This window comes from Spermophilus citellus (genome assembly GCF_964194105.1).
Source record: "Spermophilus citellus genome assembly, chromosome: 11".
Taxonomy (NCBI): domain Eukaryota; kingdom Metazoa; phylum Chordata; class Mammalia; order Rodentia; family Sciuridae; genus Spermophilus; species Spermophilus citellus.
In genome coordinates, this window is record NC_138192.1 from 44,492,162 (window position 1) to 44,557,798 (window position 65,637).

The following is a 65,637-nucleotide window of genomic DNA, read 5'->3' on the forward strand; positions in this document are numbered from 1 at the left end:
AATCCACTGCACAGTTGATGGAAAAACTGAGAAGAGTCTAGGGATTAGCAACCACAGGAAGCTATTTCAGTTTCAAACAGGTGGAAGGGAGGAGGTGGTATTTCCAGAGCCCATGCTTATTCCATGGTAGGCCTGTCCAAAAAGATCGAGCTTGGTAGGAGACACGGAGAATGACGCCAAAGGCAAAAACAGAAGGGGAGAATATTCTGGTTTCTCCCATCCTCCAGTCACTTGCTTGACCTGTTGACCTGACCAGCAGGAAGCCAGCTGCCAGAGGGCTCTGTGCAATAGCCTGCAGGAGCCAGTTGAGATAAAGAACAGAGAAGAAGACAAAGAAGACTCTGAAGGCAAACAGGCCCAGAGTCATCTCATGTTTTTGGATGTTATGGCAATGTTAAGAACACCGAGAGTTGGTTTAAGGCATTAAGTAAATATTCAGCACTTTAACTAAGTTCTCCTTCAAGGCAAGATGTCTTAAGTGGACCAAACAAATAAGTAAAATAAACATCAAACTCAGAAGAGGGAGGGAATGCGACAAATGAAACACAGTAACATTTTACATAAATATCCAGATCTTTTTGGGTTAAATGGTTACAACAGAGCAATTTAAAAATGAAAAAAGCTCAAATTGGTGTTCAGAAAGGAAGTTGGGATTTTGTCATGCCTGTTGTGCATAAGATAGGTGCCACAGTCGAAATACAAGCAAATACTTGCTGAGCTCCTGACAACATGATCATAAAAACATTTATCACCGGGCTGAGGCTGTAGCTTATTTGTAGAGCTCCCGCCTCGAACATGTGAGGCACTGGGATCCTCATAAAAATAAATAAAGACATTGTGTTCAACTACAACTAAAAGAAAATTTTAAAAAATTATTAAAAAACCCCACATTTGTCACCTTTCGTCTCAAAATTGCAGACAACGGCAGAACACAAATTTTTTAAAGGTTAGCCTAAATCCTGGAAAGCAAAAGCCAAACTGTTAATGGCTATTTCAACTAAGTAATGGTTAATATTTAAAAGAGATATAATCTGGAATAACTGCAGGGGACATTTTAGCTTTCTTAAATATGTTCTGGATCTGCATGTAGAATGATTAGAAAGCCTGCAGAGAAGTGCACCAGTAATGCTGTACGAAAGGGAGGCATTAAAGACCTCCCAAGAGAAAGAGGCACTAAAACACAAGGAAAGTGGGCAGAAACTGAAGTAGGGAAATTTAAAAGTGTGGTTTCTGATCTCTCTCCTGCTTGTCAGTCCTAGCAAACAGAGCAAAACTGAAGCATTCAATATGCAGAAATGGACCTGGCTCTTAGAGTTGGGGAAAAGGGACTGACAGCTTAAAGTAGCAACAGACCTAGAAGAGTACAATGGGAAGAGAACATCTTCATCTCTACAGAGTCAAGCAAATAAATGCCACAGTCCAAAGCAATAGTCACCTGGGGACAGGGTGATGGAAGGAGAGCTCAGAAAGAGACTCCAAGGGTTGGTGATGCTCTGCAATCCGGGCAGGACACTTGATCTGAATATGGGGAGTGTTGGGTGCATACCACTTGCAAATGTGAGCAACTGAGGCAGGGGATGGAGGAGAGAAGCCTGTGGGTTATTAAAAAAAATGGGCAAGACAGAGATTTAGGTGATAATGGGGCTTGAAACTGAGTCATAGAGACCTAAGAGAAACAGGAGATGATCCAATCAGAGATCCAATCAGGAGTTTTAGAGAACTGTACAAGTGCTTACTCCCTTCCCCGCCTCCCAGAGCAATTTTTTTTCTTTATGCTTTTAAGCTTCAGTATCTCACTATAGGTACAGTGTGCAAGGACCATAACAGCTTCCACATTTCCTTGTTTGAGAGCTGGAGAAAATGTCTTGGCTCTAAAACACAAAGAAAACTGCAAAATAAATAAGTATTTCAAGAGGAAAATTATATAAATTCCCTCTTTCATAACAAAACATTAAAATTTACACAAAGGATAGGGCTATACTTTCCAGTGTTGGATAGGATGTGGGATAAGGTCTCTAAGAGAATATCTAGGGCTTATGTAACACTTGAATTGGTGCTTCTTCTAGTTGGTGTAGTTCAGGGAAGAAAGGTTGAGTGTGCCAAAAGCCTGGGCAGACATGGAATAGAAGGCAAAAGCTCATATCACCATGGCCAAAAATGTGGATGAGAGGCGGGAGACTTGGGGGAAGTGTCTGGGTCAGTTGCAAAGGTTGGCTTGACTGAGGGCTGGGAGGTACAGGCATAGTAACTCTAGAGATGGTGCAGTCTGCTAATTTTGGAAACGGTAGTATTAGGGTTTCCAATCTGGCAACCTGGTCTTTGACTAGCAAAAATCCATCTAGAGGCAGATGACTACTTACCTGTTGTATACGGGTATGAATGCAGAATTGAGAAAAGGGAGACAGCAGGGATTGATTTCTAGAGTAGGGAGGCAGCAGAAGGGAAATGAGGAATTAGCAGTACTTTGTAGGAGAGTAGATCAGTGGAAAATCAGCCAATCAAGGCACAGAGCTTCTAAGGCTCCGAAATTCACTTAGTGTCCAGCTGCAAGGTAATTTCAGGAACACAGCAGAAACTCAACCACAGGGACTATGCTTCTAGATTGCTGGTCTGAGCACAGGGTCTAATTCTATATGCTTCTTCTTTGAGAGGCCCAGGCCTAAGTCTGAGAGAATCAGGAGGTGATCCAATTAGAGATGCAATCAAGGCAGAGAAATAGGATAGGGAGCTCCCGTTTCTTGAGTTCAGAGGCAAATGGGGTAAAGTGGTCCCAGTGTGAGAAGAAAAAGGATAAAGATAGAGAACTACCCAGTGGACGGGTCAAGGGCAGAAGTTTAAATAAACTTCAAACCAGGTATTGTCCTGATAGGGAGAAGGGTGTGTCTCTCAGGGAGGGGACCACAGACCCTGACCTGGAGACATTGTGATGACTGAGCAGAGATAAAAGAGGAGGAGGAGACTGAACAGCTACACTTTTAGAGCCATTCAGGGCTGCTGCAGAGGCTGGTGACCTCTGGCTGGAGAACAGAGTGGAGAGTTCCAGGCTTCCCCTGCAGTTATCTCCAGGGTACAGAGTCAACTGTAACTTCTCAGGTTACCTGAAAGCAGAGAAGGAACAGGGCCAGGGCACCAGAAGAGAGAAAGATTAGCTAAAGAGAGGTCATCAGGGAGTGGATTATGGCAGCAGCAACCACCTCGATCCTGGCACAGTAAGACTTCCAGCAACTGTAAGTAACCTAGGATGAGAGTGCTCAAGGGATGCCCAGAAGAATGCTTAGGGTCCTTGGGAAATCCTGAAGAAATCATTTTTATTCTTTTTCAGATATTACCTTGTGAATAGAGAAGCCACAAGTAGGATGACCAAAGACTTTTCCAAGATGATATATTCCCAATTTTAGATGTCGCCATTTTTAATTCATTAGGCACTTAATGATTCAGAAGCTAGGGTTTACTAGCATTTGAAGAATCCCCAAAATATTTTAAGCCTGATTAAAATTAATATTTGAATGGCTATAAACTGTAGCAGTATGCCAACTAATCAACTGCAATTCACCTTTTACTCTTCACGTGTTAACAGAATAAAAACAAATCTCTGCTACTGACCTGACAGATTATTCAAAAACCCAAATGTTAAATGAATGAGTGTTCGTTTAATTTGAAATGAGGGTTCTCTCTGAAACATTTGACAGTATGTGGCTGAGGAGATAAAAGAGAGGGTGTTAATGAAGAACTTAAAAAACTAAAAGATGGTCCTATTTTCAGAATTCTGGGTTGGCCCTCTTCTCAGTTCTCAAAGAATTCTTTGTTAATAACTTCTGAGTGGAAAGTACATCAAACTTAGGAACTTTTTTTTTTCTGCTGTAGGAATCACCACACAAGGATTGTGAATATGTACAATATATGTGCTTGTGTATATATACAATATATATGCTTGAGTTCTAAAGCTGGTTATATCCTTAAAAATTAATATAATGTAATAAAAGTGTCACATACTAGGAATTTACAAGGAAGGGCAAAAGCCTGAGATGGAGAAAGAAACAGATACGAGAAAAGAAAACAAAATTTCATATATGACAAATTACAAATTATTAAACATAGATTTTGGTATTTCTAGGTAAAAGGCCTAATATTTATAAAGGCAAAAAAAATAATAAATGAGTTATCCTTTTCTTTACCATTATTTCCAAAAGCCAAAGTCATTTTAAAGATATGATCATAAGTATTAGCTTATAGAACTAAGGGCTGAGTTTGGTTCCCTTGATGAAAATATAAGACAAAGGGGATAATGGTTAGAAAAATATGTGGAGACCAGCTGACTAGCATAGGAATGTGGTAGACCATATTTGGGAAAAGGTATAGGCAATAATGTCTGGGGGCACAAGTATGAAGAGTGTATCACTTAAGATTCCTAAGGGTCATGTATTTGCTAATAAGTTAACTTAAATGACAGTACAAAACAGAAGGTGGCATTGCAGGGAGTGTTGACTCCATTGTTCATACCCAGCACCCAGCCTTAGAATGTGACCATCTAAGGCTTTTAATTTACAAAAGAGAAAAAGGATGCTTTAGTCACTAAAATACCAAAATGGGAAGATAGATTGGCTTTTCAGTTTGGGTAAAGGAGTTCCAAAGTCTAGAGCTCATGTATACTTAGCAAGTTCAGTGAATGTGCTAAGTAGGAATTCCAGATAAGCCACATACTCTGAGGAATATTAATGATTTTCTACAGAAAACTGACCTCAACTGAGTACAGTGGTACACTCCTGTAATCCCAGCAAGGAGGCTGGGGCAGGAGGATCACAAGTTCAAAAGTGGCCTCAGCAACAGAGACCCTCAGCAACTTAGAGAGAACTTGTCTCAAAAACAAACAAAAAAAGGAGTGGGCTGGGGTTATAGCTCAGTGGTAAAGCACTCTTGGGTTCAATTCCCAGGACCAAAAATATATAAAGTTCTTTGTGGATTGGTAATATAACTTGAATAAAATGAAGATTTAATACAAGTTTATTGGTCATAAAGCCATCTGCCTGCTTTCTTTTTCCTCTCTCCCTCCATTCCTTCCTGGCACTGGGGACTGAATCCAGGGGCACTCTGCCACTGAACTACACCACAATCCTTTTAATTTTAATTTTTTGGAACTGGGCATTGAACTCAGGAGCACTTTAGCACTGAGCTACATCCTCAACCCTTTTTATTTTTTTGAGACAGGGTCTCATTAATTTGCTGAGGTTATTCCAACTTACGATCCCCCTGGCTCAGAGTCCTGATGACTGGGAATACAGGCCATGCAGCTCTTTTTACTTTTTGATGCAGGGTCTCACTAAACTGCTCAAGTTGGCCTAGAAACTTGCCATTCTACCGCCTCAGCCACTTGAGTTGCTGGGGTTACCAGCTAAAGTCATTTTTTACTTTGCTAAACAATCACAGTTTTATTATTTACTAGCCATGTTCATTCTTGATATAACTACTTACTGTCACTTTATTAGTGGATAAAGTCACTGAATATTGTGAGGAAGATATGCTATCTTAACTAACACTAGGGCAAGGTGATAGCTTAGGGAAGTGACTACGGAAACACCCTAAGTGACAATTTAACATCCTTGTGGCTGAAGTTTACTGAATCAATCCCCAGGCTGACCTGTTAACTGTAAAGAATCAGCAAGTATCATTCATATTTTAACTCCCAATTGTAACTCTATCCGAAGGACTTATAATTTGATTCCTTGAAATATTACATTTATTAGTTGCTTAATATTTAATTAGTGGAAAAGGGGTTGACATATTATTCAGGGTTTAAATAGTTTTAAAAATTACATATAACTTCCACTGCCTCTGTCACATATTTAAAATAATAAGACTCACAATGAGTATAGCAAACAGTATTTGTTGGGGTTTAGAGATGGTGAAATGTTTGCACTAATATTTCCTCTTACATTCCCCAATGCTTTTAGTTTTGTTGTTGCTGCTGTTTTTGTGGTGCTGGGGATGGAACCAAGGCCTTGCACAAGCTAGGCAAGCACTTTCTGAGGAAGCGCTGTACCACAGTTATATCCCCAGATTTCACTTCCACTTATGTTTTAACTTTTAGAGTTCCTTGGTCTGCATTAACATTCAATCTACTCAACCCAAGGCAACCTTGAACTCTGGTTAAGTCGACCTTATTGCTTTTTGAAAAAGTCTGGTGATGCTTCTATCCCAAGCATGTTGCATCCTAACTACATGAATAATGCTGCCAAGTATTAAAGTGAGGGGTATCTGCCTGTTGTTAAACTCCAGTAATCTTTGAGTGAATTGTCCTTTCTAATCCTCGTTTTTTTTTTTCTTTTCTGTAAGATGGGAGGAATTTCTACCATGAAGTCATATAGAAATTGAGAGGATTAAAGAGAATATACATATATATGCTTTGTACAGTGCTTGTCATATAGTACTTAATTTTTTGTTCCTCTTCTCTTTTTAGGGAAGCTAGGTACGTAATTCGTTGATTGATGCATAAAGTAAAAAGAGGTGAAATCTTTGAGTGAACTCCATGTCAGCACTGGCAAAACAGGAACTTGTGGTCCCTAAAACCTCTTTAGTGAGGTTGACTCCTGTCAGCTAAAAAAGTGTTTCGCCCCATGGGCGGGCTGAATAAAAAAGTTCTATTGTCACCCTTTTCTGTAAACTCTAAACTACTGAAGATACTAGGCGGTCCCTACTTCTCTTCAGGCATCTGCTGAAGTACCAACATCCAGTCCTGGGTTGCTCCAGGTCTTCAGCACGTCCCAACCATCTCCGCAGGCCCTCTCTTCTGGCCCGAGACTTGCAACACATCTCCTCCAGCCGAAAACTGTAGAATTGTTTTGAATTGTCTACCCAGTGTTCTCGATTTTCCGTGGCTGTCTCTGTACAGCTGTCTTGTGTTAAGGTGGTTCCCAGAGTTCTAGGATCGCAACAGGAGCTCTCAAAAGTTGTACCTAGGCTTTCTAGAGACTGCTACAACCCCGTGGGAATCGTGCACAGGTTCCCTTCAGCGGATTAGACAAGTTAGGAGGCCAATATGAGTGGGCTTTTGAGCAAGGAGGAGAAAGTAGAGTGCCGGCAAAGCGAGGCCCGCCCTCTCTGGTCTATGGCTGCCTGGGCCGGCTCCGGGCTCAGTGCCGGGTAGAGGCGGCGGCTTCCAAGACCAGGCGGCGGATCCGGGCCGCCCGGAAGTGCCGGGCGCAGGAAGGAGGCAGGAAGAGCCTCGCGAGCCGCCGCCGCGCACGCGCCTTCCCGGGCTGGGCTGGGACTGGAGTCGTAACTCGGAAGCCGGAGCCCGGACGGGCCCGGGGCGGGGTGGGGGGGCGCGCGGGGGCGGGAGCGGCGGAGGCGGCCGCCCCTGGCGGCGGGTTTGTTTATCCCGGAGAAGAAGTTTAGGAGCGGCAGATAGGGAAGGAGGGTGGACTGGGGCGGAGGGATGCGGCTCGGCAGAGGCGGCCGCCACAGGGACTCGCCGCCATCGCCCCCGCCGCCGCCGCCGTCACAACCTCGGCTCCCGGGGCCCTCTCGGCCGCCGCCTCAGCCGGAGAGCAGCCGCCGCGAGGATTGCTCGCCGTCGCCCCGCAAGTCAGGGTAGGTGCCCCTCCCCCGTCGGGGTCCCAGCGCGGCCCGGGTCGCTCGCTCCTCCCCCTCCCTTCTCCAGGCCGGGCGGCCTTCTCCGGGCCCTTCGCTGCGCCCGCATCCCTCTTGGAACGGGAGCCCGGCTCCTGCGGCGCGCCTTCGGCCTTCACGGGGGTTGCCTCCAGCCCCATCCTCCGCCCCCCGGACCGCCCTCCATCCGGTGTTTCTTACTTCCTCTGGGGATGTCCTCGTCCCTGCTTGGTTTCCCAGCCTCCGCCTACCAATAGCCCCCTTAATTTTCTCCACGACCTCGCCCCTTTTACTCTTGCTGATCTCCCTTCTGTCATACGTGTATCTCCCCCTTTATACCTTCTTTTCTTGCCCGTCCTGCCCTGAGGGAGAAACTGGCCCCGCCGCCCCACAGCGTCCACCTCCATACCTCCTCATCCCAGGCACGGACCCTTGAAAGTATCGTCCTTTTAGCTCCTTTTAGAGTGCGTTCTCAGCTTTCCAGACCACTCAATGCCTCTACCCAGTGGTCTTGTCCTCAATCTCCAAACACATTTGCCATCTCATAAATTCTCACTTTTATAAGGGTACATTAAGCTAACAGTGTGGTTCAGGGGTCCAAGTCTTGAAGAACCAAATTTGACTCTGCTTTGCTCTCTTGCTGCTACCCTTTTCCCTAATTCTTCCTCTCGGATCTGTTTTTGTGCACTGACTAACATAAAGGAAAGGGGTAGTAGAATTTTCTCCCTCAAAGCAGTCATAGAGCCCAGCAGAAATAAGATTAATCTTCTGCTTATCTTAACTTTTTGCTTAATCTTCCAAAACCAAGACCGTGAACATTATCATTAAGCCCTCTGCCATCCTTTTGAAGCTCCTGATGCTTTTTTTTTTTTGTCTGTATTTGCATAATCCTGGGCCTAGTTTGCCCCAATATAATACTCTTCTTCCTTATAATGGAATCTTGGTTCTTGGATAGGAAACTGAAGGAGTAAAAGGATTATACCTTAGAAAATTACATCTCTTCACCATGATGGAACTGGTGGGATATTTCAGATTATCCCATCGTTCTTGAAAGAAATGTTGCCTGGTGGTTAAGGGCTCAGATTTTATAGTGTAATTGTCAAGATTTAAACCTCTACTCTACCACCTTCCAGCTCTGGCTTTGGGCAAATTATTTAACTTCTCAGGGCTTTAGTATTCTTGAACTATAAAATGGGATGGTTCTCATAGGGCAGTAAGGATTGCACATGTTAATACAAATAAAGTACTTAGAACAGTGGCTCATTAATAAATATTAGCTTCTTAGCTTGACCGGATTTGGCTATTAGGTTAATTTTGAGAGGAAGGTGAGAATGGAATGCTGTTTTCTTACTCTTATTTGACACCCTTTCTGGTGTTACGATTATTTCATTACTGTATGAATTAATTTCTCTTTATTTGAAAAAGGCAAGATTTTAGCTCCCTATTTTCTGTTTTTAATTTTGTACTGGGGAATTGAACCCAAGGGCACTTTACTACTGATCTACATCCCCAGCCCTTTTTATTTTTTTATTTTGAGACTGGGTCTTTTTAAATTGCTGGCCTCGAACTTGTGATACTCCTGCCTTGGCCTCCCAAGTCTCTGGGATTATAGGCTTGCATTACCCAGTGGAGGGCTAGCTCTTGGTTTTCAAGTGAATTGTCGGGCTACAGATAAGTCACTTCTTATTTTGTTTCTCTATTTGGAAGTTGTAAAATTTTAACTTCACTTTGAGAATAAGTGAGAAGTTGAAGTATGTAGCAGATTTGTCATACTGGAAAATGAAGATTTTATGCATAGCAATTTTAGTATTGGAAGTGAAATATTCAAAGCTGGTGGGTATCTGTCTTTTATCTTGAATCATTGCAGGAGAAAGCTTTGTCTTCATTTAGAAGACTGGTACTTTTTCTCAAAACCTGTTATGTTCTTTGACATTCACATACTTTAGCTCAGTATTTATCAGATTTTATTAACTTGTTAAAATGCTGTATTGCCATATTTGCTTTCCTCCTGTGCATCATTATTTACTTAATACATTTTTATATGATTTACTTAAAATCTAAGTAGGTATTATTTACTTCAGTGTTCTAAATAGTAAAATCTGAAATATCAATTTAGCATCCTAGTTACATGTAAAATGGGTACATAATTATCAAAATAAACATGTTTACCATTTATAACCTAAAATCATTTTTGTACTGCCTGGCGCTGTGTACTTTGGGTGATACTGCCTTTGCTAAGGCTGTTTCTTGGCCTAAAGTATCCTTTGCTCTCTCCTGGGTATCCATATTCTACCTGTCTTCTACCTTGTACTACTGCATAATTCATGCCAACATTGTTTTTTTTTTGTTGTTGTTGTTGTAGTTGTTCCTTTGTTGCCTAGTGTCTGCATTCTGCATTTTTGGCTTTGAATGGTATAGGCAGCACAGCTTGAAGAAAATGACTTTCCTAGAAATGGACTCTTGAAGTTTATAGAAACTTTGAAGTGGTAGAATAAAATTGACCTTTAGTGCAGAATTGCATTTCATTAGTTTTTTGGTTTTGTAAATATACATTCTCTCCAAAAGTATTTAATGAGCATCTGCTGTATGCTAGGCACTAGGGATACAAGAGAGTGGCCCTTCTTAGTCATAGTCCCAGTAAAAATCAAGTTATATTACTTACTTTGCTATGTACCTTTCATGATACTAGTTGTATACCATTTTTGAGACAAATGAGTAAATAGTAACCCAAATGAGTTTTCATAGTCCATAATTCCCGTGGGACCCTGGTGGGAAACAGCTCTATCAGGGAATAATAATAATACACACTCTGCTTTTTTGTAATTTATATTCTAGTATGGCATTGACAAACAGAAAAAATTTAAGTGAGAACTGTTAATGATAATGATAACTGCTAACAGAACACTGCACCAAGCACTGTCAAATTTTATATATTCATTTAAACTCATAGTAAATTTTTAAAGAAGGCTTTGTTAATACCACCATTTTACAAATGAGGACTTTGGAAAACAGATTACTTAACTACCACAAAATCTTAAGTTCATTAAGCAATGCAGCCGGGCAGTATGGCTCTAGAGTCTATTACCCTTAGACCTGTCACTTTCTTGTCTGCTTTGTAAAATTCTTTACCTTTTTGAAAATCCTGTTTTTAATGGAACAATGGACTTTTCCTGTCTTTTTAGGTGTTTTTTTTTTTTAAGATCAATAAAGAAGATATAACTTTTCTAAAGCACTTGGTACCCAGTTTTATCTCAAGCCTTATGGCCAGATATTGAAGGCATTTATATTTCATCTACTCACTGTTTCCTGAGTTGGATTTGCTTGCTTAGCAAAAATTATTGAACAATTCATCTGTGTCATGTACTTTGCTAGGTTCTGGTGACATATGATAATGAAAAGAGGGCAACTGAATTCGTGGAGACAAAAGTCAGTGGGGAAATAAAGAAATTAAACAAAAAAATAATAATTAGATGATAACTGCTATAAAGGAAAATCATTTAAATAATGAAAGCCCACTCATCCTTAAGAGAATGTTTCTCTGAAGAGATAATTTTAGTCTGAAACCTAAAAGGTGAAGGGTAGTTACCCAAGTGACACTGGCTATTTCAATTTTCTAGAATTGGAAGGTTCAATAGAGACTGAACCTTACCACAGGGTGGTTTATCTGAAATGAGGCCAAAGCAGATCACAATGGCCAAAATCCATGGTAAGCATTTTGTACTTAACCCTAAGGGCAACAGGAAGCCACTGTTTAATAACTGAATAAATTACACAGATTTTTGCATGAAAAACATCACTTGACTGCTCTGCAGAGCACAGATTGGAGAGAAGCAAGTGTAAATGCAGAGACCCCGATTTAGACCTGTGCTTATCAAACTTAACTGTGTGAAGGACCAATTCTGTTTGAATTTCCAGTTTGTACTAGTACTTTAGTGACCTATAAAATGTATGTTTTGATCTGTCAAATTGTTATATAAAGTTTCTAAACTTTGTGGGCCAGTATTAGTTCACAGACTACACTTTGAATAACTTTGAGTTCAGCTATTAAAGAGTAATCTAGAGGACTGGGAATGTTTCTTAGAGCGCTTGCCTGTCATGCACAAGGACCTGTGTGTTCCATGTGTGGTACCACCATAAAAAAAGAAAATAGGTAGGAGATTATGATGGAATCTTTAGTCCAGGATGACAGTCATAGACTTAACAAATATTTGTGAGGTAAAATTGATAGAATTTCTGATACTTAAGATTAGATTAGGAGCCTAGGGAAAGGAGAAAGCTGATTTCCATAGATAGTTTTTTTTTTTTTTTAACCTAAGTTAGGAAATATTGGAGGAGGTTGTATGGTAGTATCAAGAAAGGGGGGAAGTAAAGCTCATGGAGTTTAAAAGAGGGAGACAGACAAGTGGAGATGTCTAATAACAGTTGCATATGTAAGTTTGGAGCTCAGGAAAGAGATTTGGACTTTAAGTTTGGGAAGTCAGCCTATAGTTTATCATTGAAGCCTTGAAGTAGGAAATGAGTTGCCTGAGTGGGGGGGGGGGAACCAGAAGATAAGGCAGCTTTGGTCTAAACCCAGTGAATCTTCCACATTTAAACATAGGAAAAAGGAAATGAAACAAAGGATATTGAGAAGGAGTAGCTAGAGACTAGAGGAGATTTTCCTTTGCATTACTGAAGCTATGGCAGTAAACTGTTTGAAAGGGGCAAGAGTGGGCAGTCAACTATTTTGAACACAGCTGAAAAATCACGTAAATTTTGGACTCAAGAATACACATTGGATTTAGCAACATGGAGAAAATTTTGTATTTCTCATTAGTCCATCCATAAACCATTTGATGATGAATTTTGTTTTAATCTGCCAAAGCTAAATCCTGAATTTAGAATAAAATTATCATATCTATAGCATGAGCTATATTTTCCTTCCTTAGCTCAGCCCCATGTTTTCTGTTTATAACCATCTGGATATTCTATAAGTATCTCAAACTTTTTTCCACACAATGTATTCATTCAGACTATCGTTTTTAAAGATTTCACTATCATACACTGGATTCTAGACTTTTAGGTATGTGATTAGAAATCAGAGTCTAGGCAGTTAACTATTAGTTATTCTATTGCAAATAGTGCTGTTATATCAATTTATTTGCATGGCCTCTTAGATGCAGAGAAGGGGCACTGGGGAAGACTTTCAAAGGAAAATGACACTAGGGCAGAGTGTTTCTGAAAGGCAGTTTAAACTTAGGTGGAGACAGCAGTGCAGTACTAGAGGAACTTAAAGAAATGATATTTCAGTTATTCTGAAAGCATGCACAGACAAGAATTGTGGATACTGTAAGTGACAAAACCTTAATTGGTGTAGTTAAGTTCCCATAGAAAATAGTGAGATAGAAGGGAAAATGATGTTAATAATAGATTGTTACAGCATAGTAAATGAAAGTTCTAGAAGGAAGGTATAGGCTTTAAAGTAAAAGAAGAGTAGACTATCAAAACCTGCTACTGAAATGTTTTGTTGAGTTATTTTAGAAGCATTTTTATATTATTCTAATCTAAGGTAGTCTTCCTTAAATTTTATGTTAAAAAATTATAACTTTAAAAATTTTGTTTTACAAGTTATTTATTTATTCATTGCTGCTGGGAATTGAACCCAGGGGCACTTTAACCCTGAGATACATCTCAGCCCCTTGTATTTAATTTAATCTTAATTTTTGTTGTTGTTTTAAGATGGGGTTTCACTTAAGTTTTTAAGGTTGGTCTTGAACCTGTTGTTCCTGCCTCAGCCTCCCAAGTTGCTGAGATTGCAAGGCATGTACCACCCTGCCCGGCTCTTTGTGGTTCTTACTAGTTGTCAATTTTTAATATTATATTCTAAATCATGTAATATAACTGAGATTGGACTTTACATAGGCAAAGGCTAGCAGATTTAAACAGTTTCTGATCTTAAATAAAATCACATTACTTCAAACTATGATTGGAATTGGTCTGCATACACCTGAAGAAAAAAGTACAATGGAAAAATACATCTGTGCAATATGAGTGTATTTATAAAATATGTCTACCCTTCTTTGGATTATTGTGTTTGTTTACATTCTATATTAGATAAAAGATAAATATAGTTAAGTATAACAATTACAAAAGTTTCATTCTCTTAATAGTTAATGCAGATCTGAAAGGTTGTAGTGAACTAAAAAAGTACTAACAAGCTTTTAAAATATAACTTGAGGTTTGTTAATAAAGAAGGAACCATTGTTATTTGGTCTGGGTGTATTTTCTGAAGCAGATTTATTTGTTTTTATCTTGTATAAAATACACTTATACCTCTCCTTCCTTGCCCTGTACTCCAAGTAATTGATTTTTTTTTAAATAGACTTAATTATTTTAAAAGCTATGTTAGATTCATAGCAAACTTGAGTAAAAGCTACAAAGATTTCTCAAATAACTCTCTGCGTCCACACATTCATTACATCCCTCGTTATAACAATGATATACCAGAGTGGTACATTTGTTACAGTGATAAATCTATTGATGTATTGTTATCACCAGTCTATAGTTTACATTAGGATTCACTCTTGGTGTTATGTATTCTATGAATTTGGGCAGATTTATTATGGTGTGTGTCATTCAAAGTAGTTTCCTGACCTAAAAGTCCTCTTTGCCACCTGTTTATCTTTCTCCCATTACAATGGCCATAGGCCCCTAATACCTAATTACTATTTATGTTTTTTACTGTTTTGTATTTTAACAAATGTGATAGAGATGAAGTCATAATACATGTATCCTTTTCAGAGTAGCTTTTTTTCACTTAGTACAAGTTTTCTCCATATTATTTTTATGGCTTGATAGTTTATTTCTTTTTAATGCTGAACAATATTCCATTATCTGGATGTACCACAGTTTGTTTATTGTATTACAGAACATCTTGATTACCTCAAAGTTTTAGCAGTTATGAATAAAGCTGCTGTGAACTAGCTGATCTTTTTTATGAAGACAGATTTTTATCTCCTTTGATTGGATGGTATAGTAAGAATATATTTAGTTTTATAAGAAGCTGCTCAACTGTCGTCCAAAATAGTTGTGCCATTTGGCATTCCCACCAGCAATGTATGAGAGACTTCCTTTTGTTCCACATCTGCATCAGCAATTGGTGTTAGTGTTCTGGATTTGGCCACTATAATAGGTATATGGTATATCACATTGTTTTAATTTGCATCTCCTTGATGACAGATGAGGTGAAGCTTCTTTTCATGTGCTTGTTTTACTGTATTTATATCTTCTTTGGTGTAGTGTCTATTAAGGAAGTTCCTATTTTTCAGTTGATTTGTTTTCCTATTGCTGAGATTGAAGATATATATATATATATATATAGTCTTTTATCAGGTATGTCTTTTACTGTAAGTATTTTCTCCCAGTCTGTGGCTTGTCTTCATTCTTTTGCAGAGGAGGAAATTTTAATTTTTATAAAGATTAGCTTATCAATTAATTGATGTCTTGTGCTTTTAGTTTTATCTCTAAAAAGTTACCACCAAATCCAAGTTCATTTGGATTTTCTCCTCTGTTGTCTTGTAGGAGTTTTATAGTTTTGCATTTTACAGTTAGGTGTATCTATGATCTATTTTGAGTTAGTTTTTATGAAAGGTATAAAAAAGTCTGTGTCTGGATTTTTTTTTTTTCTTATGTGAATGTTCAGTAGTTTTGTTATAGGGGAAAGGTGTCTCCAAGAGTTCCAGGAGAGAAAGGGGGAACTTGACAGAGGACTAGTGAGGGTTATTAGTTTACATGATAGAAAAGAATTTATTCATGTATCAGGTAGAGGAATAGACAGATTTAGGAAAGTAGATACATTTTCAAGGGAAAATGTGGGCCTTCTCAATGCCTGTGAGGTAAAGCAAGGAATACACATTCATGGGAGAATATGGGCCATCTCAAAAGTGAGAGAAATGGTTTTGGGGTTCTCCAGTTGTCTTTTAAAGGAAACTTGGTGAGGGGTGGGTATGGGGAAGTATATAGGAATGATATCGGTTTGGTGATGTCAGGATGGTTTCTGTGGTCTGGTCAATCTCAGGATTCTGATATGGTGGTGTTCATCATCTTATTTCCTTGTGGTTTCTTTATGTCTCCTTTCTACTTATTTCTTTGGGTCCAGCACCATTTGTTGAAAGGACTATTGTGATATAATGTGAAATTTAGCTTCTTTGTCTCCTGTTTTGTCATATAGCTCCTAGAACACTTGGAATTTCCTGAGTGGTAGAATATCTTTTTTTTTCCCCTCATAATGAGCCCCTTTGATAACTTCTGAATATATGCTAATGAGGTTACTGAGAGTGGGCTCCCTTAGATAGCCTAAGGATGGGGCCAGTCACCGAAAGAAGTGCTGAGCAGATTGAATGATTAGCGCTTTCAGCCTCATCCACTTGACCTCTGGGAAGTGTGTGTGAGATAGGCTGAAGATCAAGCTCTGAAAATTCCTTTTTTAAAAATTTTTAAACTTTTTGAAAATTCTTGAATAATATTTGATCCCTTAACCCATGAGATCTGATGCTCTATTTAGATAGTGCCAGAATTGAATTATTTATAAAACATTGAGCTGTTGTCTACTGGTGAATTGGTGTCTGGGAGGTCACCTAAATAAATGCTTTTTGTTGAGCATGAGAGCATACAAGTTTGTTTTTTCCTCTTACAACTGTATTTGCTACATTGTATTTCCTTTGGTTCTCTGTCAAAGATCAGTTGATCATTTGTTCTATTTCTGGGATCGCTGCTCTATTCCATTGATCTATATGTATTCTCTTCCACCAATATCACACTGTCCTGATTATTATGAATTATAGTAAATCTTAAAGTTGGTAGTGTCAGTCCTCCAACTAAGTTCTCTTGTAGTGTTCTGTTGACTGTTTGGGGTCTTTTGACTCTTGACATAAATTTTAGAGTCAGTATCCACAAAATAACTTGCTGGGATTTCAACTAGAATTCATTGAATCTGTAGATCAGTTGGAAAAAACTGACATTTTGACACTTTGTCTTTCTGCCTTTTGATATGGAATATCTCTCCATTTATATAGTTCTTTGATTTATTTCATCAGAATTTTGTGATTTCCACATAGATCTTGTACACATTTTGTTAGATATGTATCTAACAAATATTTCAATTTTGGGGGTGCTAATGTACATGATACAGTATTTTTAATTTCAGATCCTACTTGTTCATTGCTGGGTATTTAGGAAGGTAATTGATTTTGGCATATTAACTTTATGTCCAGCAACATTGCTGTAGTCACTAATTCCAGTAGGTTTTTACTGATTCATCTGTGAACAGTTTTATTTCCTTCTTCCCAATCTTTATCCCCTCTGCCCCAACCTTTTTCTTGTATTTTTGTATTAGCTAAGCCTCTCTGTACAATGTAGAAAAAAAGCAGTGGTAAGAGGGGACATCTTTCCCTTCTTCCTGAATTTACTGGAAAGCTTCAATTTCTTACCAAGTATGATGTTAACTAGGTTATTTTGTAGTTTTTTTGTTTGGTTGGCTTTTTTTAAAAATCAAGCTGAGAAAGTTTCCCCTATTTCCTAGTGTTAAAGATGAAGGGGCATTTAATTTTGTCAAATATTTTTTCTGTATCTATTATATGATCATGAAATTTTCCTTATTTGGTCTGTTGATATATCAGGTGATAAATTATATTAATTAACCTCCAGATACTGAATTAGCCAGTATTCCCAGGATAAATTCCACTTAGTTGTGATACCCAAGTTTTTAAAATATATTTTTAGATTTGATTTGCTAATATTTTGTTGAGGAATTTCTCTCTGTTCATGAGAGATATTTATTAGTACTTTTCTTGTTAATGTCTTCGGTTTTAATATTCATACAATGAATTAGGAAGTATTATCTTTCTTTCAATCTTCTAAAAGAGTTTGTAGGGAATTGATAAAAATTTCTTCTTTAAAAATCTGGTGGAATTCACCAGTAAACCCATCTGAGTTTGGTGTTTTCTGTTTTGATAGGTTATTCATTATTTATTCAGTTTCTTTAGATTTAGACACATCTTGGTGGTCTATTTTTTCTTTTCTTTTTTTCTTTTTTTTTTTTTTTTTTTTTGGTAGTACTGAGGATTTAACCCAGGCCTTGTGCATGTGTCTCTCACTTTTTCTTGGTTAGCTTGGCTAGAAGCTTTTTGTTTTTTTTAAAAAAAAAACAAAAACCAAAAAACAAAAACCAACAACTTTTGTTTTCATTGATTTTTTTTCTCCTTTTGATTTCCTGTTTTTAATTTTAGTGATTTCTCCTCTAATCTTTATTTTTTTCTTCTACTACTTTTGTGTTTAATTTACTTCTCTTCTAGTTTCCTGATGTGGAAGTTTAGATGATTTATTAAATTATTTTCTTTTTTAATAACCATTGTCCCTTGATATCTATGGGGGATTCATCTTAGGATCTACTGTGAATAACAGAATTGTGAATGCTCGTGTCCCTTATATAAAATAGCATAGTAATTCACATAATCTATACACATTCTTCTGTGTACTCTACATCAACTCCAGATTACTTATAATACCTGATATGAGGTAAATTCTTTTTTTAATTCCATGCTAGGGATTGAAAGTTGGTGGTGCTGAACTAATGAGTGACAATCCCTAGCCCTTTTTATTTTTTGTTTTGAGATAGGGTCTCCCTAAATTGCTGGGACTGTCCTTGAACTTGAAATCCTCCTGCCTTAGTCTCTTTGAGTTGCTGGGATTATAGGTGATGTGCCACCATGCACAATGTAAATCCTATATAAATAGTTGGTATACTGTATTGTTTAAGGGATAAATGACAATAAGAAAAAATACTATGGGGCTGGCGATGTGGCTCAAGCGGTAGCGCACTTGCCTAGCGTGCGTGCGGCCCGGGTTCGATCCTCAGCACCACATACAAACGAAGATGTTGTGTCCGCCGAGAACTAAGAATAAATAAATGTTAAAATTCTCTCTCTCTCTGTCCCCCTCTCTCTCACTCTCTCTTTAAAAAAAAAAAGAAAAAATACTATAATATTCAGTGTAGATGCAGTTTTTCCCCCCAATTTGTGCTTGGTTAAGTCTACAAATTTGTGGAACCCATGGATGCAGAGAGCCAACTATATGCCTCTGTCATTACTAATTTCCCTCAAACTCTGCTTTTGCTGCACCTCACAAATTTTAATAAGCTTTGTTTTCATTTTCATTTAGTTTAAAATATTTTTATATTTCTCAGTTTCTTCTTTGACCCTTGTGTTATTTAGAAATGTGTTATTTAACCTCCAAGTATTTGTACATGTGTCTCTCACTACCTATTTTATTAATTTCTATTTTAATACTGTTGTTATTAAGTTATATTTAATAATATAATTTTTATTTTAATACTGTTGTGCTGAGAGCAGATGGTATTTCTTAAGATGTGTTTTTGGCCCAGGATGTCATCTCTTGGCCATTGTTCCATGTGTGCTTGAGAAAAACATTTATTCTATTGTTTTTGGATAAAGTAGTCTATAGATACACATTATATTCCAGTTAATTGATGGTGCTGTTGAGTTCATCTTATTTCCTAACTAATTTCTTCCTGCTGGATCTGCTCATTTCTGTTAGCAGAGTCCTTGTGTGTTGATATATTTCTCTTTACAATTCTATCAGTTTTTGCCTCCCATATTTTGATGCTCTGTTGTTAGATGCATGCATATTAAGGATCTAATTTTTTTATTTATTTGTGAGAATTGACTCCTTTATCATTATATAATACCCCCTTTTATGTCTAACAAAATAACTGATTTTAAAAGTAAATATTAAAGTACTCCAAGTATTTTTTTCAACTGTCATTTGGATGCAACTTTTATTTATTTATTTATTTTTTTGGTTTAGGGCGAATTTCCTTGAAAGGTAAATAGTTTTCATGCTGCAAGACAAAAAATAAAAATAAATTAAACAGTGAATATAAACTTGTTTTGAAATTGCTAAGAAAAGTACAAATACAACAAACACTTAAATGAATTGCGTTTCATAAATTGAATTCAATTTTGGGTTGGCATCTCTTAGGATAAGTTTAAACTTTTAAGTTCACAAATTCAACATCACAATTAAGTTTAATATGTCTAGTTTTACTGGAAAAGCTTTAGTGGAGCATAGATACTTAAGTAGAGTAAGTCCATCTTTTAAAACATGAAAATTTTAATTTGAGCATTTTTATCAATGGCATTTGAGAACTGGCTTGAATTAAGTAGTATTGTGGTTTATGCTTTATTGTTGTTCATTTTTATGTTCTAACTTGTCTGGTTTATTTTTATTGTTGTTTTATTTGCCTCCCCTTCCCAAGTCTTTTATGAACAAAAATGTCCTTCTCAACTTGTATGGTGAAATCAGTATTTTTTTCTTAAGAGTTTGTTTGAACATGATCCTGGTTTATCCTAACCAGGTTAACTTGAAAATGAGCCTGAGAAATTAATAACTTACTATGGTATAAATATAGCTTTGCACTAAATTTCCTCATAAATCATTTTAATTAAAAGGAAAGACATGTCCTTTTTATTTTTATTTGTTTTTTTAATATATATTTTTACAATACTAGGAATTGAACTCAGTTGCTCCCTACCACTGACCTATATTCCCAGCCCTTTTTTTCATACTGGGTGTTTAACCCAGGGGTACTTTACTACTAAGCCACATCCACGGCCCTTTTTATTTTTTATTTTGAGGCAGGGTCTCACTAAGTTGCTGAAGGCCTTGCTAAATTGAAGAGACTCTCCTCAAACTTGATTCTCCAGTCGTGGCTTCCCAAGTTGGTAGGATTAAAGGCATGAACCACTGCTCCTGACTCCTTTTTATTTTTTATTTAAGACAGGGTCTCAGGCTGGAACTGTAACTCAGTGGCAGAGCACTTGCCCAGCATGCATGAGGCACTGGGTTTGAACCTCAGCACCACATAAAAATAAACAAATAAAGGCATACTGTCCATCTACAACTACAAAAAAAAAAGTGTTTAAAAAAAAAAAAAAGACGGGGCCTCCTGTGGCTGGTTTTGGATTTGTGATCCTCCTGCCTCAGCCTCCTAAATTCTAGGGATTATACATATGTGCCCTGGTGCCCAGAAAAACACATATAAAATATCTTGAATTATAATAGCTTGTCAATTACCAGATGCATTATTATTTTATGGACCTAAATAGAGAACACTGTGAATTTCCAATTGTTAGATGCTATCTATTTCAGAAATGTTAAAATGTGACAAAATAGATGTCTTAGAATTGGTGAAACATAGAATTAATACTGCCTTATTTTAGGATTGTCACTCAAGATCTTCAGAACAACCAAACTCCCAATGTGGAGTGAAGTCAGGACAAATTTTGCTCAAGAACTTTCCAAGCACCATATCATAGAGGTTAAGAGCATATGCAACCATCCTGCAGTTTAACAGACTTTTGACTTTAGGCTGGTTATTTCGTCATGGTTTTCTCCTTTGTAAAATTGAAATGATGATTGTACCACCTCCTAAGGTTATGATAACTAAATGAATTATATTTATATTTAAACTAGTACTTCCCATGCAGTTAAGTTTTTGTATATTTTGTTAATTAAAAATATTCATGCCCAAGGTATACAAGTAGATGATTACTTAAAGGAAGAGGAAAAGGACCTTATCAAATGGTTCTTTCATATTTTGTGCACACAATAAAATACTTTCTTGATTTGTCTTTTAAAACTAATGTAAGATTGTAGCCTTTACAATTCTGACATCAAAGTTATATTTTTATTTTCATTAAAAATAATACTGTGAATGTTTTCTCTGATATAAGGAGGCTGATTCATAGTGGGGTTGGGAGGGGAAGCATGTGAAGATTAGATGAATTCTAGATAGGGCAAAGGAAGGGAGGGGGCGGGTAAGAGGAGGTGTAAGAAAGATGGTGGAATGAGATGGACATCATTTCCCTAAGTACAAGTATAAAGACAGGAATGGTTTGAGTATACTTTGTATGCAACCAGAGATATTAAAAAAATGTGCTCCATATGTATATTATGAATTATAATGCATTCTGTTGTCATAGGTAACAAATTAGAATAAAAAATTTTAAAAATAATATTATGTAAAGGTTCTGCTGAGATCTGGTTTCCTTTTTATCTCTGATAATACTGATTTAGTCAGAATATTAATGAGCTATGGTAGTGATCTTAACCTTGATTGGCTTAAGATTTTTGTCAACTTCATAAGGAACTCATTCGTGAGTAATTTTGAAGTGTTTCAATATTGCAGACGTTTAGTTTTAGTTAAAACATACCACTTTTGTCTTGTGGTATATGTAAAGAAAGGTATTATTGAGGCTGTTTTTATTTTAATGGTTTTCTATGCACATGACTTTGGTTTGTCTTTTTTTTTTTAGATTATTCTTTTTTTTAAATTTTTTTATTGGTTGTTCAAAACATTACATAGTTCTTGATATATCATATTTCACACTTTGATTCAAGTGGGTTATGAACTCCCATTTTTACCCCGTATACAGATTGCAGAGTCACATCAGTTACACTTCCACTGATTTACATATTGCCATACTAGTGTCTGTTGTATTCTGCTGCCTTTCCTATCCTCTACTATCCCCCCTCCCCTCCCCTCCCCTCCCCTCCTCTCTCTCTATCCCCTCTACTGTAATTAATTTCTCCTCCTTGTATTATTTTTCCCTTTCCCCTCACTTCCTCTTGTATATAATTTTGTATAACCCTGAGGGTCTCCGATTTAAAGTCTTGTCATATTCCTTGGTAATAGCTTAAGTCCCTACTTTGAACTTCTTGATTTTTTCCCCCATTCCTATTTTTTACTTTTCCCCCATTGTGTTTTTTTTTTTATTGAGGGGTAATAGCATTAATTTACTTTACAGATATTTATTGACCAGTTATTAAATTCCAATTTCTGTGTTTATAATGATGAATTCACTCTTTGGGCTTTATAAATAGTTTCTTAGTTATTGAGTACTTAGGCATGGTGCTGAGTAAAATACATACACATACATGCACACACCCACACACACTGCCTCTTTGTTTTAATCATCCTAACTACCCTACTAGGGTAGGTATGCTTCTCAACTATTTCTGCAAAGTAAATGGCAGAGAAGAGAAACTGTTGGAGATGAAAAAGGAGGTATAGATCTTAGTGTGGTCAGGTTGGTGTGGGAAGGGGTCGAGACCTTTGATATTAAAATTCTTTTAAAATTTTTTCAAAACTGAAAAAAAATTCACTTTTGCATTGTATTGTCTTAATATAGTCTTCTTGGTTTTAATACCAAAATGTTTTAAATTAGCATGAGAATAGACTTAAATGTGTTCAGTTTTACTGGGTAAGGTATAGGCAATGGGAACAAGACTTTATTATAAACTTCAAGGTATTGGGGTTGCTTATTTATTTATTAAATATGTCTACTTTTTTCAGTAAACTTTGAAATATAATATCCATTCAAAGACATGTACATCATAATATAGCATGTATAGTCTATTCTGGTTTCTTACCCTGATTATATGTCATTGTGATCAGCCGTGTCGTGAGTAGCAGTAGCATATTCACTCTCCTTTTATAGTATTCCATTGTATGACTGTGTATATATGTCATAATTTATCCATTCTCTTGATGGATAATCTAGGTTGTTCCAGTTTGGAGCTATAATGAATAGGGCATTATATAATATTTTTATATTCCTGTACCTGTCTTTGGGTGCACAGATATACATTTCTCTAGGGAATGTATCTAGTAGTATAATTGTTGGGCTGTATATATGCTTTTGTTCATTTTTAGTATATATTCCCCAATGATTATCAAAATTATAATCTTCTAAATAGTGGATTAGAGTTGTAATTGTCCCACACACTCTGCAACATTTGCTTGGTGTTGTGTCTGATTCTTTAGCTATTCTGGTGGGTGTTAAAGGGGTAGTACATGGTGAGTAGGTTGTTTTCTTTAAATAAACACCATATTCCTTTTCCCATGGACACTTCCCATGTACACACACAGTGAAAGTGGAATAGAGGTCTGTGTTTTTCACAAAACCTGTAAGATGATTCCAACCTTTCCAGTTGGTAAGATACAGAATATAAAGTAGTAAGTATTATTTAAGGGAAATAAGACTGCCATGAAAATTATAGTGTAGCTTACTTCTTTTTGACAAATAGTACATTTTTACCTAGCTTGCTACAACATAAAAAAAAAAAATTAAGATTTTGCAAGCTGGTGAAAAGTTTTGTAGCCTGTTTCATTTTATTTAGTAAGTCTGCCACATTGTCCAAACATTTAATTACTGAATGCTTAAATACACGTGATCTTACTTGAGTGACTACACAGATTGTAGGTTATGTTCATTCATAATCTTATGAGGTTTTGCTACCCTTTAAAGAAGGTAAATGCTACATAGCAGAACTTAACTCAGTTTTTAGAAATTGTAAGTAATGTTGAGAAAATAATCTACCATATGCTTACAGCATGCTGTGTGTTGTTTTGTATTTTATTTTTTGTGATTTGTGGAATTTTAAAACACTAAAGGGAATGTTAACATGTATTTTTCAATATTATGTATTGAAAACGAGGAATGCAAAAAACGTTTCTGTGTTCTTTTCAGTGTTAGGACTGTAGCTAAACTTCTCATTTCTTGATGAGTGTAGATTACTAGAATTATATTTAGGGAAATGCCATTTTTGTACTTTTGGGGCATATGATTTCATTTATTGAAACTCTTGACTGCAGATAAGCTCGTTTTCTAACATTTTCATGTGACTTTATATTGCTAATATTTTTATATATGACTTCATTTCTTCCATCTGCAAAGTCCTATTCCAAGACAGAGCAGCCATTTGATTAATATCTGCTCTAGGTATTCATAAACAGTTACCGAATTTTGCTAGTCACCGGACTGGACTCTTAATTAACTTATCAGAAGAGCTACAATGCCATTCATGTCCTTAAAGTGCTCTCCTCCTCTTTCTCTTTTTTTCCTTCTTCCCCTGCTTGTCCTTCATCTCTCCCTCTCCCTCTTTCACTTTCTTTCTGGTAAACTAAGGAGCTTTTCTTTAAGGAGAATTAAGCCATTTTAATGTCTGTGGATATGTAATGTGTAATTTCTATTATGCTTTAAGGTTTGCTGTTTTGCCCAATTTTCTCCCAGAACTTTTATAAACGTAAGAGTTCCCAAAAGTTTTTCTAGATGAAAAACTAGAAAAATTTTTTCATCTAGAAAAGTTTCTATAGGTCCTGCTTTAGTGTGAGGCAGCCAGTTTGTCTTTTGCCCCAGTGTTACAGGGTCCTAGAAATACTCGATTTTGTGTTCTCCAAGGAAAGATTTCAGATGAGGCACAGAAGCAGTGCATTTTGGGAGCAAGATTATATTAACCAAGAAGTGAAAGTACACTCAGAATATGAGAGTGGTTCATCTTAGCAGGAGCAACTCAGGATTTGGGTTCAGTCTTTTATTGCCCAGTCTTGTTTGAGTTTTGTTCTTACCCATTCCCTAAGTCACATGATTGGCAGCTGTGATTGACAGGCTTGTGTTATAACTCCTGGGCCAAGGGCACATGTACTGTCCCAGCATTCCCTTCGAAAGTCAACAATGGGATTCAAAACAGTATTGTTAGTGATATTACACTTTGCCATGGTTTACTACCTTCAGATGTATTGCAGTTTATTACTCCTGCTCTGGGGACATGTTTGAACTAGTTTGAGGTGGTGAGAGGTTTCTTTTTTTTTTTAATTGGTTGTTCACAACTTTACATAGCTCTTGACATATCATACTTCATACATTAGATTGAAGTGGGTTATGAACCCCCAATTTTACCCCAAATGCAGATTGCAGAATCATGTGAGAGGTTTCTTGATAAAACATTTCTTTCTGGCTGCAGCTGAGCTTGGTTTTCGTGTTACCGGGTCTTGAGACTCTTCTCTTGGCCTGCCCCTTATTTCTCCTTTTACACCCCTTTCCTTGACGCTGCTCATATCTCCACTAACACCAACATCCTGCTTGATTCAATAGTTGTACTAATATTTATTTTTTAATGAAATACTTTTATTGATAATTGCATTATAATAAGCCTGAGTGGGTTTGGGTAGACTTGACTTACACCTTCTAAGATAGTCTAATCTAGTAAGATGTGAGGTTTATGTGCAGTGGTAAGAATTTACTCTAGTAAAACATGAAAGGTACTTACTGAGGACATGTCTCTTTCCCTCTTTCAAGGTACAATGTAGCCAACACTTTCCTTTAATGACAATATAGGATGAATCTCCATGATTAGAAGTGGATTAGGAAACTAATAATTAGGGGCAGCTAACTCCTGTTTGTCTTGAGTGATGGCAAGAGAGACATTTGATGCTTCTGCCCTTATTGGCCACTTTGGATGTATGAACATAGAACATATTCATTGCTGCTCCCTTGAAGGATTCCTGAAGTCACCAAGATAGCAGTAGACAAGAACATTGGGAAATTATAGGTTATGTGAACTGAAATTTTGACCAAGCAGTCTTCCCATAGAATATGTTGAGTAGCTCTGTTGAATAGAGGTTTGTACCATGAAGGAAATGTTCTATAATCTCTGCTTTCCAGTATGATAGCCACTAGCTACATGTGTCTACTGAATACTTAAAAATTTGAGTCAAATACAGCTGAGGCACTAAATTTTTATTTAATTTAAATTTTAATAGGTACATTCCTGATTACTGTATTAGAAAGAGTGGTCTAAAAGCTCTTGCTACAGTGTTTTTAGGTATAAATTTACAACTAATTATTTCATTATTTGGTATGATTTTTTATTTGGGACAGCTGTTAAACAGAAGTACATGTTTAGTGAAAGCATATGCTTATAAAGCTGCTGTTCTGCTTCTTTTTAAGATCCTCTACATCAGAATGTGGGTCATTAGGTTAATATGGGATGGAGGGATTACAGAATGGTTGTGGTAAAAGATCAGTGAAGTGTTAAGAATGCCTGCTAGGGAGTATTTGAAGTGTTTCATTGTGTGCTTGGGTTTGGTAAGCAAGGAAACAAAGACATAATAGGGATTAATAAGAAAAATGGGAAGAGGTCAAGGAATATTGGCAATTAGGTATTGATGACAGAAAAGTTCTGTTGTAAAAAGATCAACTGAGGTTCATTTTGAGAAAATATTTTTTAAAAAATAAGAGAAAATGTTAAATGGGCAAGATTATTCAGAAAGGTCAAGACAGTTTGATGCTGGTAAATCAAAAGATTGCAAGTATGAAATCATTGCAGGTAATGAAGGGAATAGTGAAGAAGATGAAGTAGGGGAACAAGTACTGAAGTCTTCAACAAGGGAGCCCAATTGGAAGAGAGGTGACTAGATGGTAGCAAGGGAGAAGAACATAAGAAAGTATGCTCTTGCAAGTTGGCAAACAGTTTCGGTAGAAGTGAAAAATAGGGAGCTGGAAAAAGTAATTGCTCCCAGGTCCGTTTTCTGGACTCTTCACAAATGTAAGAAAAGGATATTATTTCAGCAGTTCCGCTTCATCTTTTTTAGTATTTGCGTCTCTAACCTTATCTTTGTTTCACCAGTGCCTGACCTTTTTAGGTATTTAATAAGTGTTTGTTCAGTAAATGCTAGACAAATGTAAAAATGTAAATTCTAGAACAGGGAGTATTGTTGAGATATTTTAAAGTGATTTGAACTCTAGGAAAGGAACTGTTACTTTGACACCATTATATTTTCAAAGTATGGAGTTAACTACCATAATTGTAATGAAACATTTGTCTTCAGAGAGCTAATACAGGAAATAAATTCTATAAATGTTTACATAAATGGATGAATAGTCATTTCTTGATAGATTTCCAAGAGTAGTGGAGATGTTGGAAGGACTATTCTTAATTTTTTGAGATTGGTAGGATATTGCAGAATTAATGAATACCTTTTATAACTTTCAGCAGTTATTACAAGTGGAATATTTGATAACTGTTTAGTTTCCTTTCATTGGAGCATTAGACTTTTGAGCAAATTACAGCAGGTTAGTTTTGGGACAGATGAGTAAAGATGATGTCAGCAATTTAAGGTCAAAGATTATGACTATCTTTAAATGAAGCAGGAGAAGAAATAAGAAATCAAAAGACTCATGATTTTATAAAAATTTGTGTGGGTTCTTGGGTATGTCACACTAAGGAAATAAGGTCCATACAATAACCATACAATGGAGTCAGTTGTGGTTCCCCTCAACAAATGAATGAATAAAGAAAATATCATATATCTACATAGTAGAATATTATTCAGTCATAAAGAATATTAAATCATGTCATTTGCAGGAAAGTAGAAGTAATTGGATATGGCAGTGTATGCCTATAATCCCATTGATTTGGAAGGCTTACTCAGGAAGATTGCAAATTCAATCCCAACATAGGTAATTCAGCAAGACCCTATTTCAAAGTAAAAAGGGTTGGGGCTGTAGCTCAGTGATACAGCATACCAGGTTTTCATTCCTTGTATTAAAAAAATAAATAAAAAAGATGGAATTGGAAAGTATCATGTTAAGTGAAATAAGACAGAAAAAGACAAGTATCTCCTGTTTTTTCATATGTGTAATCTGGGGGCGGGGAGAGACCACGTGAAAGTAGTAGAGGGATTACTAGGGAAGGGGAGGTGGAAGGAGCGAGTAAAAGAGGATACTATCAAAGCATCGTATATACATGTATTGAAAGGTAATTAAATTTGTAAGCATGAATTTGAACATACCCATTAATTTGTATGGTTGAACTGTTGGGGTTTAATTAAATATTTAGCCAAATTTTCCTGGAACAGAAAAGGTTTGGGAAGGGTTTGAGGGGAGAGGAAGAAAACATAATTTTTCTTTTAATGACTGTTTGGTAGTCAGGTGGGTTTGAAAAATGCCTAGATTTAATATTAGTGAATCCTGAATTGTCAACTAATTGTGCAGGAATTGTCCTAAATACTTCGTAGATCTTATGTCCTTTCAAATGTAATCTTTCTGTGAGGAAATTATTCCCTTTTTGAAAATGAGAAAGCTGAGGGCCAGAAAAGGATAAAGTTGTAAAACTATTTTAAAAACGTTTTAAAAACTTTTCAAAGTTTATACACATATCTATCTAATAGGTATATTTTAATGAGTTTTCAAGGGGTATTTAACTGTGTTAGCAATAGCCCAATCAAAATATAAATTCTTTTTCTTACTCCAGGAAGTTCCTTCAAAGGTTACACAGCTCCCAAGATATTTTGGGTATCAGTCTTTTCCCAACTATACCTCACATCACTTGCACTGAAAGTGAATGGAAGCTGTTAGAGAGATGCAGTATGAGAGCAGCAGCAGTAATGGCAGATGTAATATCTGATGGAGAGTCCAAATGATAAAAAATTTAAAAGGCAAGAAAAATCTCAAAAACTGTATTTAGGCAAGGTTAATTCTGCTGTCCTTCATAGTTCCAGAGATAATATTACTATTTTGTAAACTACTTTTATCTCTGAGTTTCATATTGATATTAATAAAACTAATTTATGGAATGCTTTCTTCATACCAGCCACTACTAGGTGTTTTCTGTACATTCCTATTCTGTATATTAATCATTGTAGATAATTACTATTTATTATTCCCATTTTATTGATAAGAAAATTAAGGCCCAGAGACTTATCGTTAAACCTACTTCTAATATCAGAAACTAACCTCTTAGCCGTGATGTTCTCTAGATCATTCTATAAGAGTAAATTAGTTTGGGTACTTTGTCTTTGAAGGCAATGAGTGAAAATTATGTACTTTTTAAAAAATATGTAATTCATTATCAGTAATCAACTTAAAATCCAGTCAGTCTTTGCATACTATCTGCCATGTTCTGTACTTGGCAGTGATAGATAGAGATGCCATCTAGATGAAAATATAGTAATCAGAAAGAGTTTAGAATTGGAAAAGTAGTATTTTCAATTAAAAATTCTGGATTCAATTTCTGATTTGCTGGGATTTAAAAAAAAATTTTAAACCTCTGTAACCGTAGATCATATTGTTTGGTGTTTACATTTCTTTATCTGAAAGTACACCACTTCACAGGACATTTTAGAATATCAAATAAAATAACATGTAAAAGTAAACTTCTAAAGATTGAAGGAAAATCTTATGATTATTGTACTAATTACAGTAAATTCTGGTCTGTATTAGAGGCATGCACCTAGGGAGTTAAATCCTTTTACCAAGGAAAGTTACAGAAAAGGATGTATTTAAAATGGGCATATACCTGTAATCCTAGCTACTCAGGAAGATGAAAAACAGAAGGATCACAAGTTCAAGGCTGGCCTGGGCAATTAGTGAGACCACCCTGTCTCAAGATGAAATTATTTTATAAAAGGGCAGGGGATGTAGCTTAGTGGTAGAGCACTTGGCTAGCATGTTTGAGATCCTGGGTTTAATCCAGTACTGTAATAAGTAAATTAATAAATAAAGATGGGCGGATTAAGATGCTGCATAAGGAGAAAAGAGTAAATGGTTATTACTCTTTAAATGAAATAACTTATTTCTGTCGGAGCTAGATAAAGTATTATTATAATTTACAAATTAGAGAATGAATTAAGTTGACTTTAAAAACTTAAAATTGTATCAAAATTTGTGTAGTGTATTACTTACAGTTTAGCCAGAAAGAAAAAAATGTACAGAGAATTTCTTATTTCTGTTTTTTTAGAACTTTAAACCATTGCTGAAATTTGCAAAATTTTGTATGCCAATGCAGAAGTAAATTTGCTCTTAAAGGAAATAGTGAAATTGAATGTAATACTTTGTTAAGAGTATCTGAATTATTCTGTTCCATCATACTTGTGCTTCTTATTTACATATACATATATACAGATATGTATATATGGGTGACAATATTTGGTTTTAGCAATTTGAAGCTTTTGGGGGGTGCTGGGGATTGCACTCAGGGACACTCAACCACTGTGCCATACCCCCAGCCCTATTTTTGTATTTTAGAGACAGGGTCTGAGTTGCTTAATGTCTCACTTTTTCTGAGACTGGCTTTGAACTCATGATCCTCCTGCATAAGCCTCCTGAGCCGTTGGGATTAGAGACGTGTGCCACTGCACCCCACTGATTTGAAGCTTTACAGCAAAAGTTATGGTTTTGCTTATTTTCTTGAACACATTTGAAGTTATCAGAAAATTTTACGTAGAGGACCTCTGAGAACTAGGTCAAATTATGAGGTCGGGGATTTGTGCCTTGCACATATGTTAACACGTAAGTAATAAAGCAATTAGCCTTCTAGCAACTGGCAGGATATAAATGTAGTTATTTGCAAATGATGACTTTTAAAAATGGTTCTCAGATACCTAGTATGTCTATAATTTATTATGCTATAGGATATGCAGTCAGTCTGGAATGACCTGTAATTGATTTTTTTTAAAAGAAGTTAACTGCATAGTCAAGATATTATTTGATGGTATTAAATAAATCTTAGTCTATAAACCTTTATTAATGTACCATAAAACTGGACCGGACTTAGTAATTTCTTTCTTTTTTCTTTTAATGGTACTGGGGATTGAACCCAGGTTGTTTACCACTGAGCTATATCCCCAGACCTTTTCTTTTTTCATTTTCAGACAGAATTTCACTAAGTAGTTTACTGCCTTGATAAATTGCTGAGGCTAGCCTTGAATTTGGCCATACTCCTGCCTTAGCATCCTAAATCACTGGGATTACAGGATTACAGATATAAGACAATAAATAAAGGGGAGGAGATGGAAGGAGAGTTTAATATGAGCTGATTATGGCAACTAGAAACTGGTTTCATTTTTCTAAATGGATGTACTCTTTTTTTTCCCCTGCTTATAATAGTTTTTAAAAAATAAAGTTGTATCATTTTTCACATTACATAAGAGTGAAGAGAGTTAATCACCATCTGACTCTGAGTTTCACTCCCCACTCTAAATTGTATCTGCTCATAGTTTTGCTCCTGGTTTCTACTGATGGTTTTTTTTTATGTTAATCAACTATAAATGTTACCTATCTCTGAATGATAGTCTTGTTCTTATCCCCTGAACCTCCCAGTTATTAGTTGCTAATTTTACATCACAAGGTATTTGCATATTGTACTATAATTTCTTTTTTAGTTTGCTTTGGAATCAATTCTAAAAACTGAATCTAGAAATATAATGTGATTATAGAAATGCTTACTGTAGAACAAAGTGGAATGACCCCACAGCGAAGGAAATATAATCCTATCTACATGAAAACTTCACCAGTTGACCAATTTGGGGTGGGGCAGGGAAGCCTTCACCAGTTAAGTTTCCTAGGTGACAAATTCTAGTAGATGCTTTTAATTTCTTTTTTTCTTTTTTAGTTTCTTTTCCTTCCTCTGAGCTTTTCTTTTTCATTTAATTAGAGCCCTGCTCTTCAAAATGAGGCATCCACATTAAAAAGCTACCCAACATAATTTTGGGAGATACTAGAAATTATCTGTTAAGTTTTATCTAATTATTTTAGAAAGCTTTACAAATCTATCTACTAGCATAATAAATTCATTGGGTTTAGTAATTTTCAGTATAGGGTAACAACAAAGTATTCATTGCCCGAAAATGTTCTTTGTCACTCATTTGTGAATAAATTTGAGTACAGAGTTCTAAGTTAAAATTTTTTTCCCTGAAGACCTTAAAAACACTTATGCTTGTCTTAACAGCATTCAGACTTGAGTCTGATGTTTTCCTTTGTAGATAAGAAGATAAATTTTAGAATTTCCCTTTTTTCAAAAATTCTGACCTTTTACCAGGAGTTGTATAAGTATAGGTCTTTTTTCAGTTATCATTCTTGGCAATTGGTAAGGCCTGTCTATGAACTTGTGTCTTCCTTCAGATCATGGAAATAATCGTATTTTTCCTCTTATCTCTATTGTTCATATTTTGACTCTCTTCAGGAACACCTCACCTGTTAGATGAATATTGGACTATCAGAATCTGACTTCCTGGTTCCTAATTTCTCATATTTCCTGTATTCCTTAAGTTTTTATTCTGTGTCATCAAAGATAACTTTTACCTTTTTTCTTTCAATTTCATGCTATAGCCATTTTATTATTTATCTTGCACATTGAGTTTATCTTGCCTTTTGTTTTTAATCAAGAATTCTTGTTTCTGAATCACTTTTTTTTCTTATGTTTTATTCAAGTGTATTTTATAAGAAAGAATTTGTAAGTGCATCATTCTGTTCTGTGAATTGTCTCTATTTCTATAAAGTTTTATTATTTGGGGTTCCCCCCACTACTGCCATTTTGGGCCTTCTCTTGTATGCCATTAATTTTTCCCAAATGTGTGTTGGCGTTAGTTTTCTGTTTATATTTTAGGATAAAGGACTATGTTGTTAAGTAATGTTATCTGGCTGGCATTGTTTCTCTGCAGTGGTACAGATCTGTTTGCCCAGCAGTCCTCTGGTAAGGCTATGTATATGTTCAGTATAAGTAAGAAAGTATCTCAAAATGATGACTTCCCTCTAGATTTATTGGATAGTTTAGTGACCCCTGACACACATGCCAAAGTAAGGAGGCCTTTATTTTGCATGGAAAAGTGCTTTAATATTTAATTTGTATTAGTTATCTTTTCTCCCCTTCTCATCTCTAATGTCTGTTATGCTATTCAGAGTAAGTTCCATTTGTATCCTATTTGTCTCTGAGGAATTGACATTCTCACAAGAAACATACCCAGACAAATGTTTCACTTTTAGAGGGTGGTTCTTGGACTTTGGCATGAGGTAAAAGCCAAAACCTGCAAGCTTGGGAAAGGCCAGCTGTCTCAGGTAGCCTAAATAATGTTTCTAAAGTAATTATCTTGATGATTGCCACTTGGCCTTTTCCTGCTCTTTGTGTTTAATAAAAGGTTGGTTTATCTTTGTGTTTCCTTGAAATAATTGTGGATATATCTAATATCTTGGAGTGTGATTTTTCTTCTTTTATTTGTTTTATTTTTTCCCATTCATTGGTCTTGAATTTCTCAAATTTCTGATGTACTAGTATCACTCTTTTCACTTTACAGCCGTGATCTGTCTTCATTGTTTTTTAGTATACTAGGAAATAAATGTTCACTTCACTGCCTTGAACCATATACTATTTTTAAGTTCCATTGTGGATACAGTATCTGATCCAGGTATCAAGAAATTAGAAAATGGATAGAAGCCTGTATACCTTAGTCCCATAGGAATTGAGAAGAGAACATGGAACACCATGGTTCTGGGTTTTTTAAATCAGGCATTGTTTTTGTTAATGACAGAAAGGATGTGTCTTTCAAGAAGTTAGCGAAAGCTTGGGCTCAACCCAGGCAAGCACTGCCACATTTTAGATCTATGACCTTGGACTTGTTACTTAGGGTTTTTTTTTTTTTTAACACTCTTAGCTTACTTTTCTATAACACTGGCAGTAATGATTACCTTCTTAATAGAGTTATTTTGAGGATAAAATAAAAATTGAAATCTAGCATAAAAGTTCTTTCAAAAATTTGTTATTTTAAAATTTTCTCTCTTCAAGAAAATGTTAGCTGCAAATTTTAACCCTTAAAGAATAGGTTTACTTTCAGAAGAAAGGTTGGCCTTGCAGCAAGTTATTGCAAAATATATTTTCATAATGTGCTTCTTTGTTAATATTAAAAAATGCACATGTAGAGAAAAATTCCCTTGTTATAGAAGATGAAAAATTTAGGTGAAGAAGTTTGTTGGTGGCTTGCTGGAATCAGTAGCAAACATACTTGGAGAAGTTAGCTATTCGAGGTTTGTCACTTTTAGTCAGCAACTGGGATTAATAGAGCTCTTTGCATGATTGAGTTTATAGGAAGTTGTCAGTAATCTTCATCTCATCGTATCATTTTTCTGTGCATGCATTTCTGTATAGCCACTTCGAATATGTTGATAATTTCCCTCTCCCATTGATTAATATGGCAGGCAGTAAAGTTGGCCCTACACCCAACTTCTTATTCTGTTACATTGAATTCTCTTTGTTAATTCTCAGTTTTCTGAACTACAGATGTTGATACCACCTTTAATCCTTCAAAGTCTTGTCACTTCTGCCATATGTTATCTGTGATATCTAACTTTTTATAGCATAAATTAATTTTACCTGTTTTAAAACTTTGTGCATATGTCTTTTACAAAGTCTGGTTTTTTTAGTTCAGTGTTTTGTCTGTGACATATTTCCATTGACATATTTCTGAAAATAGTGATACCACCTCAGTAAGAAGCTCAGGCAGGTCCTTCAGGAGTTATTCAGAAGACAGCATTTTTTTTTTTTTCAATAGAAGATGACAGTTCCATGCATTACTGCCCCTGAAAATGTAGTGGAACAAGTTGTGGAAGGCACAGACATCAAATGATTCTTACTCTATGTAGGTCTAGGCTAATATGTGTATCTGTATCCTAGTTTTAAACAAAATAAGTTTTAAAAGCTAAAAATGAGGTAAAAATTTTAAATGGAAAAAGCTTTTAGAATAAGACTAAAAAAAAAGCAAATACTTTTGAACAGCTTTAATAGTACACTTTTGTTTTAAGCTGAGTGTTACTACCAAAGTCAAAAAATGTTAAGTATATTAAGTGAAACTAGGATTATACTAAACTAGAATTTATTATTGAACAAAGAATTATATTTGTTTATAAATCTATTGTTGCCCAATTTATAGAATTTATAGTCTACAGTAGTGTGTAATAATATCCCAGGCCTTCACTTTCACTCAGTGATTCACTCAGATTAACCTCCAGTTCTAGAAGCTCTGTTTATTTTAAGTGCCCTATAAAGTATGCCATGTTTTATCTCTTTACTGAATTTTTACCATATCTTTTTGTGTGTGTTTAGATAGAGAAGGACTTGCCATTGTCTTATAATTGCCTATAGTATTCAGTACTGTAACATGCTCTATAGGATTATAGCCTAAAGCAATAGGCTGTACCATTTAGCTAAGGTATATAGTAGGCTTTACCATCTAGGTATGTGTAAATACCTTCAGTGATATTTGCACAATGACAAAATTGCCTAACTTTAACACTTTTTTTAAGAACACATCTCAGTTGTTAAGCAACATATGACCATATATGTGTATGACTGTTACTGGGCTCTATTTTTTCCTCATTCTTCCATTTCTATTTTTTCTTTTTAATGCCAGCAACACTCTTAATTTCAGTTGTTACCCTTTATATTGATATTGATAAGTTGAAATTTTATACTGAGTCCTTCAGCTTTTCAAATATTGTATCTCTTTTTCTTCTATGACTCCACTCCATATATGTTTCATTCTCACTGTATCTTAGGTTCTTTTTCTGTATTTTCCTTTACTTTTCTTAAAGTTTTCTAGCCCTACCTTTTACTGTTAAGGCTGCTATTAATATATTGTTTCTAATTTCATTATTTTTTAGTCCAAAAATTTCTATTTTTTAATTTAATTCTCGATAAAACTTGCCTGTTTTTTTTTTTCTCCTAGTGTTCATTCATATGTAGCTGTCTTTTGACAACTTGGTAGTTATTGACTGAATGTCAATTAGTAGGAAAATTGTAAAGGCTTCCAAAGATACCTTTTTTTTTTTCATAGAGAATTCATCCTAGATGTAACATGGAAACTGAAAACTTTTATTCAGTTAGGAACTAAAGTGAATCAAGGCTAATTTAAATTTGTGTGTGCGTTTGATTTGTCCTTCAACTATAGTTTAGCTTCTCAGGCTTTCCTATTAAAAGCAAGATGTTCTTACCTGAGTCCCTTTCTATGTCAGATCCTGAACTTTATCTTCTTTGCAATATAAGTTTTCTGAAAACTTTGCTGTACTTGAGAGACCTGCTTCAAGAAGGGTCAGACATCTTCAAAGGTACTTTTCACCAGAACTTAGCCTGTCAGGCATCCTGTTTTTATCTCCAGCCCCATAAAGCCAGCAGAATATTTGCTGATAATTTCCTGCACTGGCGGTGACTCTCAGTCTGGGCAAAGCATGAAATCTCACTCTTGTATTATGGCTAGAATCAGCAAATGATTTCTGATAGAGAAAAAGTATCTATCATCTGTTAGCTCACCTTCCGAGCGTTCCCTTTTTGGAATCTTGGAACCATTTACTTGGAACCCTAATTACTTGAGCAGTTCAAAATTTCTTTCAACATATATACATTTATTTTTATTTAGGTTTTCTTTTTTCTTTTTTTTTTTTTTACTTCTCAGTAGAACTTAGTTCTTCGTAGCTATTCTGTCATATTTGGAAACAGAGCACTCCATGATAATCTTTTTGTCTATTTTAATTATTTGTCTTGGTAATTACTACTCTTAACTGTCTGTACCTAAATTATTTATCCTCAGATGTCACCAGTGAAATTTTGCTTACTATGCTTACTCCAGTACAGCTGTCCATCATGTTATGATGGGATTCTGTCCAGATAAACCCATTGTAAAGTTTGAAAATAAATAAGTATTTAAGTAAAAATGCATTTAAAATATCTGTAGAATATTGGTTGTTTACCCTCATTATTGTGTGGCTGACTGGGAGCTGTGGATCACTGCTACTGCACAGCCTCATGAAAAAATATTTTACTATAATCGCTAGCTTAGAAAAAAATCAAAATTCAAAACACAGTTTCTATTGAATGCTTATCACTTTCACACCTTACTGAAGTTGAAAATCCTAAAGAAGACTATCTTTATGTCCGGTACCCTCTGTATTCACATTGTGGTTTTTTTTTTTTGTGTGTGTGTGTGTATGTGTGTGTTTGTGTGTGTATGTCTTTGTGTCTATAATTTCATGTCACCGACTATGGAAGAGTGAGTAGACAAAAGGAAAGTTTAGTCTCTAAGATCACAGAATTCCTGATAAAAGCAATAATTCACACTGGTCTCAGCATAGAACTCTTGCTATTAAAATTTATCTTGTTTGTAATCATCCTATAAACTTGTGGAATCTAGCTTACTGTAATCATCCTATAAACTTGTGGAATCTAGCTCAGTGACTCTCCTGGGGACATTCTTCCTGCTGTGAAAGTAAATCATTGTCAGTCTGTTCATCCCTCCCTCATCATATTGAAAGTATCTTAGTGGGGTCTGTCTCTACTGCTTTATTATGATCTTCAGAGTAGGAAATGTACTCCCTCCCCTATGTTAGTTAGTTTTCTGTTTTGTTGCTGTAACTAATGCAATAACTAAATGCTTGAAGATAGTTTTTTTGTTTGCTTTTAATTTTTGGAGACATAATTCTTTTGTGTCATCTAGGCTGGTCTCAAACTCCTGGACTCAATTGATCTTCCTGCTTCAGCCTCTCAAGTAACTAAGACTATAGGCACACAACTATCATGCCTGGCTCCTGAGGCTGGGTATTTTATAATGAAAAGAGGCTTATTTAGCTCACCATTTAGAAGGCTGAAAATTCAAGATCAAGTGTTTCTAGCTGTTCAGCCTTACCTTTAGCTATCTGGTTTTGGATCACTTTGCATTTATACTGTTTGGAGTTCATTTAACCTCCTAAATGTTTGTGTTTTGTTGTTGTTGTTTGTTTTTTTCTTCATTTTTCAAATTTTAATTTGTTATATGACAGCAGAATGCATTACAATTTATATTATACATATAGAGCACAATTTTTCATATCTCTGGTTATACACAAAGTAGAGTCACACCATTCATGTCCTCATACATGTACTTAGGGTAATGATGTCCATCTCATTCCACCGTCTTTCTTACTCCCATACCCCATCCCTTCCCCTTCCTCCCCTTTTCCCCTTTGCCTATCTAGAGTTCATCTAATCCTCCCATGCCCCCACCCCCCACCACATTATGAATTAGCAGCCTTAAATCAGAGAAAACATTCAGCACTTGGTTTTGGGGATTGGCTAACTTCACTTAGCATTATATTCTCCAACTCCATCCATTTTCCTGAAATGCCATGATTTTATTCTCTTTCAATGCTGAAAAATATTCCATTCATCTACTGAAGGGCATCTAGGTTGGTTCCACAGTTTAGCTATTGTGAATTATGGCTGTGTCCCTGTAGTGTGCTGTTTTTAAGTCCTTTGGGTGTAGACTGAGGAGTGGTCAAATGGTGGTTTCATTCCCAGTTTTCCAAGGAATCTCCATACTGCTTTCCATATTGGCTGCACCAATTTGCAGTCCCACCAGCAATGTATGAGTGTGCCTTTTCCCCCACATCCTTATCAGCACTTATTGTTGCTTGTATTCTTAACAGCTGCCATTCTGATTGGAGTGAGATGAAATCTTAGAGTGGTTTTGGTTGACATTTCTCTAATTGATAGAGATGTTGAACATTTTTTCATATATCTTTTTGATTGATTATATATATTCTTCTGAGAAATGTCTGTTTAGTTCATTGGCCCATTTATTGATCGGGTTATTTGCTTTTTTGGTGTTAAGATTTTAGAGTTCTTTATATATCCTAGAGATTAGTGCTCTATCTGATGTGCATGTGTTTCCAGTTGTAGGCTCTCTGTTCAGTTCACTGATTGTTCTTTTGCCGAGAAGAAGCTTTTTAGTTTGAATCCACCCCATTTATTGATTCTTGATGTTAATTCTTGTGCTATAGGAGTCTTATTAGGGAAGTTGGGGCCTAATACAACATGATGGAGATTTGGGCCTACTTTTCCTTCAAATAGACACAGTGTCTCTGGTTTAATTTCTAGGTCCTTGATCCACTTTGAGCTGAGTTTTATGCATGGTGAGAGATAGGGCTTATATGTTGTTTTTAAATAAATGTATAAAATGTATGTTGTTTTTAAAATAAATTTGGAGGATTTTCAAACTGTATTTCTTTTTTTTTTAAATTTTAACTTTTTAAAAAATTTCTTACATACATGATATTAGTGGAATGCATTACAATCATAATTATCCACTCACAACACCATTTTTCATAACTCTGTATATAAAGTATGTTCACGCCAAATTATGCCATTATACATGAGCTCTCTATTATTATTATTTTTTTGCATTACAATTCTTAATACACCTTTATACCACAATTTATCATATCTCTGAATGTATTTAAGGTATGTTGACCCCAAATTTTCATCTTCATACATGTATTTTGTATAATGATGAGGGTCTCCTTTTACCATCCATGCTATTCCCCTTCTCCTTCCCTTTCCCTCCCACCCCTATTCCCTATCTAGAGTCAGACATTATTTCTTTAAATATTTTTTCTACCTTTTTTGGTTTCTTTTTCTCTTATTCCTATTGGGTAGTGTCTTCCCAGGCTCTTCTGTTTGGCTGTTGCTTGTGGCAGCTCCTATTGCTCTCGCAGGCTGTACGTAATGTAGTTAATTCTAAATCCTTTTGATAAATGTCAGATCCCAAAGTCAGGCCTCAGTGGCACAGTGTTTGCTGAGCATGTAAAAGACTCTGGGTTCAATTCCCAGCGCTACAGATATAAAATAAAATAGATGTCAGAGCCCAAACTAGTCCTTCAAGAGAGTTTCCAGACTGTCCAAGCACACAACCACAATTCTTTTAGAATAGGGTCCATATTTTTCTCTCTGGTACCAACACCTTCTACCAAAATTGTTGAAATGATTTTGTGGCTGAACACTGAACTGGGGAGAGGCTATAGTAAGCAGGTGTGTTAAAATGCCATAATGCTTTCTCACTGAAATTCAGTAGCTTCTTTCTTCATTAAGAATATACTAGTTTTTTATTAGATTTCAGAGTTCCAAAAAAAGTTGATTCTGACATGTTTTTTTTTTTTGTTTTTTTTTTTTGCCTGCTTACTCATTGATTTTTGCAGAGGGATAGAGTTTTAGAATTCTCCACCATTTTTTATCACATCTGTGTGCATATTTATTACATCTCTGTGAACTTCTACCTAGGAAGTTAGGGACTCAACCATATGTAGAAAGAATATGAATTCATTTATTGATATAGTAATCAGTGAAATCTTCTGGGAAGGAGAGGAAATTTGATGGTGTGTGCATGTATGACATGTTTCTATTTTCGAATTATTTGAATATTTTCTAATAAGATTAGGTAGCTTGTATGTGTATGACGTATATTTGCAGAACATTAATTCTAACATATAAGATAGAAAATCTTGTATATTCTTGATTTTCTTTAATAAAAGCAGGCAATATCACACCTAAAATTCCTAAAACATGTATAGGTAGTCCCTGACTTAGGATGCTTTAAGTTATGATTTTTCAACTTTATAATATTGTGAAAGTGATATACATTCAATACTAATCATGCTGTGTACATTTAATAGTAACCATTTTGAATTTTGATCTTTTCCTGGGATAGCGAAACACAATAAGATACCCTCATGATGTTGGGCTGTGGCAGCAAGCCACTGTTTCCATTCAGCCATGCAGGTAAATAACTGTTACTCTAGAGTATACTGTGTAATTAAGCTATCATGTTCAGTAGCTTAGATATTATTTTTAGTAGTATCACACGCATTTTCAAAAAGTCTATAATATTTTCAATATTTGATGGATTTATCAGGATGTAATCCTATTGTAAGTCAAAGAGCATCTATATATACAATAGAATATTGAGGCAACCCTTTTTTGTTGATGTGCAGATTGATTAATAGGGGAAAAATACCAGAAATGATCACTGAAACAGACATTGGGAGATCATTTCTTTATTCTTTATACTGTTATTTATCTAAACCGTTCAGTTTCTGTTAAGTCCATTTCTGTTTTCTTGATCCTCATTTATAAAATTCAGGCTTGGACAGATAGGTAAGGCCTGTTTAAGCCCTATAATATCTGAAGAGCAGCATGATTCTGTGGAAAAAGCATTGCCAGATAAATTGTGTTGAACCACTTTTTAATTATCTTACTGCTTAAAATAAGCTTTTGGAACTGTCTAAATCTATTTCCTTATAATTGAGATTATCACCAACCATCCCATAAAATTACCAAAGAATAAAGAAAGTTCCTAATACTTTATAATACAGTGGCCAAAATGTAGTTTGTTCACCATCATTCTTCATACCCTATCTTTGCAACCTTTTTATTCAGTTTGCTTTTTGTAGTTGATTCTGTCTTGCCTCTTTTGAATAGTGCTGCAGTAAACATGTGAGTGCTTCTAAGAATATCCCCGATATCATCACCCTGTCCGTTTTTGTTTTGTTTGTGTTTTTTTGCCTGTCTGCTTGCTGATTATCATGATCCTCCTGTTCATTGTATTGTGCTGCAAGCATATCACATGATAGGAACTCTTTAGTATTTGAGTTGTAAATATATTTGGGTGAGTGCATTAGTGTAGAAGCCATTATTAAAAAGGGAAGGGACAAACAATCTAATTATAAAGAAGTAATTTAATAATTGTTCCACTTGAAGTTTTCTTTGATGTTGTACCTAACACTATTGAAACCAGTCCCCCAGTCAGTCCCTAGTATTCTTATACTTAACATTCTCCATTTTAGTATATGGCATTGTCATCCTCCCAGTTCCTTAGGTCTCAAACTAGGATCTATCTTTGATTTCCCCTTCTTTTAATTTTATTCATTAAAAATTCTGTTAATCTAAAATATTTGCTTCAATTGAGGGGAACCTTTCCCTATCTTTTCTGGTATACCATTCATTATCTCCTCAGAATACTACTCTTAACTTCCTAATTAGTTTTCCTGCTTTTATTCCTCCCTATCCTTTATTTTCATGAATCCTTTGTTCTGAATTTATACTATATAAATTACAGGGTTTTTTTCCTGTTTTTCTTTTGATACTAGGGATTGAACTTAAGGGTGCTTAACCATTGAGCTACATCCCTAGCCCTTTTTGAGGCAGGGTCTCGCTGAGTTACTTAGGGCCTCTGTAAGAGGCTGAGACTGGCCATGAATTTTCGATCCTTTTACCTCAGCCTCCTGAGTCTCTGGGATGACAGGTGTGCACTGCCATGCCTGGCTAAATTGCACTATTTTTCCCGAGTGAAATTTTTCTGTGAAATCAACGACATTGAACTCCTTTTTCTTGAAGTATTCTCAAATCCTTTCCTGCCCCAGGACATTTGTACTTGCTGTTCTTTTTTCTCAGTTACAGACATCTCTTGGCATTTCTACCTATTCTTATTTTTGGTTCTTCAAGGAAACCTTGTTACCCTATCTGAAGTAGCCTCTGTGCTATTTAATTGAAAACTTTTTAGCCATTTCATAGCAATTGCACCATCCTCTTTTAATTTACTAGTTTCTTATCTAGCTTAATATTTATTTAGTTATTATACTTTTTTTCACCAAAATGTTTCTTGAACTTGAAGAATATATTGTAATATATATATTAGAATATATTATAAAGCTACTTTAAAAAATACCTATAGATGAATATTTTATAATGACTTAAGCAAATTTTTTTTCCTTTGAAAAAATTTTAAATCAGGTTTTGAATCAGCTGTTTTCTTGTTTATAAGAATCAGATGAATATGTTTTCCTCACTTATGTATTTCAAAACTAAGTCCTGGGCCCACTGATTTTGTGCCTTAAAAATAACTTATTTCAGCCAGGCAGGCGCAGTGGCAAATGCCTATATTCCCATCAGCTTGGGAGGCTCAGGCAAGAGGATCATAAGTTTAAAGCCAGCCTCAGCTAAAGTGAGGGTGCTAAGCAACTCAGTGAGATTCTGTCACTAAATAATACAAAATAGGGCTGGGAATGTGTCTCAGTGGTTACATATCCCTAAGTTCAATCCCCAGTACCGTCCCCCCCTCTGCCCAGGTTTCATACTTTTACTTAGTATTTTATCCAGTTGACTTATTTTGTCACACTCTTGTAAGAGTTGTTTTGACCTGCAAATTCAGTTTTAAGACGTGAATTTTTTTTGCACATACTGAAGTGCTATAAAATTCAGAACCATTGTATAGAGGTTTTTGTTTTTCCTCTTGATTCATGTGTCTTTGGCTAAAAAGTAACTCGAGTGAACTTATCTCCTCCACTCAACAGGGAAGCATACATATTTTACACATCTGGAAATGAAATTTTACCTTTAAAAACATGAGCAAAAACATGATTTATTGTAAAACTCTTGTGCTATAGCCTTTTCCCCACTTAGAATTCTATAGTGATTATTTTATTTTTCTTAAGGCTTTTAGCAGTTAGTAGAAATATGAGGCCATCTTGATTTTCTTTTTAAAGAATACATATTTGTAATTTTTTCTCATTTGAATTTCATAAAAATGTATTTCAGTGGTGGTTTCTGATTTTATTTGATTATTGAAGAGTTCAATTATACCAACCAAGTTCTTTATTCAGCTAGAGAGTATGCTTCTTTAATATTGGATTTATTACTGCTTTTCCATTTGCTTTTGGTAGAGTAATTACTTGCTGAGTAATTCTGATTTTGTTCTGTCTTCAATATTTTTTATTGTTTTATCATTTTCTCTGGGTTTTATACTGATGTGATGTTTTTCCCCAATGTTGAATTTCTTCACATACAGATTTTTAATATGCTTCTTTGTTCATAGTTTTACATGTTTTTATATTTTCTTTAGCTCTTTTATTTCTGAGTGTCTTTCAGACAGCTTTTTTTCAGTCTTGATTTTTTAATCTTATATTTTTCAGTAGAATAAAGAGAAAGCAAAACTTTCTCTGCATTTTGGTTGATGTCCTTTTTTTCTTTTCCTAATATTTTCCCCTCATTGGAGACATGTTATTTTCTTCACTTATTAAGTTAAAAGCAGGTTCTTCAGTCTTAAATCCTTTGGTAGGAACATAATCTTGAAACACTATTACTTCTATAAAGTATGGTATTTATGTAGCTCTTTAGTAGACTTTTCAAGTTGCAAAACTTCATCTTTTCAGTAATATTCTGACCAGGTTATAAGAAAACTTTATGATATAGTACATCTCAGTGAGAAGCACTCTGATAGAGACAGTCTTATCAATGAGCCTGTTTGTCAGAGATAGATGTAGACTTTTGTAGAAATCTTCATGAAAACTGGAATCTGACAGATGAGTAACTATTTATAATGATAACTTTGTAACTCCTTTGGTTTTCATAAATAGCTCAAGGAAAAGGTGAATCAGATATCAATATCATTAAAGTTTCATGATGTGATCTTCACTCTTAAGCTATGTGGGCCTTGTTTTGTGAATTTTATATATATATATATATATATATATATATATATAAAATTAAAATGGACATATATATTTATATAAATGCACATATATTTGGAAAACTTTCTTGAAAAAATAATGTCTTATCTATAAAAGGTTTGTAGATTTCAAGTGTCATATGTTACAAGGCCTTATGATTTCAATTCTTAAAAATTATTAAAATTATTTGAAATCCTTAGTCCTCCAAATCTAATTTTGAATTATTACTTATGTATCTTTCTTCTTGATTCTGTCAAACTTTTAAGAATTTATTTTCTTTGTAGGTAGAGTACTCAGCTGTGTGGGTTACTGCATAAATCATAAAAGACTATAATAAGGTGATAATGTCTCGGGAACCCAGCCCACCTCTGCCTGGAGATATGTCCACTGGTCCTATAGCAGAAAGCTGGTGTTACACACAGGTATATGCTCTTAAAAAAAAATTTATGTCTTTTATAAATGTTACAGTATCTTAAGAACATGATTATAAAACACTCTGGCATAGTTATTAGAAGGGATGGAAGAGTAAATCATATTATATTTAACATGTGACGAGTTAAAAGCATAGAATCATTATAAAAAGTGACTTTCTGAATCTCTAGGTTAAAGTAGTAAAGTTTTCCTACATGTGGACCATTAATAACTTCAGTTTTTGTCGAGAGGAAATGGGTGAAGTGTTAAAAAGTTCAACATTTTCATCTGGCCCAAGTGACAAAATGAAATGGTAAGATTTTTGTTTAGTTTGGATTGTTTTTTGTTTTTGATATGATTATCAGCTCATTATAGTTTCTTGTTATTGTTGCTTTTAAGGGGGTGGCTGTTAGTATGTTATATTAAATTGGTAATAAGTTCCTAATGGTATGGAGAAATGTAAATAACTGAATATTTACAGGAGTGTTATTTGTAATGTTAACAGATGACTTCAGTATTGCCTCTCTTTTGCATGCTTCAAGTATAATATTCCTCCAAGTGAGCCTATTGTTTTATTTTAGGTGCCTGAGGGTAAACCCAAAGGGATTAGATGATGAAAGTAAAGACTACTTGTCCTTATATTTGCTTTTAGTCAGCTGCCCCAAAAGTGAAGTTCGAGCAAAATTCAAATTTTCTCTTCTGAACGCTAAAAGGGAAGAAACAAAAGCAATGGGTAAGTGATTTGCAAATCGAGTGAAGAAGTCTCTGTAGGGCCCCCTCCCCCGACTAAAATCTACCTAGCCCAAAACATTTAATGTTCATTTTTAAGTTTTAGCACAAAGCCGTAGTTGTTTTGCTAAGTCTTATACTTCATAAGACCTAAAAGGGCAGTTAATATTTTTACTTCTTCATGTCTTGAAATTACATTAACTTGTCATTTGAAAATATAGTTGGCTGTTGGGAAAAAGTGCCTTGTTCAGTACCTGGCAGATATAATAAAGTGTTCAAGAAATACTTCTCCCATTTCTTTTTTTGCTAGGTAATAAAATCTGGAGAACAATGCAGAAGAGATGGAATGCCCCAGTATTTTGTCACTAGAATTTTTTTGAGCAGTGAACTCAATACTGACCAAAAGAAAATCAGTTCTTAGAATCAGGAACTATTAAATTCAGTCCAGGATCCACATATTGTCACCTGGAGCTTCATAATAAAATAATAATAGAATATTATAGAAAATGTAGTATGTGTAATAGGAAAATATCTCATGAATTGACACATTAAATTTTAAATATTTTCTGAAGTGAATCATAGTGAGTTACTTGTAACTCAAAAAAAATGTACACCTTTTAAATAGTATCTTTTATTGTTGAAGGAACATATATTTTCACAGATGTCTGCATTTAAGGTAGTGGAGTATTTTGGTTATTAGATTACTGGTTTTCTGCCTTGATTTTTTTTCTCCATACAAGATGATGAATACTTTCTATAAAGGATCTTGTTTTTTCATAGTACATACTTGTTGTACAGTACTGTAGGCACTTGAAACATTTATTTTGGATATATATTCGTAAAATTATACTAAAATCATCTTTTGAACTTCAAAAGTTTTTTTATGGGATGAGATAGTTATGTCTAAAGACTTAGTAAATACTACTTTTATCTTTTTTCACCAGTTTATGTTTTTTTTTTCTGTAGTTTAGTAAAGCTTAAATCAATGGGATGGATATGCCAGGAAAGCTTAAAAGATTTTGAGTGATGTAGAGTATATGTTTTTTTTTTTTTTTTTTTTTTTTTAAAGAGAGAGTGGGGGGGGGGGGGAGAGAGAATTTTTTAATATTTATTTTTTAGTTCTCGGCGGACACAACATCGTTGTTTGTATGTGGTGCTGAGGATCGAACCCGGGCCGCACGCATGCCAGGCGAGCGCGCTACTGCTTGAGCCACATCCCCAGCCCTAGAGTATACGTTTTTAAGGGGAGAAGCAGAAACAAGAAATATGTTTCTAATGAAGTTCTGATATTAGATAATGAATAGTATGCTTTTCCAACATATTTGGTTCTATTTTAATTTAGGCTCAAGATTGTTAAAAAGATCTCCATGAGGTTTTATTTGCTTTTCTTCTTAAGAGATTCAGAGTCTGAAATTGAGCTCACTGATCATGACCAAAATTTGAGTAGCAATGTGATCTGTTTTCTCAGACTCAATACTTAATGTATGAACACATATCTAGAATTTTTATGATGCATGTATTAGCCAAGTGCTATGTTTGTATATTTCATTTACCTTTGCTATCATTAAAAAAAAGTCTCTTGGATACTTATTTTATTTAAATTTCTGTTTTCCACCAGAAAGCCAAAGAGCATATCGATTTGTGCAAGGGAAGGACTGGGGATTTAAAAAATTCATTAGAAGGGATTTTTTGCTTGATGAAGCTAATGGTCTTTTACCAGATGACAAGCTTACATTATTTTGTGAGGTGGGTATATTTTATATTACAAGAAACTCCATGGTTATATTTGGTGATGTGGTAAATATGTAAACTAGATTTATATTGGGTACTTAAAAATTAAGTAATTGATATAAGGTTTCATTTGTAAATGCTTGATCAGAAAATGGGAATTAAATTATCTTAGAAATCACTTTGGGTGCCCCAGTCTGAAAAAAATTCTTTCATATCACTAGCTGCGAATTGTATATGTATATGTATATTAAATTTTTCTTCGTTTTGAAGAAAGGACATGCATATTTATCATAGTTTGAAAGTTTTCAGGGTTTTGCTGTCAGTAATTTATATTTATGATTTGTCTTAATGTGAGGTTAGAGTTTGCTTCCCTCATTATTATCATTAAGTAGTTTTGTCTATATGAATTTCTGAAGTTCATCTTCAGAATGAATTCATGGGTGATATTGTTACTAGTATAGTTTATTGAAATATTTAAAGGAATTGATAATTTGTATAAGAAAGCCAGTTGAAAATGATGTAATCAAGCTATCTGACATAAAATACCTATATATGTAAAGTACATATATATGTAAAGTAGGGATTGAATCCATGGGTTCTCTACCCCTGAGCTACATCCCCAGCCCTTTTTATTTTTTATTTTGGACAGGGTCTCTTTAAGTTGCAAAGACTTGAACTTGCGATCTTCTTGCCTCATCCTCCCAAGATGCTGGGATTATCATTAAATGTGTTAATAAATTAATGTGGACAGATGAGTGTCTTAGAATGACAATAACTTCCTTAATTGATATGTTAGTTTTTACCTCTTTATAGTGAATGTGCAAAATTTCTTGGTAAGATTATAATTAAGTGTGTGTCAAGTTGTATCATAATCAAATATGTGTCACAGTTGAAATCTGGCTTTAGACATGATATAGTTTGACTTATTTTCACTTGGATAAGGTAAATGAACTATATAATTAGTTACAAATGAATCTTGTAGTTGATATAGCACATACCAGTCTCTTGAGCAAGGTTTATCATTAAATTATTTGAGGGGAAAAATAAACTAAAACATTTGCTACCAATAGGCAGGTATTCTAAGTAGCATTCTAAATAAATATAGTTTACATAATTTAAAAATTTTAACACCCTTAATGTAGAACCTTCCAGAATTTTAGCATTTTCTTAAATTTGAATGTGTTAATTTTTTTAAATGTCATCTTAAAATTTAAGAGTCCTTAGGTTATTTAATCCAATTTAAACTAAAAGTTTGGTACATGCTAAGCAAATACTCTATGTCTTCTGTGAATGACTCTTTTTAGAAAATAATCCTTTGGTGAGAATTGAAATATTATTTGCAGATTTTTCCTAATTGTATTATACTGGAACCTAGACAACCAAGAAATTCAGAATTAAGGCTGAAATTAAGTTTATGACTTTTTGATATATTTTTTGAAATATGCTTGGTATCCAGATTTTTAATAATACATGCTAGTAACCCCCTAAAAGTAGAACTCACTGTTACAAGCATTTTTTAAGTTGGCATTGATCGGACCCCATTTTACATTCTGAAACATGCACTTTAAAAAAAAAACTAATTTAGATATTTATACTCTGGGCATCATAATTGGCATAGGTGGGCAAAAAAGTGCTTTAAAATAACATTCTTCATGCCCTCTATCATTTCTTCTACCCCTCTCATGGATGCCCTTCCTTCTACAGCATCTCCAGCACTGCTTGCAGAAGAGGAGGAAGCATTGCACTGCCCCACCTAAAGAACTGCCTCCTCTCCCTCCCCTGCAAGTGGTGCTGTAGACAGGTAAGGCAGGTGGGGCTAACCTTTACGTGCAAGACATAGCTTAATCTTGCAAGGTCCATATAGTGGCTCTACTGGCCAGAGGTAGGTGGATATTTCTGTATCCTCTCTCCAGAAGTAATGCAGAATGCAGGAATTGATGAATAAAAAGGGAAAATAGAGAGCTGGTTGGATTAATCTTTGAAACCTAAAAGATTTTAACTACTCTTATAATCTATGGACCCATGCAATTCCATAATATACAGAAAAATGTATGGATAAAATAGATATGCAAGGAGCTTTCCATAAAGTTAAACTAATTTTTTGTTTGTTTGTTGTTGGTTGATTAGCTGACTTTTTGTTTTTGTGGTACTGAGGATCAAACCCAGGTCATTGTACATGCTAAGTAAATACTTTTTTGCACATGCTAGGCAAATACTCTACCACTGAGCCACATCCCTAGCACAAACTAATTTATTTTTAAGAACACATCAGGGTTTTTTTTTTTTTATCTTATTTTTTCCCTAGGATATAAGGTGCCTTTCTATTTAAAAATACTTGTGGTTGTGGGTGGGAATTGGGTATTTATTTTATTTTATTGGTAAAATGAAAAGTTGACTACACTATTTCTGTTTCCTGAAGGTTAAAAACTCTTGAGACCCACTGTTCTAGAAAACAATATAAAGTTGGACTGTTAAAGGTTTCTTGCTTTGGAACCAGTGTGGAGTGGACTGTAGGTAGTTGATTAGAGTGCAATATTGTAGTATTGTGCAGCTTTGGAAAATCCAATTTAGGATTAGTTTGAAGAATTCAGATTTTCAAAAACTGATATTGGTATTCACTTTACATACTGGAGAACAATCAGAGTTTCAGGAGAATCACACAGGAGATTAGATACCTCAAATGTCCACATTCAGTCTAAATTATATTTCAGGGTCGAGCCAGATGCATGTTTGAAAAATGACTATCAAATGAATTAAATCAGAAAAGAGTCTCAGCCTTCTTCCTGAATTTTTAATCTAGGTTCCATATCTAGGTCAATATCTTGACCCCCATATTTAGAAAAACATCTATAAGATTATTGTAATAATTGCTTTTGATCATACTTATGTTATAAAGCATTACCACTAATTTTAAATAATATGTAAAAGTATTGTTTAGCATAAGAGCTATAAAAAAAGGAATCTGGAGGTTTAGGTCTAGTTTTTTTCTAATATAAACTAGCAATGTGATTTAGGCTACTTCATTAGTTTGTCTTGATCTGACTTCGAAATCTCTGTAAAATAAGGTGAATGGATTACCTGATTTCCTATGATAGATAAGGTTCCAAAAGTTGAGTATGTCATGAGAAAAAGTGTTAGTAAAAGTATTTTCTGGGAAATAAGAGTCTTCTAATTTTTTTTTAGAATTGTTCATTAATTCATGCAAGGTATGTGTTTCCACATCTGAGTGGATCATGACTTCAGACTTTTTACATTGGACTTTTGTATGCTAATATGTTGTTAGTAGTCTGATCCAATTTATCCATTTCTAATTTATATTTTCTGCATAGGTTGTACTATGTATATGTGTCCTTAATTATAACTTATAAAAAATGAGTACAGCTATCACTATATAACAAATGACCCTAAAATATAGCATCTTAAAACAATAGATAACTAATATAGGACCTTTTATTTAATTTAAAATAATGGTTCATTTACTTTGAAACATTTGCTTTATTAGTTGAACTAGTATTTTCTTTACTTTATTAATTATAAGTTGAAATTTCCAGTGTAACATAATAAAATACCTTTTCTTAAGAGTGTTGTAAAACAGTTCGGTGTGGTGGCCCACAAGTATTAATACCCAGACTTGGGAGGCTGAGGTGGGAGGATCACAAGCTCAAAGCCAATCTCAACAACTTAGTGAGACCCTGTTTCAAAATAAAAGATAAAAAGAGCTGGGGATGTAACTCAGTGGTAAAGCACCCCTGGATCTAACTCCCAGGAAGAGAGAAAGAAAAGAAAAAATGTGGTGTGGAAGTCTGAGTTAATAGTGTTTTAGGATTTTGGTCCAAATGTAGTCATCTTTAACGGAGGTAATTTAGCATATATTATGTTGAAATTTACATAAAAGCAATGTTGTAATCATACCAACTTTTATTTACTGGTTATTTCATAGGTAAATATATTTAACAGTCTGCAAATTGAACTAAATTATGTTTGTATTGCTCTTGCTGTTGATTTTCCGTAGAAGACTTTCATGGACTTGAATAGTTACAATTGTTTTTTTGGAGTTATTTAAATCAGTTCTGCTATACTTGAAACTTATAGGAACCACACGTTAAAAACTTCCCAGTTTGTATATAATAAACTATAAGTTTGTAACTTTTACTGTAAAAGTCATTATATTTTTTACATATATTTTACTGTAAAACATTATATATTATATTTTATACATATAATATATCCATTGTATGTATAAAATATGTGAAAAAGTAATATCTTCTTCCACCTCCCCAAAATATCATCTCCTTTGAATTGGACATCATACTATGGCTATTATGTTGAGAAATAGTTTTTGTAATTATAATAAGCTTTCCAATTAATTGATAAACTATTCATTTGCATATAATGTAACTATTGACAAAGCTCTAGTTTGTTTCTAATATATCGGGTATTATCTCTCTCCTTTATATTCTTAAATTCAGTTCCACAGTATTAGTGTTTTGTTCAGAAGTACACTGGATTATCCAAATGATTTTTAAGATAAATATTTTAAGCATAGACATAGTAACTCATTATTCACACTAATTTCTTAAAGTGTTTTTCTTGCTGTCTCTTTTTTAATTAGGTTAGTGTGGTCCAAGATTCAGTAAACATATCAGGACATACGAATACAAATACTTTGAAGGTGCCTGAATGTCGATTAGCAGAAGATTTAGGTAATCTCTGGGAAAACACAAGATTTACAGATTGCAGTTTTTTTGTGAGAGGACAAGAATTTAAAGCTCATAAATCTGTGCTTGCAGGTACTTTCTACTTTTGGAAATTTTGTTAGTATATTTTTTAAATAAATTTGTGCACTGAATAATGATGCTTAATCTTTTTACAGCTCGATCCCCAGTTTTTAATGCAATGTTTGAACATGAAATGGAAGAAAGCAAAAAGGTAAACAGGACTTAAAGGCTTAATATTTAATTTATACTCATGTAAAATAAGGGAATGTATATTTTTAAAATTAATAGTGCACTGTGCATATCCTCATTGCTATACTGTGGTAAGTAGGGAAATTTTTAGAAACAAATAGATTGGAGAGGAGATATCTGCTGTAATAGAGCAAAAGATGTAGCTTAATGTGAGTTGTTCAGTGTATTCCAGGAAATCGCTATCATGATGCCCATGTGGGTAATCGTTATCGTGAAGAACTTTTCAGTATCTGGGGACATAGCTCAGTGGTAGAACCCTTACTAAGCATGCACAAGGCCCAGGGTTTGCTTTCCAGCACAACAAGCGATGAGGGAGGAAAAAAAGATTCTTTTTCTGGTCCATAATAGAAAGGTCTCTGGTTAAGATGGATATGACCCCTTTCTAGACTTTTCAGGTTAATTTTGCAATTTGTTTTCTAGCAACAAAAATATCTGCATTCTGTTCACCACTAGAATATTTATTTGATTTAACAAAAAGGACATAGGACTTCCACTAGACGTGTGGCCCACCTTTGTTCTTTATGCAGAACTGGAAGCTGCAGTGAAATAATGGCTTTCTTTCCTCTCATGGTTAACCTAGGGAGATGCTGTGATCAACATTCTGATCACTTCTAAGTGAGGAAATAGCAGTGGTGTCAAGTATTGTTGGCAGCAAGGGTCAGGAAAGTTTGGTATTGTTTAGTGTTAGATGTTTAACTTTATTGATGTCAGGAGACAAATGAAATATGAAGATTCATAAATGAAAAAGCAACTAGTCCTCTTTGGATGTAAGTGTCTCAAGTAAGCAAGGAAATGCCAGTAGATAATATTATATGTCATTTTTCAAAAGGGAAAGTTATGAGGTAGTGTGCTCTCTTGTTATATCAAAAACCTGCTGTCCCTGCTTTTGCTTAATGTTGGTTATATGATCTTAGGCATTGTATTAGGACCCAGAAATTCAACAGGGAAAAAGTTACTAAAGGGCAGAAATTGTACACAGATGTATTTTGTTTGGCTTAAGATTTTATTTGTTTGTTTTTAATTATTGAGAAACTGGTATAAGCTTACTGCCATACCCTCATGGCAGTGCATGACTTGGTCTATCAGGGTATGGGCTTTCCAACTGGTCACGGTTCCCACCCACTTCTCACACAGTATATTCTTTTCTCTTAAACTTGCCTGATTAGTTTGGCTGATTACCTTACTGAAGATTTACTTAGTTTTAGAAATATCTGTATATGTATATTTAAGTGATAAAGTACTTTTATACAGATTTGAAGTTTTAAAATTACTGTCAGAGATTCATTTATATTTATGTATTCTTTAACTTTTTTTTGTGTTGTTTTCAATATTAGAATCGAGTGGAAATAAATGATTTAGACCCTGAGGTTTTTAAAGAAATGATGAGATTCGTTTACACAGGGAAAGCACCAAATCTTGATAAAATGGCTGACAACTTGTTGGCAGCTGCAGACAAAGTAAGTAATTAGGCTTTAAGGAGCTGAAAAATATCCTCAAGCTTGATGTATATAGAAAGCTATCATCAAATGAAAATTCCAAACATCTTGAAATATTGAGTTAATTTATACTCAAGATGGCTCTTGAGAGTTTTATGAAATAATATACAGTGGGATAATATGGAAATTATATTGTTTGGAAAATCAATGAGATAATAATACCTTGATTCAAGAAGAACCAGGTTTTTTTTGTTTGTTTGTTTTTGTTTTTCAGGGAAGATTAAACTTTAAACACAACTCTTTTGAGTGTATATTTACTCCCTTTAGAAGAACACACAATACTTTATAGATTTCATTGCAGTTTTTAGGTAGTCTTAAGATTTTGCATATGACCTTTGTTTTTTACAAAACAGAGAATATTGTCAATTTAATTCTCCATATTTGTAGATTTGTTTTTTATTATGACAGCATAGGAGGAGGAAAAATAAAGTTTACAATATGATGATTTTCTGTTGTAAAGATGATTACTTGAAGGTAAGGGAACTGCAAATACATCAGAAGATCTTAAAGCCAGTGCTTCTCAATCTGAAAATCACATTCAATATATATCTGACTTTTGTATTCATACTATGTAAAGAACTCTTCAAATTCAATTATAAATAAAACATTATTTCTATAAGTGGACAAAATGTTTGAACAGACACATATTGAAATAAAATAATGAAGTATATTATATATGCCCAATGCCATTAGGAAAATATAAATAAAGTCATGGTGTACCTTGACATATGTGTTGTAATGGCTAAAAATACCAAGTATTATCAAGGATATGGAAGAATTAGGGTTCTCAAATACTGCTCATCAAGGTATCAAATGATACAACCACTTTGGAAAATTGGCACTTTCTTCAAAAGTTAAATATAAACCTACCTATGATCCAGTAAGTCCTCTCTTAGGGTTTTACTCTAGAAAAATGAAAACATAAGTCCATGTAAGACTTGTATTTCACGTGCATTCCAGCTGTGTTTGAAATAGCTAAGACTGGAAACAACCCAAATGTTCATCAACAGTTGAATATATAAATTCTGGTAAAATATTCAATAGAATACTATTTAGCAATAAAAGTGAATGAACTACTGATTTATAGCCATTGACATGCATGAATCTGAAAATAGTTGCACCGAGTGGTAAGAGCCAGACCACTCTGGCTCTTACTGTCTGATTTCATTTATTGAAAACTTCAGAATATGCAGTCTAATAGAAATAGTGATAGAAAGCATATCAAGAGGTATTGCCTGGGGTACAGTGAGAGGGAAGGACTACAAAGGTAGTGGGAAACGTTGGGGGATGATAGGCATATTCTCTGTCAGGAATGGTTGATGGTTTTATGGCTGATTATAAAGCTGTAGTAAAATGTTATATTACATGTCCACTAATAATTTTTTAAAGAATTTTTAGTGGTAGCGAATATGATTTCTTTGACATTTAATGAATTCATTATGTAAGCTTGAGTAGTGGCACAATGCAATGTACTGAATGGCACACTCTAGGTATGAAATAGTAGAGAAGTAAAATATACTCATTAGGAATATTGAATAATAAGGCAGCTTGTAGCATAACTCCTACTTTGAAAACACTGTATTTTGCATTTAGGTAGATTGAAATTGCCTAAAGCAAACTGGTCTTTCTCCTAAATGGATGCATTTGTTCATATTTTCTTCATTTTAATGAAAACAATGACTTAATGACTTTTCAAATAACTTTAATTCAAATAATCTGCTTTATTTTCTAAGTTACAGATATCATGTATTTGAAAACCTAGTAGCTGAAGTAAATGTTTAATGATTATTTTTCTTTTGAATAGTATGCACTGGAACGACTGAAGGTCATGTGTGAAGAAGCTTTGTGTAGTAACCTCTCAGTAGAAAATGTTGCTGATACCCTTGTCCTTGCAGATTTGCACAGTGCAGAACAGTTGAAAGCACAAGCCATAGACTTTATTAATAGGTGAGGTATGCTTGTATTTCATTGGGCATGACACCTTCAACATTTTATCACTGGACTTTTTTTTAAGTGTGTTTAAATCTTCAATGCAGGTGCAGTGTACTTCGACAACTTGGGTGTAAAGATGGGAAAAACTGGAACAGCAAGTAAGATGACATCAGTTTCTGATCTGCATAATGAAATTAAGTGTTTGCATAGCCTTTTGTTCTTCTACCTTAAGTATGAATCCAGATGTTAGTTTTAAGAAGCAAATCTGCTAGTTATTTTTTAAAAATTATTTAATCACTTAGTGGATTCCTGAGGCTATGCTCCCTTGTAGATCAGCTTCTAATGCACACTGAAATGGATGCCCTAATTTCTTAAGCACATATGCCACATGGTATATACTGAGTCCGAGTATTACTAAGGACTGCTAGAGATCTAGCCTCTGCCCCTTCAGAAAGCATTGCTAAAAATTGTGAGAAATATTCACTTAGTCCAATTAAGAGTATATCCTTCATATTTGCTTTGAAAGGTTTTACATTTAGTGCGAACTCACTGTTCCTTAGGTTAGTCAGTCATATGCTATTAGGTTGAGCTTCCTAATATTCCCAAACTGGTAGCAATTTGATTTTTCTTTTCCCTGGTAAATGTATAAGGGGATGAAGGCTTATCATGTTCTTCTAAGCATAGATCTTTGAATATAAACTCTTGGAACTTATTATACCCTACTTCTTAAAAACTTTCTTATTTTTAAGGTAACTTTTCTATATCTTTGCAATTTTTGAAATCAAAAAGGGAAAGTAGTTGATAGTTTGAAGATTCTGCATTTGTTTTGATTAGTTTTACCTGTGAACCCTTAAATTCTATTTTTTTAAAATTATCAAGAGATGGTATATAAAAGCAAAAAAGAGGACAGTGTTAGACATTTAAATGAACTTGTTTGTTCACTTAATTATTTCCCAATACTTCCATATACTTTGATATATATGAAATTGATTAGCTGAAATCCTATTAGTTTCTGAATTTTGAAGTAAGAAGTAGTTGACTATTTTTAAATCATTGGTTGTCCTGTATATTGCTCAGTTCATAATTCAATTTCAACATGATATATGTCCCTAGGGGGCAAAATAATTTTGAATTTTGGATTTAGAATGTCTGTATTAGCAGCAAATGACAATTCTTTGATCCTTTCTACTTATACGTTTTCAAGCTTTAGTTTTACTCTGTTAATAAAATACATTTTATAACTTTTTTGATGTCAAAATTATTAGCATATTTAATACTCCATGGAAAAGTCATATTGTATGTACAGACCTCCAATAGATTTTTATGAAATTAATGAATGAAAAGCTCAGGTATATTAAAAATTTTCTGTGGTTATAAACAATTAGGTTTTAGACATAATGACACACTAGTAACTTGATTTTGACAAGTAAAAATTTGTTTTTTGATATCTGCTAATTTTAGTTTAACATTTACCTAGCATTTTTTGTCTCAAGCACCATGCTTATGTGCTACAGATAAAAAGGCGTTTGAGGGAAAAATCTTTGTTCTTTAGAAATTTATCCATTGGAGATAGATATACAAATATATCATTTCATTATAATATGGTAAGTAATATAGAAGAGGATGTATACAGACATTGAAATTTAGGGATGGTTTTCCAGAGTTGAGTTTTTAAAAAAATGAACTAGAGTTAGCAGAACTAAGAAGGAAGTAGTAGACATTAATTAAAGACAGAAAGTGTAGCGTGGACTAAAGTATAGAAGTACGAAGTAGTTGATCATTTGACAGATTCTTTTATTATTCAATAAATATCCAATTCTCTATGCTTACTACAGAGAATATAGTGGTGAACATGACAAGATGTTTTTCCTGACTTCAAGGAGTTAGTGGCAGATTAAATAATTAAACATGTAATTGCAATAAAGTGTGATGATAAAGAATGTATCCCATAGCAGAATATGCCAAAGGGTCCTAATCTCATCTAGGTGACAGAAAACATCTTTAAGGAATTATAAAAATAAGGACCTAAAATATTGATAGGAATGGTGAAGAAAAGAACAAGGAAAAGTGTAGCCCCAAAAAGGGAAATAAAAATGTTCAAAGTTTTAGTGAGAGAGAGAGAGCGCGCGTATGCGCGCAGTATACAGTTTGTATGTATGTGTAAGGTAGGGTAGGTAATGAGAAAAAAGCTGAGGCAACACACAAGAGCCATGTAACATTAGGATTTTCAGACATTATTCCAAGACCAAAGAGTAATGAGCATACCGAAAAGGTTATTACCTAGAGTAGGGCATGATCTGGTTTGCACTTCCAACAATCTCTGCATGTGCATTGGAGAATGGATTTTGGGGAATTTGGAATAATAGTGGTAGTAAAAGGAACACATTTAAATACAGGTGGGCCATTTGGAAAGTTATTAGAGTACTTCAAGCAAAAAGATGAAGGGTAAAATTAGACTTGATTAGTTGACAGTGTGACTTGTGAGAAATGAAAGTATAAAAGAAATACCCTGAAGGGAGAATCTATAATAGTTTTTGGTTGATTGAAGAGAGTGAAAAGAGGAGGAAAGGAAGGGTTACTAAATTTGTTACTTGAGCAGTTATTTACTGTGATTGCTCAGTGAAGGAGGAAGAATTTGGAGTTTGGGGCGAGAGATGATAAGTGATAGTCCTGAACTTGTGCAACATGAGGTACATGCAAATAAAAAGAACAGGTGAGGGCTAGGTTGTGGCTAGAGTGCTTGCCTAGCATGCACAAGACCCTTGATTCAATCCCCAACACCAATAAATTAATAAATAAATAAATAAATAAGCGAGCAAGTAATTGAGAACAAACCTTGTGGAGAGGCCTAGCGTTTAGCAAAACAGTGATTATCATTGATAATTGTCATTGACAGCAGTCATTGAATATGATTGTTAAAATTGTGAAGAGTGGATGGGGTAGAATAGATAATGCACATTAAAAGACAAAAGCAGATGGCAAAAATCAGAACTTGAGAAAACCTGCCTGTAAGAGGCAAGTTAAAAAGAGAAAGGGGCTCTTCAAAGAGCTGGTACAGAATGATAGCATAGTTTACAATAGGACTATGGAGACCATGTTGCATATACTTTAGGGTTAGGGTTAAGGTGTCAGTCTTCCAAAAAAATAGAATAATTACATCTGCAACAGAAAATACCAGTAAGATGAAGATGATATTTTAATAAATTTAAATAACTTGAGTAGATAAAGAGAGAGAGTTTGAACATTTCAAAATTCACCAATTAGGGCTTGGGATATAGCTCAGTTGATAGAGTACTTGCGTCACATGCACAAGACCCTGGGTTCAATCCCAGCACCACAAAAACAAAAAACAAAAAAACACCAATTGAAAAAAGAAATGACAATACAAAAGTGCATTTTGAAAAGTATTCTTTAGTAAATGACACTTTATTTTCTTTTTCAGCCAAGCAACCGACATAATGGAAACATCAGGGTGGAAGTCCATGATTCAGTCTCACCCTCACTTAGTAGCAGAAGCCTTCCGGGCATTAGCATCTGCACAGTGTCCACAGTTTGGCATTCCACGCAAACGGCTAAAGCAGTCCTGAAATCTTCCATGAACAGTAGGAAAAAAAAGGAATTGACTTTTACTCCTCCAGGTCCAGAAGGATTCTAATACACAAACCATAAGCAAGAGTTGTTTCTGTTTTCTTGTCCACAGAACAGAAGCTGAAAAAGCATACTGCTTGCATTTCAGGTGGATAATTTATGGTTTATACTTCAGCTTTAAATTAGACTGATTACTTCACTTCAAGGCCTTAAATTATCTTCAATGACTTCTCTTGTTCATATAATAAATTTAATTTTTTTATTGTGCCTTGTCATTTTGACCAAGGCTATGCAGGATTGCACTAGCTCCATAATGCAGTAATATTGATAACTGAAGATATTAAGTTTCAAAAGGATCTTCCATTATTTTGGGGAAAAGAAAATGAATTTTATAAGGTTTGTCCTATGCTATCTCAAAGTTTAAAACTAGATTCTCCTTAAAAGCACTTCTATTGGAGGTTATCAGTAATGTCTCCAGTTTAAGTTCTATAAATATAGGAGAACCTGCTTACCTGCAAGGTAAGTTATGGCAATACACTGCTTCGATTCTAATTTATTTTTCATTTCAGGGGGCAAATATGCAATGAGTTGGCCCAGATTTTTAGTAAAATTTGTCTGTCTGTAAGCTGTCCAAGAAACTGTGGGTTTATCCAAGTTTACAATGATTGAAAACTGATTGAGGTTAAGATTTCAATAAGCAGAAAGTATGTATTGTGCTGAAGTAATTTTTTCTTAATTTATAATGACCTACCTATATGAAGAATTCTGTACATGTTAAAAGTAAGGATGACCAAATGTAAATTTAATGAGTGGGCCAATTAAGGAAGATATATATGCACTTTTAATGTGTAACTTTTGTATGCTGAATGGTACATATATTTTTTGCTTTGGGGGGATTATTAAGGTATAATTGTGTTTCAATTTTTCAAAGAAATTTGTAAGACGGAGGCAACTGAGATGTTTGTGATATTAATAGATAAGAAAGATATCCACTATAGATAAATTGGTTTGGATTTCAGATATTCATTATTGAATTTATCCTTGTTTTATCACACTTTGGAAAAAGCAACTGAAAAATAAATGAATCCTGGACAGTCTACTCTCCACACAATTATCAGATATTTGTCTTATAGCGATTTGTCTGTGGGAGATGCATAGTAAAGAAGGGAGCCCTTAGACTATGTCAGGCCACACTTTGAGCTTTTTCCCCCTTATTATTTTCTTCTTTGTATTTCAGTTACTGTACTAACATTGTGGATGATTGAAATTCTGCATAATGTGAACAGGATAAACTATTTATAAACTGCTTTTCATGGGCCAGTTCTTTATTATACATGAATCTTAGCTTTAAACACACAGAAATGTCAGTGTTTGATAGTTGTGAGGTCTGTTCTGGTGTATTGTCCTAGAGAAAGAAGCAGGAGTGATCAGTGTCAGAGCACCACATCTGACATACTGTAGCAGTGACAGTGTGCTTTTTAGGCAAGATTTCTATTTGACAACAAGGGAAAAAGTGTGTCACTGGAAAAAAATTGCATATACCTATATGTTTGCATATATAATTTTATTCTCAAGATTAAATTTCTGTAATTTGTTTATTTAGTTTTTGAATTCAGGACAAAGGAAAAAAATGAAGCTTGAGGTTTTAAAATAGATTTTATTTTTGCTATCTCTTGTTAGATTTTGACTGAAGCAATCCCAATATATAAAGAGTGATTCCTGATTGCATTGAACAAACACTATCAAATAAGCATTTGTTATCCACAACAAACCACAGTTTGAAAAGATCATATTTTTCACATGTCTTAGTTTCTTTCTGCATATCTTGATTGAGTCTTTGTTGTGGTAACTTAAATTTAAAATTAGAAGAATTCCTTGGAATACAAGCAATGGACTTCATCCTATTTAATATTATGGCAAGTAGAAATTCACTTCCCTAACTCCACCATAATATTGAGCCTGTTAAATTTATAATGTGCAATTTTAAAAATACACACACACACAAACAAACACACTTTCAATTTTAAGATTTTACCAGGATCTTAGAAGAAAACAAAAATTCCCTCTAGTTATAGAATTATGTTGTCATATATTAAAATATCTCTGGTGTATCCCTTTATATCAAATGTACACCACCCCAGCACATTGTGAATTAATTTACTGCTTCAATCTGCACTTCTTACCATAGTGACTAATACCTTATAGTGAACATTTCAGCTTGCCCTTATTCTAGTGTTTGTTGCAAATCCTAAGAATTTTATAAGGATTTTTTTTTTAGTTTGTTAGCACATTTTGTACCAAAAATGTCAAACACTGTGCTGTAAAAATATCCATGTTTGTAGAAATGTCCACTTTTCAAATAATATAATGCCTACCATTATACTAACAGAATCATATGGTAGTTGATTTATTTTTTTATTTATTATGTATATTTTTGGTATGGGTTCTTAAGGCAATGATTTAAAAAAAAGTATTCTTATGTTAGTGCTCTAAAAGCCTTTCCCCACCCACTGCCCCATTTCTAGACTGCATACATTTTATTCATAATAGGCACAGTTTTTTGTCCAGAGCAGTCTTGCCTTTTAAACTATCAGCCTGCTCCCGTTTCCCTTTTGACACTTTTCCATATAAAGTATTGAGTGGTTTCAAATATTACTTATTATAAAAAGAACCATTGGATAACTGTTCTTTAGACTAAGATTTAAAGACACTATATTTGTGCCTTTTTCATTTTTTAATTTTAACATGTATTGGTATTTGGAGCACAAATATGAAGGTGCCATAATATGGCTTGCCAATTTTACCTCCTTGAATACTCATGTCATTGTCTTCAAATAGTGATTAGAGAACCTTGCATGAATTACGTGGTCATTTATGTGGAATGCGTGTGTGTGTGCGCTCGCGCGCACGCTTACGCTTGTGTATCTGTACTCGGGCTTGTGTGGAGATATGTTCAGAAAGTGAACCTCTGAAAATAGGACTCAGTTAAATGTCAAAAATTCAGGTTAGTTGAAATCTTACATTTAAGTGTGCTTTATTTTGGAGGATAATTTATTTGACAGGAAATTTTCGTTCTCAAAAATGTGTCCAATGTACTGCATGATGAAACGTGAAAACAGTGCCTTTTTAGGACATCAATTGTAAGTGTTAAAATATTAACAAAGATGTCTGAAAAGTTAAGAACAATATTAACTTTTAAGCCAGATCTGAGAGCTTAAATTGTCAAAAGTGTAATTATTAATTTACCCATATAACATTTTATTCATAAATTTAATATTCAAGCAGAATTCTTTAGAAAATTATAGACAAGGGCTGGGGGTGTAGCCCAGTGCTATGGTGCTTGCTAGCATGAGGCCCTGGGTTCAATCCCTAGCACCACCAAAAATTAAAAAAGTTTGGATCACCTTGTTGCTAAAACACAACAGGTATTTTCTTCAGTAAGTTTTGTGAAAGTTCAACTCAACAAGCTTTGCTCACAGCCATGTATAAAGAGGTGAACTAGTCTGACGTGGACATGCATGCTCTTTGTTGGATAAAATAAATATTCACTGTACTCTTGTAAAAGGAGGTGGGTGGGTAAATGGGTTTGTCTTAGTGTTCTCAGATTATAAAGACAGCACTTTCAGCACACATAAGAGTATTTTGCAAACCTTTTTTATACAGATTATGAGCTCTACTTTATTTAAATGTTCATGGAATGATGTAAATTTTAGGTCCAGTTGAACAAATATTGAGTGCCTACCATATGCAAGACTTCCTCTCACTGGGAATGAAATCACACAGTGTCTTCTGTTTGTAGTATGTGAACTTTATGTTTGAAAAGGAATTCTTATATTATAAATCTTTTTCTGTTATTAGAGTTTATCATTGTATACTGTAACCCAGTTAATTTTGCATTCAGATTTTAAAAATGAAGATACAAAAGTCCCATTTTGAAAATATTTCTGCTAAAATTATTTAAATATTAGTTCTGAGGGAAGTTGACTTTCAAGATTCAAATGTATAAAATCGTATTGGAATTTCAGCCTCATTTTTAATCAGTTGATGTTAATGATAAGATACTACTTGTATCTTGTTGCTGAAAATATTTTTTGCATTTCAGCACGTTGAGTTAAAATAAAGTTGTTACTACTTATTCAGAATTAATTGACTTATTTTGTGTTTATTTGAAAAATACCATCTTCTCTCTTTAGTGTATTACTTTGCAAAAGAGCCATGCATTTGATAAAAACAAATTATGTGTAGTATTTGACTGTTCTACTTGGCAGAGCTAGTATTTTAGGGAACCTACTAAAGACCCTTTAACTGTGAGATATTACACATATTTATTTTTAACATGTGCATGCCATCCATATTGAATGACTTACTCAAATACCATGTATGGTAATATAAATTTAAAGATTGCCTTTTCTCTGGCACTTCTGTCCCTTTTTAATTTCAGTTATCCCAGACAACTTCATTATTTGCTTCTATGAAAAGTTAGATTTGGGGCAGACTATTCTGAACCAGCCGAGTAGCAGTAACACAGTTAGGTGTCATTTAGAAAAGCATAGTGAAAGTCTTTAATATACCAGCAACACATCTGCACATTCAATAATTGCCCTTAAAAGAATAACAAGTTGTGAACCTTAAAACATTTTCTGTGCAAGTATAATAAATAGGACAACGGGCTGGGGTTATGGGCTCAGTGGTAGAGCACTTGCTAGCATGTGTGGGGCACTGGGTTTGATTCTCAGCACCACATACAAATAAATGAATAAAATAAAGATCCATCAACATCTAAAAGTAAATAAACAGAAAAAATGGTAGATCATATTGAAAACTTTTCTAGTGAACTCCATATATTATCTTCCTCTCTGCAGCAGCTAGCCTCATTAATTTTTTTGCTTTATAACTCTGGGATGTGTTTTTCCTTCACCTACTACCTCAAAATGCTTTTGTTTCCAAGAGAAGGCCAAGAGTGGCATTTGCTTGGATCACTGTTTTTAAATAGAAGATAAATTAGTAGGAACTTTCACAAAATGTCAACTGCTGCCTTTTTGTGGTACAAGGAAGGTTTGCGTAAAAAAAAAAGTTTGACATTCCTATTGTATTTCCATTTCTTCCTCGCCTTCTGGTCCCCACCCCTTTGTTCTTTTTATCAAGAATTCCGATGTAGTCTTGTGTCAGTCTGACATAACAGCCAAACAATTTCAGTATTATCTAATCTTACAGTTTTCCTCAAATTCAAATTAGACCTTAATAGGTATGAGGCATGAGAAAGATTGCAAAATATATGAGTAACAATTATAGCATGTGCACATACACACAGTGCCCTGAAGGCTCTTATGCTCACTTTGTTCTAAAATAGATTTACTGCCATAAGCAAAAAGTTTTTAGAATGTAAAAAATTTTGAGGGTCATTATGAAAGTATTATAGGCAAAGGTATAAAATGACACAATTGAAAGAGTGGTAAAATTAAATGCATTAAATGAGAAATAATCAGAAATGATAAAGGGGACATTTTTGAAAAGTTTGAGAACTTGCCCCCATATCACAAGACAAGAATAGGTATGTAAAAATAAAGATGATAAGTAGTTCAGATTCAATCAAGGCATTGAATAGAGTATTGAACACTGTGCTGAACTCTCTTTATGGTGATAAAGTAGAAATGGTCTGTGTCCTCATGAACTGTTTTCTTGAAGAAAGCATTTGTACTGATAGGAATACAAGAGGAATGCCTAACCTGGGGGGAGGGGTGGAAGTCCCAGTTAGTCTTCCTGAGGAATTGATGTCTAAATTGAGACTGAGAATTAGGCAGCTTTATGGGAGCGTCATCTAACCCACTATGTGAAGTCCCAGAGGTTGACCAAGGTTCATAAGGAACATTAATGGATGTGAAAATGAATATGGCTATTTCCTAGGGCGTCAAGAGATGGGGCAACTAATGTTAACCAATAAGCTAGAGTCTTGGTTTTTAATAGGCCATATTGAAGGAGTTAGACTTAACCTGTGTGCATTGAAGGACTTTAAAATGGAAAAGGAGGTGTGTCATGATCAACAATCTATCAATCTTCACATAGATTAGGAAGCTAAGAAGAGGGTAGAAACCCTCTTGAGGTTAAAGATGCCTGTGTTCTATGTAAGGTTTGAGAACATCACAATGGATCAATAGGAAATCCGAGAGGAAATATTGAAAGGATTTGAAAATAAATGGCATTTGG

At 34.5% G+C, this 65,637-nt stretch overlaps 1 protein-coding gene across 1 annotated transcript; it reads left to right on the top strand.

The window, feature by feature from the left end:
• The first annotated feature begins 7,234 nt into the window (after positions 1–7,234).
• On the top strand, positions 7,235–60,510 carry SPOPL (speckle type BTB/POZ protein like). The gene is made up of 11 exons (XM_081260803.1): positions 7,235–7,587; positions 44,864–45,001; positions 45,182–45,303; positions 45,572–45,723; positions 47,338–47,465; positions 52,063–52,240; positions 52,324–52,379; positions 53,752–53,874; positions 55,718–55,860; positions 55,950–56,003; positions 59,288–60,510. The coding sequence occupies exons 2-11, from the start codon at positions 44,924–44,926 to the stop codon at positions 59,430–59,432; spliced, it is 1,179 nt and encodes a 392-aa protein (XP_081116929.1). The 5' UTR covers positions 7,235–7,587; positions 44,864–44,923; the 3' UTR covers positions 59,433–60,510.
• The last annotated feature ends 5,127 nt before the right edge of the window (positions 60,511–65,637 follow it).

Excerpts from the sequence above, each read along its gene's own strand:
- SPOPL (XM_081260803.1), top strand. The coding sequence starts at position 44,924 with ATGTCTCGGGAACCCAGCCCACCTCTGCCTGGAGATATGTCCACTGGT. Across the intron at positions 52,241-52,323 it reads TCATAAATCTGTGCTTGCAG|CTCGATCCCCAGTTTTTAAT; the intron begins GTACTTTCTACT and ends ATCTTTTTACAG. Across the intron at positions 56,004-59,287 it reads GGGAAAAACTGGAACAGCAA|CCAAGCAACCGACATAATGG; the intron begins GTAAGATGACAT and ends TTTCTTTTTCAG.